This window comes from Desmodus rotundus, chromosome 11 (genome assembly GCF_022682495.2).
Source record: "Desmodus rotundus isolate HL8 chromosome 11, HLdesRot8A.1, whole genome shotgun sequence".
In the NCBI taxonomy this organism is placed as follows: domain Eukaryota; kingdom Metazoa; phylum Chordata; class Mammalia; order Chiroptera; family Phyllostomidae; genus Desmodus; species Desmodus rotundus.
The window spans coordinates 10479427-10550297 of record NC_071397.1 but is presented as its reverse complement, the minus strand read 5'-3'; the positions used below and the strand labels follow the sequence as shown (position 1 = coordinate 10550297).

The 70871-nt window shown below is 52.4% G+C and overlaps 1 long non-coding RNA gene and 1 pseudogene across 1 annotated transcript; both read right to left on the bottom strand.

The window, feature by feature from the left end:
* Window positions 1–34875: 34875 nt before the first annotated feature.
* On the bottom strand, window positions 34876–34944 carry LOC112302498 (U4 spliceosomal RNA; annotated as a pseudogene).
* A 25073-nt stretch (window positions 34945–60017) lies between these two features.
* On the bottom strand, window positions 60018–65529 carry LOC123479481 (uncharacterized). Its single transcript, XR_006655114.3, has 4 exons — window positions 65097–65529; window positions 62288–64626; window positions 61324–61413; window positions 60018–61002 (listed from the first exon to the last, which is right to left on the bottom strand). It is a non-coding gene; the product is annotated as an uncharacterized lncRNA (long non-coding RNA).
* Window positions 65530–70871: the final 5342 nt, after the last annotated feature.

The following is a 70871-nucleotide window of genomic DNA, read 5'->3' as shown; positions in this document are numbered from 1 at the left end:
AAAATAGCACCCTTTATTCAGCTTTTCCTATCTGGCAGACATTCACTCAGCACCTTTGAGGGACACGGCAGCGTTGCCATTTCACAGACCAGAAAACTGAGGTTCTGAGATGTTGAGTAAATCCCCAAGGTCACACCGGAAACTCAACAGGGGGCAGGGCTGTGTCTCTCCCTCAGTGTGGGCTCAGGAAGGATATGGGGGAGGAGCTTGTCCTGAGCCTCGATTTCATAGCTCTCCTGCAGTGGCTGGGGAGGGGCTGCTGAGCTGGCTGCCTTGCTCCTCCTCACCCTGGCTCTCACCCCTAAGCCTAGCACAAGGGTCTCCCCACAGGTGTTCCACAGTTTGGGGTCATGGATCTGGGGGGTGACAAAGGAAGGTGGGAGATCAGAGGGACCTGTCCTTTTGGTGGCTGTGCTGGGATTGGTGCTGGAGGCCCCCACCCCTTTCCTCCCTTCCTGGCCTGGCCCAGTTGGAGTCAGAACTTCCACACTGAGCTATGCCCCTGAGCATTTCCCAGGACCAGGTGCTTCTCACCCTGCCCACGCCTTGCCAGCCGGGGCAGGGTCATATGATGGGGGTGAGATGGCAGGTGTAACAGGAGCTGCATCCTCTTCCCCCAAGGGATCCTGTGCTGCAGATTAAGGAGTCATTCCTCTCCCCAACCCCACTGTCCTAGGAAGACAGGGCAGAAGCCTAATGAGGTCAGAGCCAATGGGTGAGGGAGCTAAGGAAGTAAATTTAGGCCTTGGGTGCTCATGAGCTGCAGAGGGAAGTGCCTGGGAGGGAGGCCACCTGCTCTCGAGGCCTGAGCACCCCCATACTCAGTCTTCCCCGCACCAGCACCCACACACATTCCTCAGGACTCACAAGGACACACACACACAGAACACACTCACTGGCAGTTGAGAAAAGGTTTACACTCTCTGAGGCCAACCACATGCACCCATGCACACGTGCACCCCCAATAACCCACTATCACCCTCGTAACCCTGTTCAGGTGCTCTCGTCGGCACGCCCGCCCATGCATGCAGACACCCATGCATGCAGACACCCACGCAGGCTCGCTGCCCCCCGCACTCACACACACACCATCCACCCTGTTTGCTATTTCTCCTCAGTCTCCAGAGTCTGGCTGAAGCAGAGGGAGCACTGGGGCTGCAGGAATAGGGGGAAGGCAGTCTGGGGGCTACAGGGCATTTGCACCCATGCCTAGGTCTAAGAGCTCAGTCTCTGCTTCCCCACAATGAGGCTCAGCACCCTGGGGGTAAGGGGCCAGGAGCTCCAGGAAGCCCTGCCTTCTCCCCAAGGTAAGGGCATGGGGCAGGACAGGGCTTATTAATAACCTCGCTCCTGACTGGAAAGGCTTGTGCAGAAGCCCCAACCTCAAGCCAATCAGAGCACGACTTTCCAGGAATGCCACCCCAAAGTAAGCCTTCCTCTGACTCCAGGATTATTTCTCACCCCTGACTTCATCCCCTTGGTGCGTGGGGCTCCAGCCAGGTTCCACTGGCTCTGCCCAGCGGGCCCGCTGTCACCTGGCAGCTGACATCTGCCTTGGCTGCTGCCCAGAGAAGGTCACAGGGAGTCGGTGGTGGGGCCAGGATTAGAACCGCTTCCTCTGTCATCCACTCTTGCTACTTCCCTCTCCCCCAAACTGAGGACGGCTGAGCCTGCTGTGTAAGGAGTGCAGAATGGCCTCGCCTCCCACCCATGGCATCCTGACACCGCCGTGGCATCCCACTCCGAGTGGGGACGAACCCTGAAAGCAGAGAGCCTAGGCCAACTAACTGGCCTTGTGACCTTGGGCAAGCAGAATGTGACCTGCCTGTGGCTCATTGCCATCATTTATCAAATGAGGATAAAAATGCCCACTTGGAGGTAGCTGTGAGGATGAGGAATGGCGAAGGCTGGGGAAACTGTAAAGCACTGTGCAGGATGTAAAGTAGACAGTATTCATGTTTTTGCCTCTAGCGCTGGTTCCATTCCCACCTTCATCTCCACCACTTCCTCTAGTCCAGACGTCACTCCATCCTCGTCAGCACCCTCTCACCGCGCTCCTCACCTGCACATCCATCACGGCCGCCACGTTGTCACCTCTCACTCATTTCAAGAACATTTATTCTGCACCCACTATGTTCACGGTCAAGTGAGGGGCCCTTTGGAGATTGCTCCTGCCCAGGGTCCCACACATTGGGAGTGGCCTGTGTCTCTCACCTCCCTGAAGCCCTGACGCATGGCCCGTCTCTGCCCAGAAACCTCCCTGAATCTGCTCTGCACTCACTCAGTGACTTCAGTGCGCTGTGGCTCCGTTTCCCCAGTCCCTCCCACTGGTGCTGTGTGCACGCACACTCACAGCTTTTGAACTAGTCCCTCAAGTCAGTCTCCGCATGCAGTCTGACCTTCTGCACATGGCATGGTGGCTTGGGTCCCAATCCTGGCTCTGCCTCTTTCTAACTGTGTGGCCTGTGACAAGTCACTTTGCCTCTATGTGCCTCAGTCTTCCCAACTGTAAATTGCATTAATAATAGTTAATAATAGTCTCATAGAACTGTAGTGAGGATTCCCTGAAATATTGTATATATAGCACTTAGTACAGAAGCAGACACATAGCAAGTGCTTGAGAAATATCAGCTATTGTTGCTGTCGTTATTATTAGTAGTAGTCCTTCCTACCGCCAATTTTTGGCACACGGATTTGCATTGTCAATTAAAATGAACACATTAGGGGATACACTCCGACTTTCCAATATAAACATCTTGGGAGGGAAGAAAAGCTCAAGCCCTTCTGAGAACTGCATAGACTCTTGCCTGCTCCCAAGGCACCTGAACATTCTGGCTAAGGGATGGGCAATGGTTGGGAAGGACCAGGCAGGGAGGTTGGAGCCAGGCAGAGCTGAGTTTGAATCTGGACTTCACCAGGGGAGCATCCGTGGGTAAGTCAGCACTTAACCACTTCCAGCCTCAGTTTCCTCATCTGTAAAGTGGATCACTGTGCAGGGCCACTGAGAGGCTGTCATCACTGTAGGCGTTGAACCCAGGTGCGGCAGGCAGCTGTGGTCGGGACTCAGGCCGCTGTATCCTTTGGGCCTCAACCTTCCTGCACACTCAGTGGACAATCCCGGGCAGGGGGCTTGCTCCCCAGAGTACATGGAGAAGACGCTGAGTGGTGGCAAGTGCGCAGGAAAGTAAAACCCTGGAGCAGTTCCAGGGGCCGCGTTAATGATGATTGACTCAAGTGAGGCCCAGCCTGGCTCAACCTGAGAAAATACACTGAGGTCCGAGCTGGGTTCCTGGAGCGGGGCGGGGGCCCCGGGCCCCATGGCAGGCTCAGAGAGGCCCCTCTGTGCTCAGACTCCCACGGGCACCAGAGCGTGGTCCACGGACTGGGCGGGCTGCTGGGACATTGCACAGGGGTGGCCTGGGAGGCCTACGGGCTTTCCCAGGGCCCTCAGCACATTGACATCCACACAGCTGCGGCCACCTGAGGATTGCCTGCGCACTCCTCCTCAGCGGCGCCCTGACCCTGAACCCCCAGGGGATAAACAGGGGCAGCGACCGGCTGGCTGGTGTGTACTCCTGGTCCCCACAATATAAACTGCTGGGGCATATTTACGTTGTCTGGGCCTGGGCCCGGTCCCCTGCCCAGCTCGGAGAGGTCACGCCACGCCAAATGTCACATGTGTCGAGCAGCTCGATTCCTCCACGTGGTGGGGATGGAATCTCCTACTTCTCCAGTCAGGAGAAGGCTGGAGTGGGGGTGGAGTGGGGAGAGGATAATGGGGGGCAGAGACCAGAGACAATTACTAAGAGGGAGGAGAGAGCAAGTGCCACAGTGAGCGCTCAGCAGCGCCTGTTCCTAGAGCGGCAGGTCGGAGTCCTAGCACATCCCCGGCTTGGCCAGACCTAGGTCACCGTGCGGCCTTCCAGGGCCAGCGGTGGCCCCAGACTCTGGGGTCATGAAGCCTAGGACTCGGCCCAACTCACGACTGGCCTGAGAATTGGCCCGCTGGGCCTTACTTTGGTTTACTTTTCATTACCCTCTGCCAGGCATTGTGCCAAGTCCCTTGCGCACATTATCTCATTTAAGCCCCGCCGGCCGCCCAGGGCTGGAGCCGCAGCTGTCCTCCTGACCCTGTGCAGAGCCAGGGTGCGGTGGGGGGAGAAGTGAGCAGCCTGAGGCGATGGAGCCTGGAAGTGCCGAGGCTGGGGTTGCAATCTGGACCTGTGACCAGCGCATCTCTGCTCTTAAGGGCCGTGCCAGGCAGGCCACTGCCCTTGAGGGCAAAGTGACACCAGAGTCACTGCTAGAACCTAGGGCTGTTGGAGTCCTGGGTCAACTTTCCTCCCATTGCAGCAAAAACAGGGTAGTGAAGAGACCCAGACCTACCCTCAGCAGATCTGGGGGAGACACAGCCCTGTCCTCAGGGAGCCCCAGTCTGAGGCGAACACAGCACGGATCCCAGGGAGCCTACTGAGGGGGAGCCCCAGACCACAGGAAATTACTGATTGTCCACAGCACTGGGGAGACAGGTGGAGCCAGAGGGCTTCATATGGCTGGACTCAGCGTGGGAAGGCTTCTCGAGGGAGGGGACTGGCAGCCCCTTTAGGAAGGAGGAGTGAGCAAGGGGTGGGCAGCTCTTGGTGGCCAGCTCTCGGTGGCCCCGGAGTCCAGAGCGGCATTCCACACTGCCCTGATTAGGAAACAAGGCTCATCTCTGCTCCTTCACCCCAGCCCCTCAGCCCTCAGCCCTCAGCCCTCAGCAGGACTGCCATCCTGGCCCTGCGCCTGGGAGGGGCAGGAGGAACCCAACCGTGTGACAAGCATTCAGCTGGGAGCTGAGCACGTCTCAGGAATGACACCCAGGAAGGAAGGCTATTTTAATCTGGAAAGTTGCCGGCTTCAACTGCCCACCCCAAAATAACCTGGCTCCTGAAAGGAACCTGCAACACTGTGGGCAGCGGCCAGCCTAACGGAGTGCTTCAACCCCTGCAGCCCCACTCAGGCCACCTCTGTCCTCAGCCTGGGCCTCCCGGCTCATGGAGCCCCCCATGCTGAGGCTGTGTCTCCTCCCTCAAACTGGGGTCTTCCTCAGGGCGGAGGCTAAGTCTCTCATCAGATTAGGAGCTCTGAAGTGCAATGATTGTCTCTTCCCCTCTCAGACTAAGACTCCACAAAATATTCGGGTCCCTGGAACTTGCTTCCCTATGGAATTAGGGGATGGGTGGGCTCCAGGTGGCCTTTTCTTCCTGGGCTGCATCAGAGGGGATGTCCTTGTGATGGAGAAACTGGATCCCCGCCCCTTGTGACCACAAGTGCATGTGGCTGGTGGGCTCCTGGGGGCCCTAGGTCGTGCCTGGCAAGACCAGGCTGCCCTGCTGCTGGGGGGCTCACATGTCCCAGCACCAGCCAGCCACCTGCTGCCTCCTGCCTCCCAAAATAGGAAAGCACTGGCCTTCTCCCGTTACCAGCTGCACGCCCCACTGCCCTTGTCCTCGGGATGGGGCTCTTCCTCGTCCCTGCCCTGCTCCTCCATGGAGGATGTGGAGGGGGTCAACCACCATCCTGACCGTGCTCAGAGCTGGACGAATGAATGCAACCAAAACTGGGGTTGTCCTGCTCCTGGGCTGGGTACCAGATGGGGAGAGGACCTGCTAACTTCAGTGTTCCTTGTGAAAAACAGTATCTGCTGGTCCTATTGAAGGGGCCCTGCTATCCCCTGACCCTCTCCCCACCCCCCGCCCCCCAGCATCCAACGGAACCCCTGGCGTGGAGTAGGGGCTGAGGGTGCGAGTTGACCCCAGGAATATCATTAACTACTGCTTATTGAGGGCAGAGAAACTGAGGTTCCAACTTTGAGAAGACACCCACTTCTACACACATTCAGCCTCCCCTCCATTCATTTTACAACCATTTTAACTGAGCTCTTGCCATGTCCAAGGCACTGTGCCCGTGCCCCCCATCAGTTACCATGTTTAATCCTCACACCACCCTGTTGAGAGGAGTGCAGTTGTGCCATTTAACTATAAAAGAAATGAGGCCCAGAGAGGTTAAGCAACTTGCCTAAGGTCACACAGCAAGGAAGTGGTAGAGTTGTTATTCAAACCCAGGTTAGGACATTTGTTTTCTTTTTTTCTCTCCCTTTTATTTTGATGTTTTATTATTAAAAAAAAACTTTAAGCATTCAGACAGAGAGAATAAAACAATGAACTTGCAAGTATCCATGTTCAAGTTAGAACAATGAATATTTTGCCAGGTTTGTTCATCCTTCTTTGTGATGAAATAATTTCAAGTAAATTATAGACGTTATGACATGATGCCCTCAATCACTTCAGAGTGTATCTTTAAAAAACACTCAATTTTCTATGTAAACCTGCGTGTCACTCGCACACTGACAAATTAATTTCCTCCTCTCGTGTAATACACAGACCATGCTAGACTCCCTCCAACTAAACAATATTGTCCCGGACTCTTGTCGGTCTAGCGCACTGCCGCTGAGGGTGAGGGCACCGGGTTTAGGGGAGGCCTTTACCAGCCGCTGTCTCTTACTTTCCCGTGGGGCGAACACAATCTCTTCCTTCTCTTTCTCCCGTTGCTCTGGGGGCAAGGTTTCTAGACAGGAGAATAACAAGGACCTGGGGGACTGTGGCGGGTGGTAGGAGATGTGGGGGAAACTTAGGGGAGCCCCTTGTGTCCTGGGGTGGCGAAGGAGGGATGTGAGTATCCTGAGGGGCCTGGGAGAGCCATGGCCTGGCAGTGGGGGTCTCAGCAGGGGGGCCGAGGCACTGGCCCTCCTGCCAGGGTCTTGGCTGTCCCAACCCAGTGGGGCCTTGGGCCTGGCAGCCCCTCCCCCACAGGGTCCCCTCTCCACTCTGGGCCCACAGACCAAACAGCCCACTGGCCTGCCTCAGCCACAACAAAAGCTGGAGGAAGGTCAACTTATCGGGCCTCCCCTACTCCCTCACCCCACGGGCCTGCCTTTCCCCACTAGCAGATCCTTTGGTGAGGGAAGTGGTTGACAGGATAGGGCAAGGCCACCTCTGCAGGGAGAACCGAGCATTTTAACAGGATTTGGGGGGAGCCTGAGGCTGCAGAAGTGACAATGAAGGGGCCTACCTAACAGGTGGTTCCAAAGTTCCTTCCTACTCTGTGCCTCCCCATCCTTAGCCTTTGGTGTGGGTGGGAAACTGAACATAATGCATAGATGCTTTTGGTGACATCTTGGTCTTCACTCCTGGGATGGGATGTAGGTGTCCAAGGCCAGCGCGCCGAACACCGAAGAAACAGAGGCCATATTTCTCCTCAGACTGGGGTTCCCTGAGGACAGGGCTATGTGTCCCTCAAACTGGGGTTCCCAGAACGCAGGGCCATATTCCCCCACAGACTGGCTCTTCTGGAGGGCAGGCCCATGTCTTTCCCCAGATTGGGGCTGTTTTCCGTATTTGGGCTGGGACATTGTTTGAGCTTCTTCAACAGACCATGGAAGGCCCCTCAAGATTTACTTTCTAGCTCCTGAGTCTCCCACATCCGATTCCAAAGTCCCTCTTTGTCTGGGAGTACCTCGCTAGAGGGGGAGATCGGGTGTTCTATCGAAGCTATTTTCAACTTTTTTCATCTCTTGGCATACATAAAGTAATCACTAGAATTCTGCAGCACATCAAAAGTATACATTTTTGCCAATCTGATAAAAAATAAGTATAGTTTTGATTTATTACACTACATGGCTATTGTCGTGATGGCTGCCATAATTTTTTATTTGGCAATCTGAGGGGAAAGAGGTCAGGGCCCCTGACTAGTTAGGTATTTCATGTTTTAAACATTCTTGCAGCACACCATTTGAAAACCTCTGTTCTATAGAAGGAAGGAGGAGCCCTGGAGAAGGTCCTCTCTTCACCTCCTGCCGCCACATCGGGGGTCACACCCAAAACCCTTAGAGAAAGCTGACTCTATATCCCACTGGGCAGTGGGCCCCGATGAGACTGTCCCCCTACTGCTTCCCACTCAGCAAAGTGACGGCAAAACACTTCTCTTCTCAGCTCTTCCCTGGGATCCTGAGCAATGAGAAGATGGGGGTCTTCTGAGGGGCCTGTGCTCTGAAAGGAGCCACATTCAGCATATACGGGCAGCCTGGAGCTCCTGGAGGTAATGGTGAGGGAAGGTTGGTGTTGATCAATCTTCAGGAAACCCCAGTCTGAGGGGAGACACAGCCCTGCCCTCAGGGAGCCCCAGTTTGAGGGGTGAGATACAGCCCTGCCCTCAAGGAGTTTACAAACATTAACGGAGACATCCTTTCAGCCAGTACTCACTCTCAAAGCAACTTTGGGAGTGGGGGCAGGGAGTGGGGGACAGGGAAGGCTAATGGCTAGGGTCCTAATGATAGGGGAACTCTGAGTTAAAGATTCTAGCCTTAGTTGGTAGGCTTAAGTGATCAAGGCCTGTGGAACGCTATTGTTCCCGGAACTGGTATGCATGACCACGTGGTTTTAGGAGGTGGACAAGCAATTCAACCTTTGTGGTCTGCAAGCGATGGAGATGGTATCGAAGCCATTGTGTTCCAGGGAGGGAACCCCTGTGATGCAGATAATGCTCCTTGACCAACAGAAAAAGAAGTCCTGGGAAACTCTCCACAGAGCCCTGGCTGTGTGGCTCAGTGGATTGAGCACAGGCCTGCAACTGGAATGTTGCTGGTTCGATTCCTAGTGAGGGTACATGCCTGGGTTGTGGGACGACAGGTCCCCGGTTGGGGGCGTGTGAGAGGCAACCAGTCTATGTTTCTCTCACGCGTCGATGTTTCTCTCTCTCTCTTTCTCCCTTCCTTCCCCTCTCTAAAAATAAAATAAAATCTTTTTCGAAAAATCACCACCAGATTGCAACTTTTATCCAGTTATTTTTTTTCCCCAAACCCCTTACCTACCCTTTCTTTTCCTTATAAAAAGGTCTGCTTGAAATGAGATGTTAAGATAGTTGTTGAGGGGATGTAACCTGCCATCTTCTCAGATCACTGGCCCTCTGAATAAAGAGTCCATGAAGATTCAATTCTTGTCTCTACTTATTGGTTCTGGTAGTGACAGGCCACATGAATGCTGACTGTTCTGGTTTCATTTCCATTGACTCTTTTCAGCTTCCTGACAGATTTCTGTCCTTAGCCAGGATGGGGTGAGATGAACTCTCTGCTCAGACCCTTGTGGGTTTATTTCACTGCATGAAGCTGATAACAGGAATGCCTGGGGCCTCTTCAGCCCTTGGAAAATTTTTTTTGTTGAAGAGCTAAGCCCTGCATCTGAAGCACAGAGGTGCTTGTCATTGGCAGCCATTTGATTAGTCACAGTCCTTTCCCATCCATTATATCAGGTAAATCTTACACAGCTACATGTCATAATGTATCTCCATTTTAAAGATGGAAAAGCTAAGCCCCATACCTAGGAAGTGAGAGAAGCACAGTTGTGTTTGGCTTCAACTTCTATGTTCTTCTTAGGACCCAAGCTGGGGAGGGGATTTCTCCTCTGCTCACAGGCAGACAGAGCTCCATCCACTCCCCCCCACCCCGGCTCACACAGTCCCACTGGGGAGTGTGAGGATCAGCTGCGAGGTTTCTGGGGGTCTGAATCTTGGGGCCTTTGGGAAATGCACTGTGGATGCTTGGGGAGACATCACAGAGGGGCATGGGGCAGGGTAGGGAAGAGAGGAGAGAGGGAATGCTGCTGGTCACCATTGTGCAGTGGTTGGGGCTGCCTGGAGGAACAAAAGAAACAATCTCAGCAAATAGTAATGAGCTCTGTGACCAAGCCGTCTCTACATTCATGGACACACTCTATATGTTGGAGGGTCCCACAGTGGCAATGGTGACAGGGGACCTTGGAGTCCTGTTGGCTGCCTGGACTGCGGGTCCCTGGGGTGGTGATGTAGAGGGACCCTAGAAGCTGCCAACTGCTTTCACTTGTGGACTCTCCTTCTCCAGTTCTTGGCACTGCACATTGCCTTCCCTTCGACTGAAGCACTGCGCTTTCTGGTTCAGGGTCACAGCCCCGTGTTACGACTTAGAATAGTCTTGAGGAATTAAGGTGCTTTCTGTTTTGTGTGATATTACAGAGCTCTGTCTGGTAGAATGGGCGGGGAAGCTTCTGTTCCAAGAAATAACACTTGGGGGCGAATTCTGGCTGATTGGTTGACCTGTGCTTGTGAACCCAAGAAAATGTTTTTTTATTGTAATACTGCTTGGCTTATGTATAATCTGGACTCAGGAGAATGCTGGCTGCTGAATGGGTTTTTAAACTACTATATTATACTGTAATCAGAGTTGTTTTGTCACACACAGGTTTAGGGAAATGGGATGAAATACTTTATGTACAGGCTTTTATGACTTTACATAGTAAAGATGCAGAATTAAAAGGCAGCAGATTAATGGTGCAGAAAAAAGGGGAATTTGCCTATGGCAGACAGCAGAAGCTCAGCAGAGAGGGACCAGGATGATGAAGATGACTCCAGATCTCCTTACTTGGCTGAGGGAGATGAAGGAGGTTAGCCTGAACTGGTTTCTTCTTCCTGAACCCATCAGGGAACCAAATTTGGTGGAGGACAAACCCATACAGGGGCAGGGCAATCATATCACAAGGCAAAGGGGCACTGGAAAAAGAAGTGCCTCCAGTGAGGGGAAAGGAGGTCAGAGTCCGAGAACTTGGGTAAAATTAAGAGAGGGAGAACAAATTGTAGACCTTTTTAATTAACACTGGAGTGACATATTCCATGGTCAATAGACCTCTAACTGATATGTAACTGGAATTTCTGGAAGACCTGAAAGCTAATTTTTCTTGGAGCCATTAGAATGTGCTGCGGGAGATACAGTTTTCCTCTTCTAGGAAGGGATTTGTTGTCAAAATTCCATGCTCAAATCACCTTCTCTCCAGAACAACAACAGTTCTATCCACAGGTCCCTCCAGAGCATGCCTGAGAGTTCCTTATGAAACCATGGGAAGAAGAAGGAAAGTGACCTAGCTGGAAGAAATTGAGAATCAGGTCAACCCCATTGTGTGGGCTGCTGGAAGGCCAGGGAGGGCTAAGCGAGCCGCCCCTGTTAAAGTTGGCTTCAAACGAGAGGATGGGACTCCCAATAAGAGGCAGTACCCCTTGTAAAAGGAGACCCTAGAAGGAATATGCCCAATAATTCAGAAGTTTCAGGAATATGGACTCCTTCAGCCCTGCTGCTCCTCATACAGTACAAGACTTAAGGGCCATAAATGACATTGTACAGAACAGTATACCCGGAGACAGCCTCTGGTATTTGTACTGGACTTAAAAGATGCTTTCTTTTGCATTCCAGTTGACCAAGACTCTTGACCATTGTTTGCTTTCGAATGGCAGAACCCGGAATCTCAAGTCATGACTCAGCACTGCTGGACAGCCTTACTGAAAGGGTTCAAGAACTCCCCCATGATTTGGGGGGCAACCCCGAACCAGGACTTAAAAGATCTATTAGTAAAACTAGGAGAAAGAACACTGTTAACCATTTGGCATCTTGTGGCTATAAAGTATCAGCATGAAAGCCCTGGTTTGCCAACAAGCACTAAGGTTTCTTGGGTTCCTGCTTGAACCTGGCAAAAAGAGTCTTATTGGACTTGTCAGAGAAGCTAGATCACACTGTCCAGGGGTGGCTGGCCTGCTTCCGAGCTGTGGCAGCCACCTGTGAGCTTTCACAGAAAGCTGGAAAATTTTCCTTGGGATACCCTATCCCCATTTATGAAATTGGTGGCTCACACCAGAAGGATGGGCAGGTACCAAGCAATTCAGAACTGTGAGTAAGTTAAATCCTGTCTCCCTTCTCCTGTAGCCCAACTCAGCCGTGCTAATGCATGATTATGCTGAAATAATTGATGAAGTTTATTCTAGGAGAATTCATTTAAAAGACAATGAATATGTATCTGGAAGGAAAGAGGGCTATTAACCTTCAGTAAAAAGGAAATTCAGCACACAGAAAAAAATTTAAATTATTAGAGGCGGTTCAGGTACCTTTATAGGTGGCAGTTACGCACTACCCTGGGCATCAGAAAGAGAACACCAAAGTGACTAAAGGAAATCATCTGGCTGATTGAGCAGTGAAAGAGGCTGCTAAAGGAATGTTTATAGTGCCTTTGGTACCTGTTCTAGACTTGTCACAACTCAACCCTGAATGTTTGACTGCAGCCTTAGAGAAAACTAAGAGCTAAGGTTTTAAACCACCTATATTAAACCATGGCTCACAGGCCCTGGAACTTCTAAAGCCATGCGTGCCAGAAGAAAAATACTCAGACAGATCCTCATCCAAAAAAAGGAGGGAGGCAATACCCAGAGCAGTGCCTGTGTCAGGACTTGCAAATAGACTTTGCCCAGATGCCGAGGGTCCAAGCATGGAAATACTTGTTAGTCTTTGCTAATATCTTTTTATGTGGGAAGAGGTCTTTCCTACTAGAACTGAGAAATTTTCAGAGGGAATGAAGGAAATATTAATAATTCCTTGCTTTGGCCTACCTAGCAGCATCTAGAGTGACAAGGGACCTACTTTTGTTTCAGAAATTACATGGAAAGTTAGTACATTTTTAGGAATCAAATAGGACTCCACCCGGCATGGAGACCCCAGGCTGCTGGGAAGATAGAGACGATGAATCACACCTTGAAGAAAGATGTAGCCAAACTGTGTCAAGATACTCATCTCTATTGGGATCAAGTTTTACCTATTGCCCTGCTCAAGATAAGGGTGGCTCCTTGCAATGGGATTCAATTGAGACCTTATGAAATTGTGTACAGGTGACCATTTCAGGCAATGATTGGGGTGGGAGACATGTATGTAGATCAAGAAGTGAAGAAGGTGAAGAATTATGTACAACACCTAAGTCAGACCTTAGCTGTGATTCATAACGTTTCTTGTATTAGAGACCTCTCCCCCACAGGTTCACTACCTTTCTTTGAGCCTGGAGATAAGGTGCTACTCAAGACTTGGAAGACAGGATCCCCAGAGCACCATCGAAGAAAAGTGGACTGGACCTTGGGATGTCTGATATTTATAATTAGGGTCCTATGGTAACTCTAAAGGACACGGAAATATTTTCTTTAAAAATCGTTAACATAGCCCCAGCTGGAGAGTGTGCAAAATTTGTCACATGCACTTTAAACTGTTTTGTGCTTTCAGCAGATGTGGAGATAAATTGCAACACCACCACTAATATATTATGCCTTTAGTCACGTCAAATTGCCTACAGGATGGTTTCTGATATGTGGAAGGATTACTCATTCAACAGCAAAATGATTACTTCCATGAGAAACTAATCTCAAAGCAATGAGATAATTAAAAACGAACAGTGGGGAACTCAGGAGTTCAAGATTTTTGCTGTAGTTATAGTTGATTGGCTTAAGTGATTAATGCACGTGGAAAGCTGTTATTCCAGGAATCGGAATGCATGACTGGTGACTCCAGGAGGTTGAGGAGCAATTCAAACTTTGTGCCTTGGGGCTTCTGCAAGCCATCAGGATGGACTCTGAGCCGCTGTGTTCCACAGAGGGAACCCCCGGGAATGTAATGACGCAGATAAAGAATTGTCGATCAGCAGGTGAAGAAGTACTAGGAAAATCTCTGACAGACTGTAACTCTTACCTGATAAACCTTTTCCCACCCCCAGCTACCTTTTCCTTCTCCTTATAAAAATGTCAGCTTGAGATGAGATGTTAAGACAGTTTTTAGGGTAAATAACCTACTGTCTTCTCAGATTGTCTGATAAATCACCCATAAAGATCCAATCCTTGTCTCGACTTATTGGTTCTGGTAGTGACAGGCATCAGGAACGCAAGCTTTTCTGATTTCAGTGGGAGTGAGGAGCATTATGGGGGTGGGGGGGACCTCGTGATCCAGAGGCACTAGGGGAAGTTTCCATTCGCCTGAGAAGGGAAGGCAGTGATTGGTTCCCAAGAGTAGCTCTACCTTGGTGAGGGAGTCCTGGAGGAAGACAACCCTTCTCCCTCCTCTCACAGCTCTGTCCGGTGCCCTCTGCCTGGTGCCCTCCCCCTTAGCTGGTGACAGAGGAGCCAGGGCAGGGGGACTATGACTGGGTATTCCATGAGGGACACTGGCAGGAGTAGGCGTGCTGAATGGGGAAGTTCTCTCATGTGGAAGCCTGGCCAGCTGGGGAATGGGATAGTTCTGGTCTCAGGTAGCCAAGGGGCAGGCTGGAAGACCAGTCCTCCCCAGCCCATGGCCCCCTGAGCTCCAGAATGTCTTAGCCTGTCACCCTCAGCCTTGGGAGCAGGGGAGGGAGTGGCAGATGGTGGGACGGGCAAGTATGTCAGGACTAGTGGTATAGGGAAAGTGAGACAGATAGTGAAATGGCCAACTATTTACAGTCACCTAGGAAGTCACGAAATCCTGTCTTTCCTAACCAAGGACCTGTACAAGTAAATGGTCTACACTTCTCCCCAGCCAGAGGGTGAATAGCTTAAATCACCCTACTCAGGGAGACACATACCAGAAATCCAATTTGTGCCGCTTGTGCCAACCACACCCAAGGATGGATGAAATCAGGGGAATAGATCTCATTTTGGCTCATCAGCATAAAGCTGGTGAATATTTTGTTGAGATCCTCCCCTTAAACTCCCAGACTTTAACACCCCCCCCCCCCCCCCGAGAGAACCCAGCACTCACTCTCCCTCTTGCCTTTCCCTTCCAACTCCCCCCGCCCCCCAGGTGAGTTACTTTGCCTTTCTCTCTCCTAAACTCCATGGGCCCTTCTCGTGCTTCTGTAACTTGTTTGCTGAGCCTATCCAGCCCAGCTGGCTCACTTCTACTACGTCTGTAACTTTCTAAATAAACTTTCTCTTATAATTTGAGTTCTTGGCTCTGAATTCTTTCTTCACCAAACTCAAGAACAGAGATCCAATTTTGCCGCCAATACTGCTGGTAACAGGAGCAGCAAACTTTTCCAAATGGAAAATGATGAAATCTGTCTGGAAAGCTGACTTTCCCAGGCTCGGGTGGGTACAGCTGACAAGGGGAAACCTGAGCCCCGTGGGCAGACAGGGGGTCCAGAGGCAGGGAGTCCGAGGCACTTCTCTGTGACGGAGTCCTGGGAAGCCACTCCAGAGCTTCCCAGAATGGTCTGCTGCTGTGGGCCACCCCGGGGCGGGGGTGGTGGTGGTGAGGGAGTGGGAGGATGAGTTACCTCAAACTATGGTCCCTATAGTGTATGCCCAACCCAGCAGCCAGTGTTGCTGGGACAACAAAGTCAATTCTTGTCTTTTCTCTGCTCTCCTCCAGTAGCACTTAGAGTCAAGGCCAAAGTCCTTACTGTGACCCCCACCCTACTACCACTCAGCTACTCACTCACTCTGCTGTAGCTTCCTTAATTCCTCGGATGTGCTGGGCACACTCCTGCCTCAGGGCCTTTGCTCTGCCTCTTCCTTCTGCCTTGATGTTTTTTTCCCAGATGGCTCACTGCCCCCACTTCCTCCAGGTCTTTGATGACCACCTTCTCAGTGAGGCCTTTCCTGGTCACCCTCAGTAATACTGCAAGCTGTCCTCCCTCCCTCCCACAGCCGCTGCATCCCTCCTCCTAGCTCACCACACTTCATTTTCCTCCAAATCTCTCAGTCTTCTAATATATTTGTAGCATGTTGAAGGGCAGTCTTCAAAACATATGTCCACATCCTTACCCCCAGAACTTGTGAATATGGCTGTAGTGCCTCCCCCTCTTCCCCATTCAGGTCTACCTAGAATCTTCCAAAATGTGATCTTATTTGGAAATAGGGTTTTTGCATACGCACTTAAGTTAAGGCTCTTGAGATGAGATCATTCTGGATTTAAGGTGGGTCCTAAATCTAATGACTAATGTCCTTATAAGAAGAGCAGAAGAGCCCTGGCTGGAGGGTCTCAGTGAATTGAGCACGGGCATGCGAACCAAAGGGTCGCCGGTTCGATTCCCAGTCAGAGCACATGCCTGGGTTGTGGGCCAGGTTCCCAGGAGGAGGTGCGTGAGAGGCAACCGCATATTGATGTTTCTCTCCCTCTCTCTCTTCCTTCCCCTGACTAAAAATAAATAAAGAAAATCTTTAAAAAAAGAGAAAGGAGAGAAGACACAGAGATAGAAGGGAGAAGGCCATGTGAAATGGAAGCAGAAATTGGAGGGAGGCAGCCACAAGCTAAAGAACGCCAAGGAGCCACCAGAAGCTGGAACAAGGGAGATTTTTTCCTCTCAGGCTGTGGCCCTGCTAACACCTTGCTTTCAGATTTCCAGCCTCCAGTATAGTAAGAAAATAAGTTTTCTTTTGTTTAAAGCCACCCAGTCTGGCAATTTGTTGTGGCAGCCACAGAAAACAGATGCAACACTCATAATACACTCATTCATTTTTTTAATTGTCTATCAACACACTCCTCTCATCACCCCCCCCCCTCAATCTGAGCACCAAGAAGACAGGGACTTTTCTTTATTTGCTCACTAATAAATCCCATGCCTGGCATAGTGCCTGGCATATAGCAGGTGCTCAATAAATATTTGTCAAATAGTTGAGTGAATAAGTTAGATGAAACATGGAATGCAGGAGTGGATGTGGGGGGATGGCACACGGGTCCTCGGGGCACCAACTTGGCTGCCCAACATCTGGGCCATCTGAGTCCAGCTCAGCGTGATGGGAACTCAGAACCTGTTTAAGGAAGCATCTGGAAGAAGAGGACAAGGGAGATTAGGGGAAGCCAGGCTGACAGAGAGGCGCGTTCCCTGAATCTTCAGGGTGGCTGGAGTGTTTGACTAGAACCTGAGTGGTAAAACAAGGCCCTGCAGGTAGCATTGGACGGCCAGGACCTCAGTTGCAGGGTTTCCCAAGAGACAGTGCCTGGACTATCCCCTAAGCTCTGGGGCCCAAGCAGCCCCTTCTAGGCTGCCTCTGGCCTCTGAAGACAAAGTCCCTGTGGCCCCACCTAGGGGACTCTGGGCCTTGGGGCATGGCTGTGATTGCCACGAGAGCTCCCGCCTCTCACCCAGGTGATCCACCCGCCACCCTTCTCCTCACCTGGAAGCCCCACCAGAGTGGACATGTGTGTTTTGGCTGAGAATCTTCTTTCTCTTCTGCAAGGGGTGTTTGTTTCATAAGGTCCCCCTCTGCCCCTACCACTCCTTTCAGCCCTCTGGGGGGCCCCACCCACCCCAGGGTCCAATACCAAAGCCCTAGCTCAGTGGGGGTCTCCATGTAACCTTGAGAACGACACTGTTGCTTGTCCTAAAAGGAAGGCTAGAAACTTCTTCAGAGCTGGCTCTCCCACTGCTACCATCCTAGGGTTCTGCAGAAGTGGTGCTCACAGGAACCTCTCTCCCTCCCTCTTCACTGTTCCTCCCTCCATCCTCCCTCCCCCCTCTCCTCTCTGAGGGGAGATCAGTGTCCTTATCTACCAGTGGGACTCATCATACCCACCTTGCAAGGTTGGGAGCATTAAATGAGGAGGTGGGGGGAGTGTGTCAGGGCCTGAGCAGAGGGAACCCACAGCTAAGAAAGCTCCAGACCTGCCTCGCCCTCATGTCTGCAAGTGGTGGGCCACCTGCACGCCCCTCTGAGCCTGCTCGGAGCCTGCATGCACATTGCATGCCTTGCACACCTGTTCTCTACATGTGTCGTGAGGGCCTATGTGAAGTGCGTGCTTGACTTGCCTGGGACACGTAGTGTCTGGACGCGGCACGAAGGGGGTGCCAACGACCCTGGGTAAACAAACCCCCGCTCTCCACTGCAGCATGGACACGGATGGTCTTCCCTTGCTCGGCGGACAATGCCTACCTTGTGCGAGGGAGAAGGAAAAGTGGGTACTTGTAATTGCTGATTTGGGCAAGGCCCCAAACAGGCTTGGAAAGGGCCAAGCCACAGGGGGCCTGGGGAGCCAGCGCCAATGTCTGGGGCCTAGGCGTTGGTGGGCAGGAGGGTGCTGGGGGTGCGGCCCTGGGAAAAGAGCTGGGTTGCTGAGCAGGGAGAAAGTGGAGGAGCCCGAGTGAGCTGCTTGAGAAATGAAGTGAGGCTGGCTGGGCAGGAAATAAATGCGTGTGGAGAGGCTGGGGGTGGGGAGGGTTGGGAGCAGCCAGGCTCTGCAGGGAGGGCTCTGGCGGCAGTTTCAGGCAGAATGGGCTCTGCTTCCTTCCTTCCGGGCCGAGGCCCCCTGGAGAGGAAAGCACTTAAGGAGCCAAGCCAGACTGGTCCTAAGCTGGACAAAGCGGAGCAGAGTCTGAAACCTTGCTGCGTACTTGGAATTTGCTCACTTCCATGCTGACGTCCAAGTTCTGAGCTTTCTCTGGCTGTAGGAAAATATTTTTCACTCTCTGAAAAGCTGGCCCTGCAGGAAGCTGCTGATGCTGCAGATGGCTTGATGAAGGCAGCAAAGTGGAGGCCTATACTGGACACTCGGGTCCAGGCTCCTCCGTGCCCCTCCACTTACTGCGGCCCCTGCGGCGGTGTCCCGCTCCACACGGGCTTCCTGGGCTTCACGCAGGTGCGGCCAGATGGCACCTTGCCTTGGCTGGGGCCTCCCACCTCCTGCTTGAGGCTTCTCCGAGGCCCTGTGCGTGGACACCTGTGGGACCACTCAGCACTCCGACGTGCACACCCCAGAAGCGAGGCCTGTGGGAACATCTTTGCCCAGCAGAGAACTCAGTGGATGAGTGTTTCCCCTTTTTGCACCCCGGGGCAGACAGCTTCGAGACACATTCACAAGGTTCTTAAGTAGGTCCCTGCAGGGCCGCTAGATGCCCACAGGGGTGGCTAATGTTGTAAAATATCCTGACGTTGGCTGATCCCCATTCCGTTTCACTCTGTCCCCTGCCCTCATCTGTCACCTCTGTTCCCTGGGGCCACTTCCCCAAAAAACTATCTGCATCCCAGCCGAAAGCCCACTTACGCTCCACTTTTAAGGGAATCCAGGCTAACAGAGAGGCGCATTCTCCGAAATCTAAACCTTGGGGCCAGGGAGGGAACTGAATGGGAGCATGACCTATGGAAGATCTCACAGTATAAGAGTAATATGTATTATAAGGCACAGCCCTAGGCCGGCCCCTCCCTGTACAGAAGCCCACAGTAACGATGAGTTGATGTTGGCCTTGCTGTTCCCATGGACTCCACTGGGCCTGAGCATCTCCCCAAGCCCCTGACACCCTGAGGAAGAACCTCATTGCTGGTGCTCTGAATAATTAGCGTATTTTACACCAGTAGCAGATTCATGACCATGTGCTCTCCAGTGGGACCTACCTTAGGGAGAGTCCTGAAGTGGTGGTGAGTCTGCCTAGCTTGGTCTCTGATGGCTCCTACAGGCAGGGCCTGGCCTCCGTCATCTGACCCTTCCTGCGCATAGCACAGGTCTTCGACTGGCAGGACGCAGGCTCCTGCTCAGGGCTCATGCAGGTGAAGACCCTGCCCGTGGACACCATCCCAGATGGGGGCTCTGAGATGGTCCTGTGTCATCCGCTGATGGCTGTGGGACAGCAGGACTGGTGTCCAGGGCTGGTAGCCTGGAGCCAGGACCTAGGAATGCAGGAGTGCTGGGCAAGGCTGGACTGGCCTGGGGCCTTGCTCCAGACCCCACTCCAGGGGTAACCCCTGTCGGCTCCGACCTGTGGAGTATGAGGAAGCGCTGATTCCCCGCCCGCCCCGCCCCCCAGACTCTGGCTGGCACTGAGCCGCCAGACCTCTCCGTCTCCCCGTGCGGAGCCTCCGACTGGAGCGTGAGGGAAAACCTCACTATCTCCATCCTGAGCTTGTCTTCCTCTTCTGTGTAACTTACCCTACACGCCTCTCCCTGCAACTCCCCGCACCTCACCCACCGTACATCTCAAGGTTCTCTGAGTGAGTGGGAACAGAGGAAAGAGGATGGGGAGTGAGGGAAGCCCTCCTTGGGGGGTATGTGTGGGCAGCAACACTGGCTAGAATCCTCTGTAGAACGAGACTTCTGGAGGGGAACCTCGGTGTTGAGTGAGCTGAACCCTCCCTGCTGCCGTGAGGTTGGAGTGATCCAGATCTGAGGAGGAGCCCGCCCCCAGAGCCCAGGGCCCACCCCAGGGGTTTGGCAACAGTGTCTGTGGTGATCTCAAGGTCTCCGCCCCTTAAACTAAGAAAAGTGCAGAGTCTGGGCCGAAACGTGGGCCAAAAGCTGCTGGGACACAGACCTGAGGCTCGTTTTCCTGTTAGGCTGTGTCGTCTCTGAGCCCCGGTTTCCTTAGCTGCGAAATGGGGGTAGTGATGCAGGCTGAGTAAGGCTGGTGCCTGGAGCAGCCGAGGTAATGAGCACAGAAGGCCTCAGGGAAGGTTACACCTTTCTCTCCCCGGGTGGTGTCCCACCCTTGTCCACTGGGTACACTCCAAGGGACCAATGTCTTTTTTGCAATGTGGCACACTCACTGAATACAGAGGGGCTGTGACCTTGCTCACCCCCTCCTTCCCAGGCCCCACCTGTCCACAGCCTGGTGGCCAGAGGGTGCTCTGTCCTAGAGAAGGGTCCGGGCAGAATGACAGGGCTGCTGCTGGCCACCTCTAAGGCGGCTGGCAGGAGTAAAGCAGGAAGAGGGGTCCCTCAAGGATGCATCAGGATGGACCCTTAGACCCCCACCTGGTCAGGCTCAGGCATCCCTCTGATGTTCATTTCTTGGGTGAAGGCCAGGCCTCTTGCTCCCCTCACTTCCTGTCATTTCCTGTCATGACCTGACAGCAGGGACACGCCATCTGTACGTCACCACTGGCAGAATGATGACTTGGTTCGGCTGCATCTCAGCTGTGGGAGCGGCTCTCCCTGAGTTTGACCTCAATTTGTCTTCTTCAATCTATATATTGACCAAAAGAATTTTCTGAGTGCTTCCTTTTTGGGGGGAGGGAGTGGGATCCCAGGTTTGCAAACTTTGGGGCCTGGCACCTACCTAAGCTTGGGCTGTTCTGGGGTCAGGAATGTCCCCTCTACTTGCCAGGCCAATGCCTCTGATTGTCCAGCAGCTCCAAGGCAGGTGGAACGGACCGATTTAGACAGCCCCAGTGTCCCTCCCACAGACATCTCTTCTCCACTGTCCAGCCCTGTCCACCCCACGACTTCACAGTCCAGGCTTCTCCTCTCTCTCTGCCTGTGCCTTAACTCCTGGGGCCTCATCACCCTGATGGCCTCTGCTGCCCCCACTCCCTCCTGAAGGAGACAGCAAGGCCAGAGGTGGGTGCTCTAGAGCAGGGGTCCCCAACCCCTGGGCTGTGAGCGAAGCTCACTTCAGCTCTGCCTCCTGTTGTCCTGCTTCCCCCCACAGTGGGTGAGAGAGCAAAGCTCACCTGAGCCCTGAGCTCCGCCTCCTGCACGCCCCTCCCCCCATGCCATTTTCCACAAAACCAGTCCCTGGTGCCAAAAAGGTTGGGATCCGCTGCTCTAGAGGGTATAAGTGGCCTATGTTACTTTCCAAAAATGGCCATGACACAATTTTCCATCCTACATGTTCTAAAACCTTGGCACATCCCTATTTAGGGGTGAGGTCTAGTCCCCTATCCCTTGAATTTGGATGGGTTTGTACTCAGTAGAAAGTGGCGGAAGAGATACTGCATGTGCTGGTCCAGAAAAGATGACAAAACTTCCACCTTCCTGGCTGGAGCCCAGAGTCTGCCATGCTGTGAGGAAGCCTAAATTTGTGACAGGGCCTGAGGCTATGTGTGAAGACAGAGATGGCTGGAGAGCCCCCTCCACCCCAGCTGCAGCCACTCTGACTGAAACTGCCCCAGAAAACCCAACCTCCCCTCCCCTCCCGCTGAGCCCTTCTCAGGAGGCACAGGGAAGCTAGTAAATGACTTGTTTTAGCCCCTCAGTTTGGGGATGATCCGTTACTCAATAGTAGACAACCAGGGCGGGGGAGGGGCAGCTTCTTTGTGGTGGGTGTGCAAAGAGTGCTTCCTGGCCTGGCACTCGAGTGTCTCTGCCACTACCTGGCCCTTGCATGACTCCGGGCACATGGCTTCCCCACCGCGGACGCCCATTTCTTCTCTGGCAGCAAAGGGCCCTGACTGTCTGTGCTCCAAGGCCATTGCCCACACTGCCGGGACAGTAATTAGTCCAGATAGTGCATTTCTCACGCTTACTGCATCCTCCACAGCAAAGCCCGCTCCTCCTAAAGGCCCAGGCCCCCAGGCACCACCTCCTTTACCAAGCTCCCTCATTGCTCTCCAGCACGGCGCCCAGCACGCAGAACAGCCAGCCCCCGCTCTGTCCCACTCCACGGAGCCTGGGTCCCCTGCCACAGGTATTAGGAAATTGGCCTTTTTCTCCAAAGGGGTGGTGAATGCTTGAACTGCAAGGGCTGTCTTCCTCCACAGCTTTAGACCCAGTGCCTGGTGCACAGCTGACTGTCCTCTCTTACCCCTCATTAAAACTTGTTAAATGAATGAATGGATGATATTGACCATCACGCTGTCATTATTGAGCACTTACTATGTGTCAGGCACTGTGCTAAACTCTTTACAAACATCAACTTAATCTTCATAAGAACCCAACTGGCAGTGTTTTCAACCCCATGTTACAGTTGAGGAAACTGAAGCACAGAAAGGTTAAGTTACTTGTCAAAGGTCACACAGCTTGCATGGCAGAAAGAAGACTGGAGTCTGAGGAGTGTGCTCTTAGCCACCACAGGATGGCACATTTGATCATTCCCATTTCACAGATGAGGAAGCTAGGACTGAAGACCTTAAGCAAGCCACCAAGTCACAAAGCTGGTAAGAAGGGTGGAGCTGAGCTTTTGATTTGGTTCTGTCTGCAAAGGGGGGTGCCCCGGCCACTGGGCTCCCTTCCCGTAGCAGGGACTGTCATGCCTCACTCTGTGCACGTGGGTGTCATCATGTCCTGCTGAGTGTGCAGGCAGGGGACACAGAGACAGATCACAGCCTGGAGAGGGGCTGCCGTCCCTCCAATTGGGTGGCGACAGTGCCATTAGGGGCCCTAGCGGCCGTGGGCATGAGCAACCCTTCTGTTCAGCCCTGGGCAGAGATTCTGTTCTGCGGGGAGGGCCACAAGCTGCCAGGCGCGGCCCTCCTCTCAGCCCTCTCCACCCACTTTTACTTTCCCTCTAACCAGGTGTGAAATGTCTTACCTCACTGGGTGTGCATCTCCTCCAGGCTGTGTGAGGACACTTTTGTGCAAGAGGGGTCAGTAACCTCAAACAGGGTCTCCTGTGAAGCCTGGCGGGGCAGGGGCCTGCCTGGGGCTGCCCTTCACTTCCCACTTTGCCAAGCTGTCACCACACTTGCTGTCGTTGCACGCTCTGCGGTGGCCTAGGCCCGGGAGCCTTTCCGGGACAGCACATTCCAGGCCCTGGCCACAACTGTGAGTGAGCACACTGCGGTCTGCAAGCTGCCTCAGAGCCAGCTCTTGATGTCGAAACTCGGGTCTGGGAGGGGCTGCTTGTGTGCCCCTGACGCCCCCCTGAGTGGGTGGCAGGAGGGCCATGGCCCTGGATCTGGGTGCCTGGGGCTGATGGCATTCGGATGGATCTGCTGGGAGCAGCGCGTGGGGTGAGTGCAGTGGGGCAATCACTTAAGGTTGGAGCCGTAGCAAGATGTTTCATTAGGCTCCTGTTTTTTCTATGTCAAAGAAACAAAATGTTTCCTCTTCAGTTTATTTAGGCAGAATTAGACTCAATGAAGTGACTTACTGAACCAAGAGACTTGTGCGAGCATGTTCAGAGCAGCACTGTTGATGACAGCGAAACCTGGAGACCGCCCAAGTGCCTGTCAGCTGCGCAGCGGGCGACCGGGCTGCGGCCGTGGGGCCACACGCTGAAATACTACACAGCAGGCAAGAGGGCGCCCCACCCTACGTGCAACGTAAAACTGAGATGAAGAGGTCCCAAGAGATTATGTGCCACATCTTCTTTTTATAGAGTTAAAAATCATTCAAATAAAAAAATCATTCAAATAAAAAAATATTTTCATGAGATCCATGTGCGCGCACTTCAACTCCATAACACATTAAGTACGGGAATGACGAACGTGGAATTCAGACAACAGTTACTGCAGGTGTGGGGGTAGGAAGTGGAATGGGGGGCCATGTTTAGATGTGGTTTTTGTCAGGGACTAGCTATTGTTCTGTGTGGTGCGTTTATGGATACTTATTAAATTATTAAAACCAACTAACCAATGTAAATAAGAGTGAGCGGTGCATGGACCTGAATGAGTGTCACGGACCAAGGATTCTACAAACTTGAGATCTAAACAGTGGAACAGAACAAAACAGGAAAAACAAAAGGCATGGACTGGGTAGGACACCCCCTTTTCTCCTCAAAGGAGGAGGCACCGGGAAATGCTTGAGTGGCGGAGAACAAGAGCCTCGCCATCTGCAGGCCCACGGGTTCCAGCTCTGGGACCCTGGGAAAGGCCCCGTATTTGTTTTCTGTTGCCGCGAAACAAATGACCACGAACGTAGCAGCTAAAAACCACACTTGTTTGTTTTCTCAGTGCCTGTAGGTCAGAAGTCTGGGTGCAGCATAACTGGCTTCTCTGCTCGGGGCCTCACTGGGCTGAAATCGAGGAGCGGCTGGGGCTGTGGTCTCAGCCGGGGCTCCCCTCTACCACGTCCCTTGCCGTTGTGGAACTGAGAGGGCCTCAATTCAGAGGCACTGCCACTGGACCGTCTCCATGACAGGGCAGTTTGCTTTTCCAAGGTCAACGAAAGAGCACCTCTGCTCTTTCTTGGAATCTCTCTGATGTCTCCCATCTCCATCCTCTAGACTCTCATTTAAAAGGCAACCTGATTAGGTTGGGACCATCCAAGAAAATCTCTCTCGTGCTAAATTCAAAGTCAACAAATTAAGGGCCTTAACTGCATCTGCAAAATTCTTCATTGTGCTGAAGAATGTGATCTAAAACCAGGAATTTACATTTATATTTATGCATCGTGCACATACTCAAGGGGGGGTGGGTTATGGGGTGTGTACGCCAAAGGTCGGGGGTCTTGAAGACCATCCTAGGAAAATGCTTACTACAGTTCTTCCCAAGCCTTGGCTTTTTTCCTCCGTGAAGTAAGGAGTATAAGCCCCACCCTGTAGGGGCCGTGGAAATATTAAATGAGATGACGTATGCAGAGGTGCCGTCGTTCATTCAGAATATTTGGTGAGGGCCCGCTGCGTGCTGCCTGGTGTGCAACATGGACGTGGTTTCTGCGCTCACGTGGGTGATAATCTAGTGCAGGAGACGAGTACTGGCTGAACAGAGAGAGACCATAGCCTGATCCGAACAATCTGCATGCTGCAAAATGCAAACTGTTGCCACAAGAAAGCAACGAGGAGCTAAGTAGTGGAGAGACATACTGTATCCGTGGACTGAAGACTCCACATAGTGAAGGTGTCAGTTTTCCCAGAATGAATTGTAGATTTGACACAATACCAATGGAAATACCAGCAGGATGTTTTGAGGGGTAAATATTAACAAGCAAATTTCAGAATTTTATGGAAGGGCAAAGGAACCAGAATAGCTAAAACAATTTTGAAAAAAAAAAAAAAAAAGAAAATAGGAGGAATCTACTCAATTCTAAGACTTAGTACAAAACTACTGTGTGGCATTGGCAAAGAGATGGACACGTAGGTCAATGAGACAGAGTAGAATGTCCAGAAATTGATCCACACAAATGTGATCGATATGTACAAAGGTACAAGGGCATTTTGATGGCAAAAGGGTAGTTTTCTCAACAAATGGTGTTGGAACAACTGGTTAGTCATAAGCAAAAAACCCAAGCCAAACCCAAACAAAACTAAAAACAAACACATAAAAACTTGAGGTAAACACAAAGATGAACTCAAAATGGATCATCTATCTAAATGTAAAACATAAAACTATAACATTTTCGGAAGACAATGCATTTGAAAATCTTCGTGACCTGGGCTGGGGTCGAGTGCTCTATAACCGATATCAAAAGCTCGGGTTGTGAAAGGAAGAGCTGATGAATCGGACTCCCTCAAAATTTAAAACTCTTGCTCTGCCAAAGGCCTCATCACAAGAATAAAGAGACAACCTATAGAACTTGAAAAAAAAATTTGCAAACCAATATCCAAAAAAGGATTTCTATCCAGAATATACAGAGTGGGGCAAAAGTAGGTTTACAGTTGTTCGTATGGAAAATAATACAATAATTAATAAATAGTAATACAAGAATAAACTCTGTGCTTTGCATGCTCACAACTGTAAACCTACTTTTGTCCAACCCTGTATAAAGAACTCTCAAAACTCAGGAGAAAATAAGACACCCAATTAAATAATGGGCAAAGGACAGGTACAGACACTTCACCCAAGAGGGTATAAGGATGACAAATGAACAGAGGAAAAGATAATCACCATCATTCTTCATGAGGGAAATTCAGATTGCAACCACGATGAGATACTCCACACGCCTATTGGAAGAGCTTCATAAAAATATTGACAAAACCAAGTGCTGGCAAGGACGCTGAGGAACCAGGACTCTCACGCACTGCTGATGGGAGGGTGAAATGGTACAGGCACTTTGAAAAGTAATTTGTTACTTTCTTGTAAAGCTAAACATAATTACATATGACCCAGCCATCCCACTCTTACATATTTACCCCAGAGAAATGAAAACTTTTCTTCACATTAAACCTATACATGAATGTTCATAGCATCTTTATTCGAAATAACCAAAAGTTAGAAACAATTCTAAATATCCTTCAGTGGGTGAATGGTTAAATAAAATGTGGCACATCCACACAATGGAATACTACTCAGCAATAAAAAAGGAACAATAGTGATACAGGCAACAACTTGGATGGACCTCAGATGCTTATACTAAATGAGAGAAGCTAGTCAAAAGGTTGTATGCAGGATGACTCCATTGTTTGATAGTCTCAAAAAGACAAAATTATATTGATGGAAAACAGCTTAGTGGTTGCCAAGGTTATGGGTGTGGTGAGGGTGTAACTAGAAAGGCCTAGCACAAGGGAGTTTTTTGGGGATGATGGAATGGTTCTGCGTTGTGGATGGGGTGGTGGTTACACAAATCTATACGTGTGTTAAATTCCTAGAACTGTACATTGGAAGGAAAAGAAAGTAACTTTTACTGTATGATAATGATAACTTTAAAAGGACAGCACGATCACGGCCTCTAAGAGGTACTTGGGAAACAGGTTTGTATTTCTGAAAGTTTGTCCATGTTGCATGGAGTAGTTGGCCCAGTACGTAGAACTTAACAGACACTCAACACATAAACAGTAGCGATAAAGCAACAAATGGATTATAAACTCAGTTGAGTCTAGGAAGTAATGTCGCCAAGAAACTAAGCACAAAATTCTTCTGGGAAGCAGATTCCTGAAGTGAAGGCAAGGTGCCAGAAGGTGCCTGAAGCCAGACCTGCCCTGACACAACTGGGAGATGAGACTGCCCCCAGGGTGGGAGATAGCAGGTGACCTTCAGGCTTGGAAGGGCTGACTCCAGATGCCCCCTCCAGTGTGGGACCTGGCTCAGAGATGCCCAGAAGAGCTGGGTCTTTGTGGGTGAAGGAGGAGATTCAGCTCTGAATAGAGATCCTGCTCCTTGTTGCTCACTTCCCAGGTGGCCCTCAGCCATGACCTACTTTTCCTACCTGTCCATGCAGGTGAGCTTCCCAGCCCATAGCTATTTTTATCCTAGCGGGATCCCCAGCTATTTTTACCAGTCCAGCTGTGTGGGAGACTTGGATTGTAGAGCTGGGGTTCCTGCTCACGTGGGAGACCCTAATGGGCATGTTCATCCCTCCTCTCTGTAAGGACCAGTTTGCCTTCCCACAGCCACCTCTGCCCCAGGTGTCTCCTGCTGCAAAACCTGCATGAGCTCCTCATTGCTGCAGAATAAAGTTCAAACCCTTGATTGGACATCCAAAGCTCTCACTACCTGGGACCCAGCTTCCCTTTGGCCTCGAGTCTCTCCACACCCCATGGCTGGCCCGCCCAAGGAGCTAGCCAACCCAGGCCCCTTGCCAGATGCTGAAAATGCATCTCAATTTTTTGCCTGTACACCTGCTACTGGGAATGTCCTTTCCCTTCCACCTCCATAGGCCCAGTGACAAAGCCACCTCCTCCACAGAGCCCTCCTTGATTCCCTGGCTAACAGGGATTGTGCCCTATCCTAGAAAACGTCTTAAGAACGTTCATCTGGCCCTCTCTGCTCCTCTGCTTCAGAGGATGTCTGGCTGTGGCTCTGTCTCTCTCTCCCTCGTTCTCGGGGCCGGCCCTTGCCCACCTCTACCCGGCACAGAACGCGTGTGAAGGATGGTAGGTGTGCTGCAGTCTTTCCTGCATCCCCCAGGCTGCCCTGTGTGCCTGGGCTCTGTGATGCCTGGCTTCCTTGGGTTAGGGCGGGGGCTCTGCCATCTTCTGGCTCTAGGCTCGCCACCTCAGTGAATCAGCAAACCCTTCCCAGGGCCTGCAGTGGGCTCAGCACTTTTTGGAGAGCTCTGGGAGGGTGTGGGGAAGGAAGTCAGGGAACACGCTCATCAGGGGAGCCTGGGCAGGCAGACCTGAAGCTCCAGACACTACAGACGTGGTGAGTCGTGTCTGGGGTCCCCCACAGTTCTCCCACCTCCCCTCTAGCCACTATCCCATCTTTCTCCTCTTCCTAGAGAATGTGTCCCCCCCTCCCCACCGCATGGCCTCTCTTCAATGTCCCTCTCACACCACAGCCTGGCCCTGGTCTCTGCCCTCCCCAGACCCTGCCAGAACCTCGTGGGCACCAGATCTGCTGGATGTCATTGAGTTCTGATCTTCCTGGCCTGCTCAGAGCCTCTGAATGCTGACTTCCCATGTTCCCAGGATGCCTTTGTCCTCTGGGTCTCCTTCTCCATCTCCTTGAAGGGCTCCCACCTCTGCCTGTCCCAGAGAGGTCAGAAGTCCTCCGTGTAAGACAGTTCCTCTGCTCTCCCTGAACCCACTCAAGGCCTCTACTGTCAACATTGGCCTCTAAATCCTTTCTTCTACCATAGGCCTTTTTTCAGAAGCTCCAGACCCCACAAATTCTCACGGTCCCTCAAACTTACCATGATCTGAACTCAACCTGTCACCTCCTCCCGAACCTATTCCTCCTCTGCTCCTCCTGGCCCTCCACAACCTTGAGGCTTCTCCCTCTCCCTGCTGACTTGGCTTCCTAAGCACTGCCGGGCGGGCCTCCCGCTTCTCAGTTATGTAGCTGCACCTGCCTCCTGCCTTCCCCATTCCCATTCCTTCTCCACTCAGCAGGCTGCACAAACTAAGCCAGACCTTCCTTAAACTCTGTTGTTTGCAGAATGGAGTCCAAATGTCTTAGGAAGGAAGCCAGGTGTTCCTAATGTCAGGGAAGCCAAGCTGCCGAGGTGCACATCCTGATGGCTGAGTGACCCGAACAAACGACTTCCCCCTTTTGGAGCCTCAATTTCTGCATTTGTTGGGCGTATGTACCCCTAGGGGAGTTGTGAGAACTAAATGAGGTAATAGGTGTGATGGGTCTAGAACTGAGCTGGCCGCAGTGGACATGGGCAGCAGCGTGGTTAGTTAGCCGCCCTCTCTCACCAGGCTTTCTGCATCTTCAACCCCTGCTTCTTTCCCACATGGCCATGCAGCCCAACACCCAAGTCTCCATACCTCTGACCTTGCTTTTCCTTCTGCAGGAGATATTTCCCTTCTACCTGCCCATTGGGCAGACAACTTGTCCAACTTCAAGGCCCACTGTGAATTCTATCACTTCTGTGCAGCCCTCCAGAGGCCCATTGATGCCTCCCTAGGGCTCATGAAAAGGGAATGGGACCACCACCCACCATGGGCCCCTGGGGCCTGGGCCTGATTCCTTCTTGTGGTTCTAGCATCCAGCACTATATCAATACCCTGGGGGGCAGAGCAGGAGGTGTGTTGGAACACCCATCAGAGTCTTGGGGACTTCTCAAGCCCCAGGAGGGATCTGTGACATAGGAGGGGTCTTCCAGCTTGAAGGCCTGGTAAAGTAGGGCTGTCCACACAGCAGACTCAGTTTACCAGCACCCATAAAGGAGGGCTGGGTCCCCTCTGTGAGGGAAGCAGTGCTCTCTCCCCGATGTCACATGAGGCTGGCAGCCCTAACAGTGCTAGGCCCCACAGGGAGCTCACTCAGACCCCAAGGACTGGTTTCGGCCCCTGCACATCATCACACCTCTGGGGATGGGTAGGGAATATGGAGGCAGATGTGGGTAGGACAAGGAAGCCCTCGCAGTAGAACGTGGGAGAAAGAAAGCTTTCTTGGAAGTCAGGGCTTGGAGTGGCCCAGAGAAGTGCAGATGAGACGCAAGTAGATGGCCCTCATCCTGCCTAGGGGCTCAGCAGAGTCCGCAGAGCCGTGCTGTCCAAATAGGCCCTGCAGCTATTTAAATTAAGATAAGAGCAAGGGAACAGCTCCCCAGTTTCATGATTCATATCCAAGTGCTCGGAAGCCACGTGGGTCGAGCGGCTACCATAGTGGACAGCGCAGACCGGGAACATCGCCATCACCACAGGAGGCTCCAGCTCAGGAGTCAGCACTTGTCTGGAACCTGGCTGCTGTGCTGTGCTGTGCACAGCTCGGGCGATTTACTGGGCCTCTCTGTGCTTTGGTTTCCTCTCTGAATCGGGATAACAATGGTCATGAATACAATTACATGAGTTAAATGCATGAAAAGGACTTGCAACAGCACCTGGTATGTGGAAAGGGCCTGCCAACCGGCTGGTAGAGCCTTTGCCACAACATTAAAAATAAAACATTGTGTGCTTTGTGGAAGGGCAGACAGAATTCAGATATACCGGGAAAAGCTTCCCACAATGTTGTCTCCCAGCTACCATGTCACCCTGCCTTGTGTGCTAGGGTGCCATTGCCACTTCCCTTCTGCAGAAGACAGAGAGGACCTGCTGGAGGCCAGCGAGGTGTGAGAGGAGAACCCCACTCTCTGGAGCCAGGCCTAGAGCTCCCCACCACCTCTGCCTTGGTGGGGTCTCCAGTTCCTTAAACATGCCCCTCAGCACCGCTCCTTTGATGGTGTATGCTACGGCCTTATCCATCCTGCCATTTGGAAGTCCTTTCCCGTGTCTAGCCTCAGTCCCACCAGCTGCAGTGTGACCCCTGTACCTAAGGCTGCCCATGCAGATAGCCCAGGAGAGGGCTTCAGTATGATCTATTTCCAGAAACCACCCTCACTTGGAAGTCAGTTCATCCTGATATCTAACCCTACTCCCACCTACCATGGGTAAAGCCTGTCTCTTCTTGCCCGTCTTTGGAAGACACAGAGCATTTCCTCCAGGGCTTCCATATCCTGCAGAGACAGGGATCAAGGCCTCGCCGCTCCTGACTTTCTCTTGGTAGGGAGCCCGTGGTTGCACAAGGCGGGCTCAGTGCCAGCCCAAACAAGAAAGCACATCCTAACCCTGGCAATCCAGTAAGGCAAGGTCTCTAGCGAACCCTGTGCTGTCCGTTGTACAGATGGGAAACTGAGTCCCAGAGCAAAAAAGGGGTTCCCCCCCCGGGCACACAGCCTGGACTGAGGTCTGATGTTCATGGCAGTCCTCTCTCCAGTCTGTCTGAGCCTCTAGGAAAGAATGAGGGGTTTGTAGCATCCCAGAGCCAGAGTCGCAGGTGGAGGAAAGCAGCCAGAAAGAACTCGCTGCCAGTAGGAAGTGAGGAGCACTATGGAATTCACTTTTCCAAGGGCATTTAACTAATAGATAGGCAAGGGCAGCTGCCTGGTGCTGTGGCGCTGGTTATCCGCTGCGCGAGGGACAGGAGGGAGGATGAAATTCCAGTGATTCGAACCAACAAGCTCAAAAGGCTGCTGTGGGGGGTGGATGCTGAGGACTAGCCATCCTCGAATCGTGCTTTGCCAAGGTTTGGCCTGGGCTGTCCCGCTCTTGCCCCCTACCTTGTCTGCTCTGTGTCTCGCCCTCCTGGCCACCCTGGCTGCCTCCAGGCTCCTATGATTGAAATCTCCCCACTGCTCTCAGAGCTGACCTTCCCGCCTTTAATTCAATCAGGAATCATAAGCCCTTTTAATTTAGGAAATAAAAGGCTGGCTGCTGAGCCGGCTGCCCCTGATTGACGGGGCTGCCAGCATGGCCAAGCTGGGCTCGGGAGGGAGCACAGACCCATGACCTCAGCCAGCCTGTCTGGGGTAAGGATGCTCCCTGGATGCTTGGGGAACAAAGGAGAACTGCCCCCATTCTGGCCTCCAACAGAGGAGGGGCCAAGGCCACATGGTGGGGGGTGGCTGCCGGCTGGCCCAGAGAAGCTGCGGAATGTCAGGCTCTCACTACAGCCTCGGGGACTTGGGATAGACACGAGGGAGGACTTCCTAACCAGCTCGTGTATTTCCCCCCTTAGTCATTATGTGACTCTGGTCAATGTTCCAAAGTGCCCAGTGACACATCTTTCTTTTCCAAGAAAGTGGAAGAGGTGCCAGAGGAATCGACGCTAGCTTTTCTGGACTTTGGTTTCTCATCTAGATATGGGGTTAATCATGGAACCCAGCCATAGGGCTGTTCTGAGCATTACATGGGTTAATGGAAGCTCACTGGCACATAATAACCTCTCATTTAATTATAGCCAGTAATACTCTTAATAATATTACTCTGCGAGGGGCACACAGAGGACTCCATCTCTACTTGGGGGTGGCAGAGACTTGGGAGTGTTCAGGGCCCTGGACCAGCTGCTCTATTTCTCTCCCGGGAGGAAAGACAAGGGCAGGTCCCCCCAGGGCCTAGTCCCAGTCCCTGGGGAAGCCAGATAGGGTAGTGGGAAGCTGCTACCTTAGGGTTAGAATTGTAGTTGAGCACAGTTTGACTCTGTGACCTTGGGAAAGTTGCCTTACTGCTCTAAGCCTCGGTTTCCTCCTTTGAAAAGTGGGCTTGTAACACCTACTAGTAGGATGTTTTTGATGCTCGGGCCAGGGACTGACCTGTACAAGGTGCTCAAAATATGGCACCTTCCTCCCCTAAACCCCAATCAAGTGCTCAGCAAAGCCGATCTGAGTGGGAACCCTTATTACCCTGTGGTCTGAAGCTGAGCTCTGAGCAGCCACTGCCTTTTTTCTGTTCAACCACTTTGCTTGATTCCAGGACCTCCCCGGTCCTGCCTGTGGCCAGGGCCTGCCCCAGAGGCTTCCACTGTGGCTGGTCTCAGCCCCTTCCTGAGTTGCTCCTGTGGAAGGAACCACCTAGTGCAGACCCAGATGGAGCAGACCCAGATGGCCTGCGGCTCCCTGTCCACATGCAGCACAGTGCCTGGTGCAGAAAAGATGCTTGGGAAGGCCTCTCCCAAAACTCTGACCCATCCTCCTGACCCAAATGTACTAGAAAAGCACGTTCTATAATATCATTCTTTGTTCTCAATAAGCAATTCTCTACAGCTCCTGTGCGGGTTTGGAGCTGAAGGCAGGAGTCGCAGTGGCCACCCACAGAGTTCCAGGCTCACCACTGCTAAACTTGGGGCTGAGACAGACCCCCCCACTGACCCGGGAGGTAGGGATGGCACCGCACAGTTCAGGACACTGAAACTCAGAGACACTGAGTACCTTCTCCGACCTGACTGAGGTGTGAAGCCACAGTGCTGGGATCCGACCCCAAGCCTCCTACACATTTGGATGGGCAGTTCACAGAAGTCTCTAGCGTCTGATGTTTCATTTGATCTCACAACGACCTTGGGGTGATGCCAAGCACATAGTTGTCATTATTATTATCCTACAGAAGAGAAAACGGGGGCTCTCAGGTCACTCAGTAAGTCAAAGATGGGACAGGGACTTGGACTCTGGCGATGTGCTCCAAGCACTGCCTCCCCCCAACCCCTCTGGATTTAAAGCAGTTTCTTACTCCTGACAGCCAGTGTTCCAATTGGATGATTCCTTCATTCAACCATTTGGCAAATATTTATCAGGAACCTACTCTGTTCTAGTCCCTGGGCCTGAGATGAATCATCTGAATAGTTTCTGCAGAGGATGTTCAAGCTTAACGCAAAATCTGATGCAGATTCGTCACTCTACTCGTTCAGTTATTTTGAATGTGATGGCCACACAGTGCACGTGCTCACTTGATGGCGTCGACAGCCCCCACTGACTAGTACAGTGAAGTCGTCATTGTTCACGCATGTGCATTCCAGTCCACTCTCCTTGGCTGCCAGGTGACATCGAGGTCACATAAACTGTTCTCATTTGATTAACATGGTTGGACTTTTTCCAGACAGACCTCATATATTTTGTATACAATACACGTATAGAATTCTAAAAGAGCTTTACCGAGTATGATTTACGTACCATAAATTCACCCATTTTAAAGGTAAAATTCAGTGATTTTTTGTAAGAACAGATAGTTGTGCGACCATCACTGCAGTTTAATTTTAGGGTCTTCATGTCACCCAGCCGAGGAGACTTCCCCTGCCCATTTGCAGTCAGTCCTCAGGCCACTGTTAATCCACTTTCTGTCTTTACAGATTCGCCTTTCCCGGACATTTCATATAAATAGAATCATCCAATATATGGTATTTGGGGTCTGGTTTCTTTAACTCAGCATAATGTTTTTGAGATTCACTTATGTTTTAATATGCATCAGTATTTCATTTGTTTTTACGGCTGAACAGTATTCTGCTGTGTGGATATACCACATTTATCAACCCATTCACCAGCTGAGGGCCATTTGAGTGGTTTTCACTTTTTCCCTGTTATAAATAATGCTGCTATGAACACTTGTGGGTTTTGTGTAAACATCTTTTCATTTCTATTGGGCATATATACCTGGGAGTGGAATTGCTGTGTCATATGGTAAATTTATGTTTAACTTTTTAAGAAACTGCCAAAATATTTTCCAAAGTGGCTGCACCATTTTACATCCCCACCAACAGTGTGTGAGAGTTCCCATGTCTCCACATTCTCATCAATACTTGTTATCACCTGTCCTTTTCAATTAGCAATAATCGCGCTTTGGATACACCTCATTGGCTATGATACTGCCACTGCACAAACTTGTCCTTTTGACGATAGACGTTCCAGTGGGTCTGAGGCGGTATCTCATTGTGGTTTTAACTTGCGTTTCTCAAATGACTAATGATGTTAAGCAGCTAAGTGTCTAATTTGGTGGCATAAAGTTGTTTAAAGCATTTCACTATTAACCTTTTAATTTCTGTGAAGTCGGTAGTCATGTGTTTAATTATTATATTATTCTGATGAATTGGCCCTTTTATCATTAAAAACATCTCTCTTTGTCTCTAGCATCATTTTTTGGTCTTAAGTCTATTTTACCTGATATTGGTATAGATACTTGAACTCTCTTAACCGTTACTGTTTGCATAGTATATATTTTCCATTCTTTTACTTTAAGCCTACTTGTCTCCTTGGATCTAAAATGTCTCTTATAGGCAGCATATAACTGAATCTTGTTTTTTTCAATCCAGTCTAATAATATTTAAGTCATTCACATTTCCTGTAATTATGGATATGGTTGGATTTACCTCTGTAATTTTGTCTATTGTTCTGTTTCATGTCTTTTTGTTTGTTCTTCTATTCTTCCTTTACTGCCTTCTTTTGTGTTAAATAAATATTTTTCTAATGTACCTTTAATTCCCTTGTAATTGTTCCTGTATAATATTTTTGAGTTATTATCTTAGATGTTGTTCTAGGAGTTGTAATATATAATTTATCCAAATCTACTTCCAATTAATACTAATTCAATTCCAGTAAATTATTAAAACTTAGCTCTGGTATAGTTCCATTCCCTTCTCCACACTTGTGTTATTGTCGTCACGTATTTCATCTGTTCGATAATAGTTTATAATTATTGCTTATACCATCTAGTGTATTTCTTCATGTGGATTCAAGCAACTGCCAGGTGCCACTTCCCTTTCACTCTGAACAACTTTAGTGTTTCTTGTAAGGCATGTGTGCTGGCAACAGTTTCTCACTCTTCGTTTGGAGGTGTCTTTATTTCACCTTCATTTTTTGAAGAATAGTTTTACTGGATATGAACTTCTTGGTGGACAGGACTGGGTTTTTCCTCAGCACTTTGAATATGCCATTCCACTTCCTTCTGGCCTCCGGTGTTTCTTATGTGAAATCAGCTGTTAGTTTTATTGTGGTTTTTGTATGATGCATCATTTTTCTCTTACTACTTTCAAGGCTTTCTCTGACTCTGTCTTTCAACAGTTTTACTAGGCCGTCTATGAGTGTTTGTGTGTTTCTCCTACTTGAGTTTAGTTTGAATGTGTAATTTAACGTTTTTTCATCAAATTTGGGAATTTTGGGGTCATTATATCTTCAAATATTTTTCTATCTCTTTCTCTCCTCTTCTTCTGGAACTCCCATTAAGTGTACATTGGTATGTTTGATGATATTCCACAGGTCTCTGAGGCTCTGTTCATCTTTTCTTCCATTCTGTTGCTTTTTTTCCATTACCATTTAGCCCCCTTATGGCCCCCTCCTCCTGCAATCACCAAAATTTCTCAAGATCAAGGTTTCAGGGATCTATAAACGATGTAGCACATTACTTTAACAACAGCACAATGGCAGACCGCAGCATGTTGTTCTCGATCTAAGCACGGGCTGTAGTGATGTCCAGAATAACCCGCCTCATTCCCAGTGACTCGGGCCGTATTACTTTGCACCTGCTTCCTGCTCTGGTAAAGCCTGTGTTAAGTGAGTGTTAGTGAGAATGGTGGGACTTTTTGGTTGAGCGATTTTTTTTGTTTGTTTATTTAAATCATTTCCAGAATCTAGTCCTTTGTTTAAGCCGTGGGATTTCGTGTTCTCCAGGTGTGTTTTCAGAGTGGTCGTCAGCTTTGTGCTTTGGTAGGCTGGATCAGCCTATGGAAAGCCCCTAAGTGTACATAGAAGGGAAATCCCTGGATCCTGTGGTGCAGATGAAGAAGGGAAAAAGACATCGTATTAGAAAGATGTAGCACTAATTTCAGTTTGGAGACCTTGGACATCAGTCCTGGATGATGCGGCCTGATGGTAAGCACAATGTCAATTCTGTTCTTCACATTGGATAATTTCAACTGATCTACATACAGGTTTGCTGGATCTGCCCTGACTGGTGTGGCTTAGTTGGTTGGGCATCTTCCTGCAAAGCACAAGTCCGCCAGTTCGATTCCTGGTCAGGGCACATGCCTGGGTTGTGGGTTGTGCCCCAGACGGGGTGCATATGAGAAGCAACCAATTGATGTTTCTCTCTCACATCGATGTTTCTCTCCCTCTTTTTCTTCCTCCCTTCTCCTCTCTCTAAATATAAATTTTTTTAAATCTTTAAAAAATTTGCTGATTCTTCCAGCTCAAAAATGCTGTTGAACCCCTCTAGTGAATCTTTTATTTCAGTTATTGTTCTTTTCAACTCAATTTTCATTTGGTTCCTTTTAAAAATATGTAATTTCTATCTCTTTATTGATATTATGTATTTGATGAATCATTTGATGAATCTTTCCTTTAATTATTTATACATAGCTTCCTTATTTCCTTGAACAATTTATAATAGCTGCTTCGATTTCTTTGTCTGCTATACACAACATCTGGACCCCCTCAGAGACTGTTTCTATTCACTTTTTTTTTCTGCTTTGAATGGCTCACACTTTACCATTTCTTTTCACCTCTTGTAGTTTTTTTTGTTGAAAACTGGACATTTTAGATAATACATTGTAGCAATTCTGAATTCTGATCCACCACCATCACCAGAATTGTTGTTAGTTTGTTTAGTGACTTGCCTAGACTAATTCTATGGAATCTGTCTTCCTCACAGTGTGAGGCTGTTGATATCTCTGCTCAGTTTCTTTTTTAATTTTTTTTTAAAGATTTTATTTATTTATTTAACCTGACCTGCAACCCAGCTGTGTTCCCTGACTGGGAATCGAACTGGCGACCTTTCAGTTCCCAGGCTGGCACTCATCCCACTGAGCTACACAAGCTGGGGCAAATTTTGGTTTTTATTTTTAAGCCTGGCTTCCTTGGCATTGCCGCAGGTCAGCATAGCTGTGTTCTGCCAATGGTTGGTCAGGAATCGTGCTTAAATACCTCGATCCAGCAAGGCTTTTCTACCCTGCCAATGCATCCGTGTATGGGTTGGGGAACACGTTCAAGATTCAGGCAGTTGGAAAATCTGCCCCAACTTTTACTCTCTATGTGCTTAGCCAGGGATGAGTTAGAGCGCTGAGGCCCTCTCCAGCCTCCTCTCAATGTGCACATAGCCTTCCATACCCCCAGAGACGTGTGGGAGCTCATCAAGGCTCACTAGGGCTTTCTTGTTCCCGGATATCCCTGTTCAATGTCTTGCTGTTCTGCTGATTTGTTTCTTGCCCAAACTAGTACTATACCTCGGGCTGGCTGCAGTGTTGGTCTTACTGTATGCACATAATTTTAAAGAACTCATGCATGCTCAACAATTAGGGTGCACCATGAAACTGATTTGGCAGGCACTGGTCTGCCCCCATTGGGGGTTATATTTGGATGCTGAGCTCTGGACCTGGCACCCCTTAAGTGGGGTCGAGGGGGGCCACTTGAGAAGACCTGTTACAGCAACTAGATTCTCCAGAAGGCACCTCAGGGACAAGTGGTGGTCATTCAAGGTGGTTGAACTTGCCTCTCTAGGACAGCTGGCTCTGCCCATTCTGGCTAGGCCTTTGCTCTCACAGGGATACAGGCCTGGCTGCTCCATCAACAGGCCAGGGGTGGGGAGCCAGGTGCCCTCTACACTGGCTTCCAGTCACTGGAAGCCTGCCAGGCACTCAGGAGGAAGATTTAGTGGAGCCAAGAGAACGATCAATTCCCTCCAGGCGGGGCTGCCAACGAGGAGGGTCACCCAGGAAGTCACTGGCTCCTGCCCCAGAAGCCCAGGCCAGAGAGGGCTGGAGCCTGTGGCCTCCTCTGTCCCCCAGATTCTCACTTAGAGACAAGGAGTCAGAGAGCAGTGCCCTCCCCCTGGGTACTGCCCCTGTCCTTGGGGTGGGCACACAGAGAGGCCTGTGCCAGTGAGCTGAAGGTCAGTGTGCTCGGCAGGCACGGCGGGTGGGAGGGGTGGAGGGCAGAGGGGAAAACTGGGCTGACAGTCACGTACACTGATGTCACTGGTCACCCCGCCTCCCCATGGTATCGCTTTCCTCATGGTCAAGCCTCAGCTGAGTTCAGGGGGGCAGTCACGTCCCATCCATGGCTTGGCTCTCAGGCTGCTCACTGCATTGCCTGTGGGGCTGCTGAGGTCAGCATGGCACTAACCAGCACTGCCTAGTGTCCGCACGCAGCTCTGACAGTAAGAGAGGGGGAGCCCAGAGAGTGGGCAGAGTGGCAGGGACAGGTGTCTGGGGTCTGGGAGTGGCCAGGCTGCTGAGAGGGTGTCCCGGGGTGCCTGGGGGGCCCAAGCTGGGTTTATGTCACAGCTGAGCAGTGGCGCAGCTCAGGGGCTCCCACTCTGAAGGGGCAACAGCCCCGTCCACAGACAACGCCCAGCCTGAGGGAGCCGATAGAGCCCTCGGCCTTGGGAGTCACCAGCCTGATGGGAGAGATGGTTCCTGTTCTCAGGGAGCTTCCTGCCCAGTGGAGGAGACACGGTTCCCGTCTGCAGACACAGGGGCTGCATCTGAGCAGAGCGTGGTGGTGGCAGTGGTTGGAATCCCTCCCCCATTCTCTCCTCTAGTGTAAGGCTTCCAGGTCACCTAGAACAGATCTTTTGGAGGATCCCTTTCCTGGACACTGGGGGGACAGGGCAGGTGACCTGAGTGTGACCACCCACATGCAGGAGGGAGGGGCTGCCAGAGCCTCAGTGCAGACAGACAGCGGCGTCCTGGTGTCTGAGCCTGTCCTCAGGGCTGGTCCAGCAGAGGGAGCTGACAGCCAGCAGGAGCTGAGGCAAACTGTCCCTGACCCCTGAGATGGCCTTCAGGAGCTTCGGCTGCCCAGCTAGGGTGGGGCATTCACCCCATGGCTGGGGCTGGAGTGTCAGCAGCATACATGCGGTCCTGGGCTTCCTCGGCCCACCCCAACAGCTGGTGCTCCCCCACAGAGACCCCTCCAAAGGTTCTACCCTCTTTCGGCTAGGCCTAGAAAGATCTTCCCACTCTCCCCAAGGGTGGGTAACAAGTAAGAGGGTGAGTTCTGCTCCCTTGTTTACTAGTTCTGTGGCTCTAGGCAAGTTACATAATCTCTCTGGGCCTCGGTTTCTTCATCTGTAAAATGGGCTGCTGTGGAAAGTACGTGAGACACTCCTGGCACACAGTAGGTGCCCAGTTAGGGCAGCTTGCCTTCTCCTATTCCATTCCTCTTTGTTTCACACAGGGGGGCATGTCCCAGAGCTGACGCTGGAAGGCTGGGGGTGGGAGAGTGTGCAGGAGTGAAAGCCAGCCAAGGGTCAGATGGCGAACCAAGGCACTTCCTTTGGTGATGAGAGTTGAGTGGGGTTTGGGGAGGTGTTCCCTCTCAAGAAACTGCAGACGCATGAAACTGTAGCCAGAATGAGGTGTCACTAAGGGGGTAAAGGACATGATACCACTGGCTCTTTGCTTATCATCCTGCCTGGCAACCCTTTCGTTCATGTGCTCCTAGGGCTGCAGGTCAGCGCCCGTAGGACTTACTGGCCTCCTGCCACCCCTATCAACGCAGAGGTCTCCTTGGGGTACGCGGGTCTCTGGGTGTTCCCTCCCTTTCCTGACCAGCAAATTTCCCGAGTGCTTAGTATGTGCCAGGCACTGTTCTAGGCACTAGGGAGACAGCAGTGAGCAACACTGACAGAGTCCCAGAACTTACAGAGCTGGCATCCTAGTGGAGGGTTAACGTATCAAACAAAATAGGTGTATGGCAGGGTAGTAAGCATTCTAGAGACAGACAAAGAGGGGATGCTGGATAGGGGTGTGGGTACCAGGGAGTAGTAACGTTATAATAGAGAGGTCAAGGAAGGCCACACTGAGGAGGTGACATGTGAGTAAGGACCTGAAACGGGGGAACGTGCGCCTAACTGGGGGAGACATTTCATGAGAGAGAAGAGCATGCGCAAAGGCCCTGGGGTGGCGGCAGAGCTGGCTTGTTTGAGGGACAGCCAGGGGCCCGCATGGGGTAAGTGAGAGCAAGAGCAGTGTCGTATGAGGACAGAGAGGCAGGAGGGACCGGATCCTGTAGGAGCTGACAGGTCATCGTCAGGACTTTGTCCACAGAGCGAACGTGGATGCAGAGAAGGAACTGGGGGCATTTCCTGTACCCCGACGGGCAATGGGACAGTAAGGACACGCCACCTGGTCTCTGCTCCTTTCCCAAATACACTCGGAGAGAGCCAGGCCTCTGCGGTGATGTGGCTGACAAGGCCTTGCCTGCTCTTTTCCACGTGGGTTCTCCTGCGGGATGTCTCCACTGGCTGCTGGGTGGCATTTCTGTGCCTGGGCCACACTACACGCCCCTCCCCTGCAATGCACACACATCTCAGACCCCCAGCACCTTCAGAGGCTGAGCTGTGTGTCAGGGCTCCCAGCTCCTGAAATTCAGTGTCTTGTCTGAGGTCGTTCTCTTTCCTCCCTGAGGCCCACCAGGAGACTCACCCTTTGTGGGGAGCTACCCTACACCCGACACAGGGTGGTGGGCTTGTGGACCTCAATGGAATGACCCCAACCTCAGGCAGTGGCGGGGACCAGCCTAGAGCTGAGTAATAATACTAAGGACAATGACAAAAATGGCAGCATCTCCCACTTATCATGCACTGACCATGTGCCTGACTCTGTCCGAAACACGCCCCCTGCATTATCTCATTTAGCTCCAGAGGCCTCCCTGTGCCAGTTGAGGGGACTGGGGCTTCAAGGGTTCAAGGCATTTGTCTGGGGGGACACTTCTGGGTGCCTGTCCTGGGTCGGGGTGGAAGGCCTGCAGGGCCCTGGTCTAGAAATACCCCTCCTGCTGCCGCCCTGGAGCAGCCCAGCAGAGGGATTCAGCGCAAGGCACCCCCATCTCCTGGGAGGCCTGAGCTAAGCATGCCAAACTCCAACACCACCCTTCAGAGAAGAGGCCGGGTCCTGGGCTTGGGAGATGTGAGCTGCCGCCGTCCCTGGCTGCCTGCCACTGCAGGGAGAACGGAGGTGGCTGTTAGGGCTCAGCACCCCCAGGGCATGCTGGCTCTTCTCTGGTCTGCCATGGCAGCTGCTTTTCACCCTTTATCTCTGGGCTGGCCCACTGGGAAGAGGCACTGTCAGCAGGGACAACCGCAGCCTCCCCACTCAGGCTGAGAAAAGGTCTCCTGTCTGCAGAAAACAGAGCCAGGGGACTCACATGTGCAGAGAAAGACCCAGGGAGCTTTCTAGAACCTGTGCCTCCCACCCGGGTAGAGGAGGCTGAGAGCAGGGTCCTGCTTGCTCTGAGTTCTGCTCACTCCAGCTTCAGATGCCCTCTTCTGCCCACCCGGCTCAGGCGAGGCGAGACAACAAGAGGCAGAAAAACTGCAAAGCAGCAAAGTGCTCTGCAAACAGGGTTTTCACACAATTTCACCACCTTTCACGGCTGGGTGGTCACTCCTCACGGAACTTGAATGCCTGGGAGCCATCCCTCCCACCCAGCGCAGCTCACCTTCCCCTCGACTGATCAACTGATCGACTGATCGGCTTCACGCACGACCCCCAAGTACAGGGACAAGCCTGGGGGAAGACAGTACTTGGGTGTGAGTCAGCTCAAAACAGGACCTGAATCAGAGCTCGTTCTCCTTCCTGAGAATAGCAGGACAGAAGTGGGTGAGGGGTGGGGAGCAAGGCCAGGTGGGTGGGGTGCTTTTGGAACAATAGAAAGAACCTGGGCTGGGTTTGTGTCCTGGCTCTGCCTCACTGCTCCTTCCTCCTGCTTGCCTTCCTTCGGAATGTTTGCGGGCAGAAGTGATGCCTTTGGGGACACGTGCTCAGGTTGCACTGTCAGACGGGGGCTCTGTGTCTCAGACCCAGAGCTGGCAGGAGGGGAGCACACGCTCCTGACGGAGGTTGTGAAACCGGCCAAGAAAAAACCTGCAGAAGCGGCCAGCCCCACCGCCTCAGCATGTGCAGCATTTACAGCCAACCCATCGTGGCAGCCAGGGGTGGTTATGTCTTCATGTGTCTCCCCCAGGGCGGGAGCTGGGTCACGTTCCACTGTGTTCCCAGAGCCTGGTGCAGGAGATGGCCCACAGCCTACCCATAACACTGGATTGTTGAACCAATCTGGCCAAGGGAAATGAGTCTTTGCTTATGGGAGCACCAGCTGGAAATGACTGTGGCCTTGTCACTGTGAAGGCTCGCTCAGCAGTGAGCCCAAGGAAGGGGGCCCATGGACGATGGGCATCCTGGCCTCCAGGAGAGGAAGGATCCCAGGGCTTTACACGTTGGAAGGCATCGGAAAATGCAAGGCGGGGATTGGAGCCCTTCCCAAACCATGACAGCCAGGCCAGGGTGGAGGGAGGAGGGTGAACCTCAGGTGGAACTGGGGGTGGAGAAGGTACTGAAACAAACTCCATTCTGAAAGTCCGTATTCAAAATCTGGTAAAATGAACTCTTGGCCATGGCTCACCCTGCCCCGAGTGATGACGCTGAGGCGGGAGGAGCTCAGATCTCAGGGATAAAGGCCTCAGATGGCCTCAGATGGCTTCAGATGGTTCTTTCTTTTAGCTTTGTTGGAGCAGGAAATAGGCCCACCACTCTCGGCGATGGGGACAAACCAAAGCAGAGATGAGTGAGCCAGTCCTAGCAAAGATACGTGATGATATCAGGATGGAACTGGCTGCCTTCATGGGGCTTAAGTCCGGGGCCGAGGGAGCTTCATCTCCGGAGCACAGACGCTGCTACAGAGGGAGAGCGGAACGGGCCCGACGGTGTTCTGCAATCGGGAATGACAGACTCCTGAGCTTGAAGCCAATCGCCTGGGAGTTGATTATTTAGCATGTGTATTCATGGACAAGGAAGACAGACTGACCAACAGACAAACAGATGGACAGCAACAGAACCCTACTGCAGACAAGTAATTTCATATATTCGCACGACACAGAGAGGTAGGTTTGGTGAGGAAGCCTGAGGCTTCTGGAGTTTAAGCAATTTGTCCAAAGCCATGTAACTAGAAACTGGCAGGTCAGCATCCCAGCTCTGCTGACCACAGAGACCAGGGGTTTCCCCTGCAGACCCCCCAGCGGGTCTATTTCTAGCAAATGATGCCATGTTAACCTGCCTCGGGTCTCTCTCTCACCTGGATGCCAGACTGCTGCAGGTAGGAGTGCTGGGTTTCTGCCAGGAGGGTGACAGACATTGTTGGGATACTCTAGTGAGGCTGGCTCCCTGACAACAGCAGGGACATCCTGTGGGGACAGCTGATGCATGGACACCTGAAATTCTCCGCAGGGGTTCCACCCTTTTGGTGTCTCTGGGCTACACTGGAAGAAGAATCGTCTTGGGACACACATCAAATACACAAACACTAACGAAAACTGATAAGCAAAAAAAGGGTTTTAAGTAAATTGATGATTTTATGTTGGGCTGCATTCATAGCCATCCCAGGCTGCATGCGGCCCATGGGCTGCGGGCCAGACACCCCTGCTAGGGCTCGCCTCGGGGCCCTCATCCTTGGCCCCCCAGCCCGGACATTTTTATCAATGACTTGAATGGAGGCTTGAGTGGCTGCCTCCCCTGCTTGCTGATGACCCACAGCTGAGAGGAACAGGCTCAGCAGCACAAAGAGGATTCAAATCCGCCTGCCAGTGCCAGCAACAAAGGGCAAACCCAACGAGAGAGATCAGCAGTAAGCAGAAATGACAAAGCCCAGCTCTGGGGTAGGAACAAAACCCAAGTCAAAAAAGCATGGGCGTGGAGTCCGCAGAGACGCTGGCACACATGTGGAACGGCTTACGTGCAAAGGCAGTCCCAGCAGCACGGTCTGGAATGCTGCAGAGGACTGGAAATAGCCTCGATGTCCACCGGCTGGGGACAGGTTAAATTCCTTGGTTAGGTCCACACAAGGGAAGGCCACAAGCTGGCACAAAGCACCAGGCAAGGACGTACACACTGATAAAGAAAGTTCTCCAAGGTAGGTGGTTAAGCGGAAAAGCAAGGTGCCCGACAGTCCACTCTGCGAGTGCAGACCATGCCGTCCTCGTGTGATCAAGAACGTGTGCGTGTACTCGTGTATGCACAGGTCATCTCCGAAGGGTACACAAGAAGCCAGGTAGGTGGTTGGGATCTTGCTTTACACTGTGTATCCTTTGTGCTTTTGCTTTGTGCCAATATACGTGTGTGTGTGTGTGTGTGTGCCTGGAAGTCTGGCTGACCATAAACCCACTGAGAATTGCTTTTTTTAAAAAGTGCAACTGTAATCTGAAGTTATATTAACAGGAGCATAGGGCCCTGGCTGAGGGAGGTGCATTTCCGTCTATACTCTGAGCTGCCCAGGCTGCACCCGGAGTGCTGTGGAGCCTCTCTGAAGGAGCCTCGCTGGGGGAGAAACACTGCTGGCTGGATCAGAGCTGAGGAGCAACTTGGCTGCAGTGGGAGTGGGGTGGAGCGAGGGAACTTGATAGGGGTGGAGGTGCTGAAGACATGGAGGGTCATCGAAGGGCTGGGGTGTGGAAGTAGAAGGGACCTGATTGTTTTATTTAATTTTATTTGGTATTTTATTTACTCCAAAGAATAGAACTCAGATCAATAGTTTGGAAGGTACAGGAGATAAATTTGACCTCAGGAAGCCCCTTCTAATCATTAGAACTGAATAATATAGTATAAAGTAATATAATATAATATAATTTTACAATATAATATAATAAGAAGTACTTTCTAACGATTGGTGCAGGAATGAGTTCCCTGTCACTGGAAGTATTCAAGTAGTCACCGGTGACATCCTTCTAGAATGCTGTGTTAACAGGACCACTGGGGTCTGTATTTTTGGCCTCCCTGCAGGCCTGTTAAAGCTGAATCTCTGTACTCGAAGTCTGGAAATCTGCTTTATTTATTTATTTTTTAACACAGATGCAGACAATGGAACGACTTATACTCCAGTTCACAGTCTAACACTGACTTATTCAAATACCTCTTGAATGTTACCTTTTCTTTCATTTTGCTCCCTTACTCCTTCTCTTCACTCCCATTCCCCACCATCCCCGCCTCCCTACCCCATTCTACATGCTTATACAGGTCTTTAAATAGGTGTCTTCTTTGTGTAGTGGGCTGTGTTTCCTGCATGCTGTATACTTCATGTAAGTGGTTTGACGCTGTAACTCTCCTGTCTCTGACTTTTTTCATTCACCACCGCTGCTGAGGCCTGTGCACCCTCAGGTATGCACCTGGCTTGTTCCAAGCAGAGCCGCGTAAACAGAGCCACCGCATCTTGTTCGTTCTCTTCGGCACGGACACTCAGGCTGCCTCCAGCTCCCCACTACCCTAATTCTGTTGTCATGGACACCCTGTCTTCTTTCTGCCTTGTATAATCGTTTTTCCAGGCTATATGCCCACTTGTGAGATTCTGGGATGCAGGGTGTATGCATACTTCCTTCCACTAAGTACAGCCAGATTACTGCTCGGAGAATGGAAATAGAGGCATACCTTGTTGATTGCACTTTGCTTTCTTGTGCTTCGTAGATGTTGCGCTTTTTTTTTTTTTTTTTACAAACTGTAGGCAAGGCCCTCCACCAGCAAAAAGGTTTGATTCCCTTTATGCAATACTCATTTTATTGTGGTTGTCTGGAATTGTACCCACAGTGTCCTAGGTGCGCTTGTATTGGTTTATCTTTTCACCTGCAGGACGCAAGAGTCTCTTCTCCCCACATCAGACATAAACCACCTTTAAATCTGTGCCCCTCAGGTGGGTGTGGGGCGGTGTACTGCTGTTTGAAGTGTGCGTCTCCCTACAGCTCTCTAAGGACGATCGAATTTGCGCATCTCTTCCTATACTTGGCCACTGTACTTCCTTTTCTTGTGAGGTGTCTGTTCATATGCTTTTTGCTCGTTTTTTTAAATTGGATTTCCTGTCCTTTTCTTGTTTATTAACAGGGATTCATCAATTATTTTAAGTTTTAATCCCTGGCAGGTTTTGAAGTGGTGAATATCTTCTCCCGGTCTGAGAATTTTCTCTCTTAGCAGGTGTTCTAAGGATCAGCCGCGTCCAGGAAGCCCCGGGGTAAATACATACTACCTGAGATCATTTCTAATTCTGCCACTGCATGCTTTTAATATTTTTGGGCTTTCTGAGAAGTTCCCTTGCCACTTTTTTTTAGGGAAAACAGGGGCCTCCAGAGGGTGAAGGCAACAGGGTGGTCATCGTGAATGTGGACGTACACCCCATCATACACCTTGACCATCTTTAGCAGCGTGTTGAGCTGCAAAGATACTCATGCGACATCGCCCAGGCAGGTTTGTGAGATCCTTCTGAGGGTGATACACGGTTTACTTGGATAAAGTCTAGCTTATCTCATCGTTCAGAAGTGATTGTCAATCCACCGGCATTTTCTCAACAACAGACGCTTAACTCTTTTGTCTCTGTGGAAGTTTCAAAATTTGACTGCAAAATTTTTAACATTCCTCCTTTAAGACGTAGTGGAAAGAGGTCTGTGTTTCTCCCCTTAAATCCGGGCTGGCTTTAGTCACTTCTTTGTGCCCAAACAGGATCTAGGAGTGACGCTGTATGCCTTCTGAGACCAGGTCAGAGAAGGCCCTGCATCGTCTGCCTGGCTCCTGTGGGACACTCGCCCTGGAGGAAGCCAACTGCCACGTAGGATGTCCAACTGCCGTGCTGGAGAGGACAGGCATAGGTGCTCTGGTCAACAACCCTAGCAGGGCTCCCAGCCAACGACCAGCAGCACCTGCCAGCCGTGTGCGCGAGCTGTCTGGGATGCCCAGCCCCAGCTGGCATCTGGCAGGACCTGTATGAGAGACACGCAGTGAGAACTGCCCAGCCGAGCCCTTCCTGAATTCCTAACTCACAAAATCACGAGACAACAAAATGGTTATTTGTACCACTAAATGCTGTGGCAATTTGTTATATAGCAATAGTAACCACAACAACCTCCTGGAACACAGCCAGTGTAGTTTCTTTAAATCTTTGCTGATAACTCTAATACATGTAGCTTTTATGGGTCTGTTTCTATTGTCTATTGTTTCTGATATTTTAAAGATTATGTTACCTGACTCCTCATGTATGTGGGTCTTTTCGATTATGTGTTGAACATTGTATTTAAGGACTTGTTTGTAGAAACAATCGGAGGCCCAGAATAATGATACCTTCCTTCATCTGTGTCTGCCAGATGTCTGAGTCACTAATAATACAGAATCACCAACTTCATCTTGAAGGGCTGAGTGATTGGAAGCCGAGCCGTCTGCTTCTGGTTCGCCCTTAACCCCTAGAGGACAGCCCTTCGGGCGTGTTTCCTCCAAAAGAGAGGGTTCACCAAGTCCCCTCTCTTGATAAGCCCGGAACTCCGACCCAAGTCCTTTTAGTTCCTCAGGGCCAAACAAAAAAATGTTCTGCTTCTTGATCACTGAGCTGACCCCCCCGAATGGGCAAATAACCTCAGGGGGAAAAATGGTCCCAAAGGCCACTCTTTCTTCTCTAGATCTTAGTTATGACCCAGAAATGCTTCACTATCTCGTTAGCTCCCTGAGGCCTTCAAACAGATTGTTTAAATATTTTCTCCAGCTGTTCTACTTGTCCTCAGTGGGAGCATTGGCCTAAATCACTTAGTCTGCCATTGTTAACTCTCATCTACTTAATTCTTTAAATGTCAAAAACACAAAGCAGTATGAAATCATGTTCTTGGAAAATCCTTGTAAAAAATACATTGCACTGTCTCGGACCTTCTTAAACAGAGATTGTCCATGATCTGATTCCACTCAGGGCCCCCCACCCCCACCCCATTAAGAATATTCTCTACTGTAACCGAACCACACTGCCGGCCCCAGGAGCTGGGGTATGCCGTCAGCCCCCACCCAAATAACTCAAGATTGATTGAACTTTTTAGTTCTTGGGTTTACTTTTTGTTCGTGCTTCACCACCTGATACCTTTTGCTGTCAGTGATAATATCTTTCCTTAATGACCTTTTTCCCATTCTGATTTGACACCTTCGATACACATGGAAATTACGTAACCAAGCCTACCAGAACAGTAAGGAAGGAGCAGATTCAGGGAGGGAGGGGAAGAATCGAAGAGCGAAGTTCTAATTGTCAGACTACTACTGTCAGGAGCATCTTGTCTCTGCTCAGAAGCCTTTTGACCTCAGATCTCAGGCCAGACGGGAGAGGTTGTCGAATGTATGGGCTCTGCAGGAGTAAGGTACTGGTACACTTGCCCCAACTTCAGTGTCCCCGCTGCAAGCAGGGAGCTTGGGGGCACAAGCAGTGCCCTAAAGCAGATCAGGGGCTTTGTCCAGCCCTAGGCTGCGTTCTCTTTGTTTCTGAGGCCCCACCCTGTCTCCCGGCCAAGGAGACTCAAGAAATCCTGGCAGGGAATGCTGTTCCCTGCTGCCCTGTGGAGATGACCACTTCACGGAGAGTGAGGGAGGAAGGAGGAGAAAAGTAAAAAGAAAGGTCCTCTTTCAGGCTTAAGATGATGTGGAGTGGCTGCCCCACGGCCTGCCAAGAGCTGACTCACCGGGCTGGGACAAGGCACTACAGGTGCGCTCGGGCAGCAGACAATAGGCGCCTGTTGCAACAGCTCCACGCCCGAGACAGACCACCGGGGTCAGATGGAGACAGTCTCTGAGGGAGTGTGGGGGCCGGAAGAGCAGGCGAGAGAAGGCCTGGCCTGGGAAGCTGTCCTTGTCCAGCCTCCCCAGGGCCTGGCTGTGAGCACTGAAAACCATGGGGACCCTACGATTTCATGGCCAAGGGACAGGAGCCCTGGACCAGGCATCCAGGGACCTGGTGTAGGGTGACCTCTAATGTGGACCTCATTCCATACCTCCCAGCTCTAAAGTTCTGGTCCTGATTGCCACTGGTATGCTCTGTGACATCAGAGAAGGTGCACACACTTCCAAGCCTCATTTTTCCCCTCTCTGGGTAAATCCCTCACCTTCAGTATCCCTTTAAATCTTTACTGTCCTTTGAAGGAGGTGTCATTATTCGTCCCACTTTACAGGTGAGGAAACTAGGGCGCAGATGGCCCTACGATGCACAGCTGAGAACTAGGTTTCAAAGCCAGAGCTGTGTGAGTCTGGAGCTCATGCTAAACCCTGCATCAGGCAGCCACCCAAACAGCCACCCACCCAAGTGACCCAATGCCTGTCTTAGCAAATAGAAGGACTCTTCTGGGGGGGTCTGGTGGAGGCAGTGGGGAAGTGGGATGGTCAGAAAGCTTCCTGGAGGCATGAGAGATTGAGCAGCTCATGGTCAGGGGGCCTCAGAAACAAAGAGAAGGTAGTCTAGGGCTAGGCAAATATGGGAAGTGAGGGCTGGTGGGGTTGGGAGCTGAGACTTGGGTCCTTAGCAGAGTCCTGCATTCAGTAGATTAGGGGTGGGGAGGAGGGATGAGGAGGGGTGCTTACTTCCACCTCTCTTCAGCCCTGGGAGAGAGACCTGGGACCCTGGCCAGGACTGGGGGCCAGGGCAGGCTGTTCAGTGCTCTGTCCATTGCCAGCTGTGTGGACTTGGGCCAGTTCTAGAGACTTTCTGGTCTTCAGTTTTTTCACCTGTAAGATGGGAATTGTAATATGGACCTCACGAGGTTGTTAACATAATGAGATTTAATAAATGAAGTGACTCAGGTAGAGGATTCTAATGGTCCTGGTACCCCCTCACCCACACCTTCTCTCCTCCGGGCTACACACTCACTTTTCTGTCTTTCCTCAGAATTCTCCCTGCTGGAGTCTCTGATGTGCCCCGTGGCCCAAACCTTCCCACCCCAACGGAGTTAACTCCCTGAGCAGCCAGCTCCTTCTTACCTTGTCCCCCGTTGCCTCCTCTCCCCGATGGGGCCCAGAGTCCACAGCCTGTATTCTCTGACTGCTCTGCCAGTGGGACCCCCATCCGGGACCCCACGGAGCTCTTTCTCTGCCTTTGTCCACTGCCAGGAGAAGAGGTCTAAGGTACCATAGCTGAGCGTCTAGAGACCCGGGTTCAAGGTGGTCTCCATTTCAATTAAAGGTTGGGTCAGCCTTCACTGAGGTTTCCTCTCTGAAAAGATTGTGGGTCAGCTCCCATGGGGTCACTCAGGGTGAGCTGAGATGGTTCCAGTGTCTGCACTCCCTCCCCTGGGGAAGGAGGGGTGGGTAAGGTGGGATAGAGGGATGGAGGGAGAGCTGCAGCCGTCTCCCTCCCTCTTTCTGTGCAGAGGCCACCCAGGGTCCTTTGCCTGGGAAAGAAACCATCTGCCCTCCCTGTCAGAAGACAGGGTCCCGATGAAGAATTAGGTGAGCAAATCCAGCTTGCATGCTAATCCTTCCCTGCTCTGAGCTGGCCGGAGGGAAGGACCCATTGAGGGCCTGGCCCTGGGTGCAGTGTGTCTAGACCTCAGCTATCAGGCAGCGAACGATTAGCCAATTAGCCTGGAGGAAACCAGGTCTGGCTCCTGGGGGCTCTGGGCTGCATCTCCCAAGAGAGAGGGGCTTATGGGAGTGCTGGTTTAGGTGAACAGGGGCTGCTGTGTGGCCGTGCCCAGCGCCCACAGCCTATGTGGAAGAGGGAGTCTTTCTGTCTGCCATTTACAAGGGAGGGGACAGCAGGGCCCTGCATTCAGTACCCCAACCTGGCCCGCCAGGTATGAGTCCTGTAAAGGCAGAAAGAACTTGGCACACAGCCAGTGCTGGGTTAAAGTCAGCCACTGTCATTATTATAATTGCTGTTACTGTTTCTATGATGTGCTGACCATCTATGATGTGACAGTATCCCTATGAAGTCACGTTACTAATACCACTTTAAGGATGGGGAGAAATTGAGTGGAGATGGCAACTCAGGTCTCTAACACATGATTTCTCAAATATTACTCTTTGCTGTGATTGTGTCACCCAGGGGTCATCCCGGGCACTTGCTTCAGAAGCAGACTGTTCTAACCCCACCAAGGCCTGCTCAGTCAGGAATTCTTGGGGGTGGGGAAAATCCCCAGAATCTGCATTCTCAGTGAGTCCCCTACCACATGACCTCACACTGGACTGTGCCGCAAGAGATCTGTGGTCTGACTCTGAGAAACCCAGACCCAAGAGACCCCTCTGCCTTCCTCCCCTCGCCCAGGGCACCCGCTAAGACGCTGGGCAGGGGAGTCCCACTCATTTGAGGGGAGGAGGGCTCCTCTCAGCTGCTCCACCCTCGCCTTCACTGAGGAACACTCGGTGCCTCTGGATTCCCTCCAGACACAACAAAACGGCGGGTGGGTGGCATTCCCAGCAGAAGGGCTCTCCAGCCTCACCTCGGGCCCAGCCTGATAGCCCTGGCCTCATGAATTGCTTCTCTGCATCCATGACAGGGAGGGTCCTGAGAGGGCCCTTGGCTGGTCTGAGGCCACTCAGATCCCGTGAGAGAGGAAACCCTCAGACCAACAGGTTCCCGCACTTGGGCCACCCGCACCCGTGGGCGCTCAGTCAGGTCTGTTTCTCATCAGCCTCTCTGGGCCTTAAGGAAACCAAGGCTTGAGGCCGGCCAGCAGCCCTGTGGTTTTGGAAGTAAGAGGAGGCCAAGTCTTTGAGTTCCCGGGAACTCTGCATTCCTAGCCTGCGCAGGCAAGCGTGCACACATGTGCGTGCACACCCATGTGTGAATGGGGCAGGAGCATATGCACCAGGCAAATGCCCGCGTGTACATACACTGAAGGCTCAGGCTGCAGGCCTGAGAGGGGCCCTGGACTCAGGGGCGGCCTCTTACACGCACATTTTGGCCGCCAGGGACACCGAAGAGCCTGGTCTGAGAAGGCCTCATGCTGGCTGGGTGTCTCCCAGCTCCTGGCTCCTCCTTAGGCTGCTTCGACTGGGACAGGGGAGGCCATTGGCTCCAGCATCCGCTCTGAAAGGTTCTCCTTTTCCTACCTGCCCTAGAGGGGCTTCCCTTTCAGGCCCATGAGGGGCCTCCGTGGCGAAGTCTTCTCTGTCCCCACAAAGTGAGGAATGAAGCTGACGGTTGAGGAGCACTGTCTCACAGGCACTAGTCTATCGCTGGGTGGGGGTCAGGCAGTAATGTCTGGGTTAGACCTAAACTGATCCCTGCATCGTACCTCCCCGCAGGGTAACCTCAGACAGGAGCTGACTCCCACCACAGGGGCTAGGACTGCGCTCCTGCTGCCCTGCGCCAGAAGGTAAAGGCCCCAGGGGCCTAAGGCTTTGGACGCAAACCTGGTCCTCTTGCCCTGCCTTTCCAGGGGTTGAGCCAAACTGACCACCCCAGTCTCCCCTTTCCCACTTGAATTTGGGGGCCCACAGGCTACCAGAAGCTACAACCAGCTCTGAGATCTCTTTGAAGGCTGGGGCCTCCGTCCCAACATTGTACACCCAGGGCCAGCATGGTGCCAGGCACACGGTAGGTGGTCCATAAACACTGAGTGTGCCCCCCGTTCCTTTCTATGTATGCAATTTCTTTTCTCCTTTCTCTCCCTCCCTACGTCTCAGACCTGGGACACCCCTCAGCACTGATGAGTCTGACTAGGACCCCCCAAGGAGGGGCATAACTGGAGCTTCCAGGGGCTTCCCCACCAGAGGCAAATCCCCAAACAATCCCTGAGATGAAACTGAGGGCTTCTCGTTAGCCTCTCATTAGCCTGTCTGGGCTTTGAAACAGAGGCCTCACTAGGATATTTACTTCCTGAGATGAACTCCCTGGGGGGAGAGGCTGGCAGAAGGATGCTGGGGAGGCCACTTGGGAATCAGAACTTCCCTCAGAGCCACCTCCCTGCCCTGGCCACTTTCAATGCTGGCACTCTTTCAGCCCTCAGCACCCACCCTCTTCCTGGGGTGAGGGCTGGCCTCCTCAGCCAGCTCAAGGAGCCCTGCACTGGGCCCATGCCGGGGCTGATGCAGAGAGATTTCAGGCTCTGCCTGCCAGCGGGTGACAGTCTGGCTTGGGAGACGCCCACTTCCATAGAGAGATGGGCCGCAGGCTAAGGCTCAGGAGGTGGGGCAGGCAGGGTCAAATGCAGATCACTTCTCTCAAAGATGGCCTATTTGGCCCTGGGCGAGAAGCTGGGCATGCAGTGGGACTGTCACAGGGCACTTCCACAGGGTGAGGGGCAAGGGGTAGGCCTGAAGGTGTGCAGAAATGGCCCTAGGCTGTGAGGTAAGCAGCTGTGGGTTTGAGAGCTCAGCTTCTGGCCCAGACGGCCTGGGTGTGTCCCTCAGGAGCTGAGGCCATAGGCAAACAGTACCTCTGTGAACAAGGAGGCTGCTAAGCCTACTTGGTAGAGCTGTTATCAGAATTAAATGAGTTTCTTGATGTAAAGCATTTGGAATAGTGTCTGGCATACAGTAAGCCCTCAGTTAACATCAGGTATTATTGTCATAGACTCGGGTAACCTGCAACTCACCCTAAAAGGCTTTTATTAACTGTTGACATTTGGTTTCCTCCATTGGACTCTGAGCTCTGCAGGCCCTTTATCCCCTATCCCTGGCACATCTCAGGGACTCAAAAATACGTGTTGAAATGATGAACATGCGAACAAGCAAATTAGGAAGAGTAGGCCTCCAAGAGAGACTTCCTGGAAGAGGCAACACCGGGACAGAGGGCCCCACAGAACTGAGGAGAATTGCCCAAGTGAAGGCTGCAAGGCCTCTGGCTGGGTTGGCATCAGGGGAGGCTCTCAAAAACAGAGGCTGAGCCAGGCCTGAGGGGACAGTGAGGAGGGGGCCAGAGGGAGACTGAGTTGCCAGAGAGGCTGGACAGCCAAGTCCTCCGTCTTGGGTCACAGGGGCCCGAGGCTGGATGAAGGCTTCCCCTGAGGTGAGGATGGATGGCAAGGGGGCAGCAGGAGGCACCCAGAGCCTTCAGCTTAGACCCTCTCCCTCCTCCACCCAGGCCCCCGTGGGCCGTTTATGGAGCCCGGAATTTTGTTGTCACTGGGAGAAAAACCAGCCTCACTCACAGACCCCTCAAATGGTGGAGAAACAAGTGTTAGAGATAAGAGGATTTTAAACAAATAAACCTCCCTACAAGAGACTTAAAAGAGGAAAAGTTTGTGAGTTTTCTCTTCTCCCCTCCCCACCCATCCTTTCTCTTCTTCCTTCTCTCCCTCCCTCTCTCCTTCCCTCGTCTTCCTTCTTTCCTTCCTTTCTCCTTCTGTCTTTAGTAACAACCCACCTGACAAATTAAAAAACAAAACAAAAGGTAAGCAACTCCCCCATCATGGAGTCATCCCGTGCTGAACACTGAGAACCTATAAAAGGTTTTATTGACCCAAAGAGTCCATAAAAGGGTCATCACATGCATTCCCCTTCCTCCTGTAGCAATTGCATATAGACCCCCACAGGTGATGCCATTTCCCCCAGAGGCGCCCCGTGGCCTCTGCTCTGGCCGCTCTGGCCAGCATCAGGCAGCTCTGTAGGGTTGTGATCCGCATGCAATGGAAGGCCAGGGCTAGACTTTGAGTGCTGACCACTGACTCACGGAGTAGGTGAGGTTGTGTTGACAGCAAGTTGGGTTGGATGACGGGGGAAGTGTCACTGATGGGAAAGACATAGCCGTGATCTCAGGGAGCCCCAGTCCGAGGGGAGACGCAGCCTCTGCTCTGAGAAACCTCCACTCTTAGGGAGTCGATAAATAACTGCACAAAAATGGGGCGGGTGGGCCACCCAAATCTGTATCACACAGGTGGGTGAGGAGGAATGTGTGGGAAGCTCAAGCCAAGGAGCAATGGAGGGAAGCTGTCTTCTCTTAGCTCCCTCTATTCCTTTTCTGTCCCCAGCCTGACTGACCAGTAGGGAGGGTCAATTGGGATCTTGGGTCCCCTTGGGGCAGTGGAGAGTCAGGGCTGGAGAAGCAACAAGTTGGGAGAGGCCTGCTGAGTGGCTCTCTGGACTCTGAAAGGCGAATGACCGCAGGAGATAAGCCCCTGCGATAAGGGGCAATCAAGCCACCTCATTTAGCAGAGAGCCTGTTGGAGACAAGCAGAGCCTTGCGTGGCCCAGGATGTGTGTGGCGGGGAGGTGGGGGAGTGCACATGATTCAGGAGCTCTCAGCCTGAGGTCAGGGCTGGCGGACAAGAGGCCTTCAGAGGCAGCTCCCCAGCTCTTTCCATGCCCTAACATAGGAGCCTCTCCAGTGGGACCCCGTTAAGACGGAGATGGTGGAGATGGAATGGAGTGGGGGATGGTCTGGATTCCCAGCAGTTTGGGGCTCCTCCCCCAGTCACATCATAATGAGTGTGAGCGGCCTGGAAGCAGCCATCTTCAGTGGGTGCTCACTGAAGCTCACAGGGACCAGAGGGAGGCTTCCGGGGGAGGACAAGTGCCAGCCTCTGGTAGGCGGAGTTGGCTGAGACCTTTCCACAACAGGAGAATCCTCTCTGGGGCCCAGATGATGAGCTGGGGCTGCCTGCATGCATTTGCAAAAGTCAACGCTGGAAAGACTCTTATGGTAGAGAGGGGAAACTGAGGCTCAAGGAGCGAAAGGGCCTTACCGAGGGTCCCACGGGAGTTGAGAGTTTCCAACTGTCTTCCCCGTCCCAGGCTGCAGAAGAACTGCAAAGTCAAAAGCGCTCTGCTCTGTGGGTACATACACTTGCGTGTGTGCGTGGGTGCTGGAGGCCTGCTCTGCAGGCCTATTGGCTACAACAGGCTCTGGAAGGGGTTCTGAGCCCAGCCCTGTCCAGGGCCCTGACCATCTGGTCAGCTGAGGCGACTCACATGGGATAGCCCCCAGACTTCCAGGCGACACTCACTCATCACTCCATTAGCTGCTGTTCAACTGACCGTCCACAGGCGGTTCTCATTCTGGCCTGGCGCTGCCCTAGGCCCAGCAAGAGCATCAAGGACACAGCTCAGCTTACAGTCCCCAGGGACCTGTCGAGCTTACAGCAATTTAAACAGGAGCACAAAATGGCCAGGCAGGCAGATTAGCTCTCAGGGAAATTGTGTTTAGCTTTCAACAGGCAATGCCACAGAGAAACACTGGAATTGTCTGCAGCTGGGTATGTCTTCCCTTCCAGAAAGGGGAGCAAACGACACGGGGACAGCCAGCTGGGGAGACAGGAGTGATGATATAAATCAAAAATTCCTGAAATGAATATGGATAGGAGCACGTTTTATACAAACATATGCAAATAGGCGTGCAAATCTACCCCAGGGTAGGGAGGGTATATGGAAATCGGGGCTCCACAAAGTCCTCACAATGAGGCTCTCTGTTCTAATGAATGGGACCCAGGGATCCCCAAATATGTCCTTGCAAAGAACTTGGATCCCCCTGCTCTACTAGAGTCCCACTCCTTCCCCCTGCTCTGTTTACATCATGTGGTCTAGCCCCCAGGTCACTCAGGGGCTGGGGCCAGAGCCCAGTAGTTCCAGGTGCAGCACCCTGCAGGCCCAGCTTCCCTCTGCCTGTGCCAGGCTGCACTGCTAAATGCCCTCCAGCTCTTAACCACTGCCCCCTCGGAATGGCTAAGAAGGATCTGTGACTGTCCATCCTCCATGGCTACAGTTTCCACTCTAAACCTGGCCTATCCCCCAAAATGGGGCTAAGAGGGTGATCTGACCATCAGAAAGATGACTTTCTCCATGGCCCTCCTGTTTCTTCCAGCAACGGCCAGTACACAAAAGATGTGCAGTAACGGGTGAACGATGGGATGAATGAACACATAAACGCACACTCACAGACACCGTCACTTCTGGAAGGATCATGCTCCCCTTCTGCTTCTTTCTCAGTATTTTTCACGGCTGCCTGTGAATCGGAGCTACAGTGTTCGTGCTCTTTTCTCATGTCCTCAACTGGCCTGAGCTTGCCACAGGCAGGAGTGTGCCCTGGTCCATGGCCTGGTCCTGGCTCCTTCCACGGAGGACTCCCAAATGTTGGCTGATGCAGCGAACACACACACAGGGTTTATAAGTGCCTGTCTGCTTCCTGTCCCCCTTACTAGACTGGTGAGTGCCTGGAGGGTGAGGACAGGCTCCCTTGTCAGTAGAACTCAGGGCCTGGCACACAGTAGGCATTTGCTACGCATTGAATGGGGACCTCTGGGGTCCCTGACCTGCTGACAGGTCTGTCTTTCTTCCTAGACTCTGAGGGGCTGGACTCCGGGGGAAAATAAAGGAGGAAGTGAAGAGATGAACAAGTGAATGAATGATGAGTGAATAAATGTCTTAAGTACCATTAGGGATCTAAGGAGACTGTTGCCGGCTACACAGTGTCACTGTCCCCAGCCCAGGACACATGTGTCCTGTGTTCAGATCTGAGCTCCTCTTCCAATGTCTCCCCCAGAGCCTGCTCCAGCCTGCAGTCCTTTGCTCCCACACCGTCCTGGCTTCAGCCTCACTCCCACAGCCTTGACCCTGCCCCCCACCATGGTTCTTCTTGTGGCCTTGTCTCCCCCTGTCTGGCTGTTTGACTCAGAGCCCCACAGCCTCTGGGTGGCTTTTTTCCGCTTCCCATTGAGTTTGTCAGGTCAAGTGCAGCTCTGGAGCTAGCCAGACTTTGTGGGTTTGATCTTGCTTCCACTATCTGCCAGAGGGCAAGAGACAGAATCTTCTCCAGGCTGTGTTTTCCCATCCGTAAAATGGGGATAACACCAGCTGTTAAGAGGATTAAAAAACGTTCCAAATTCACTCCTGGAATGGAGCCAGTTGCTCGGTCACGTACTTGATGCGTGGAGCTTCCCTTCTTGCTGCCTCTGCAGCTCCCCGTGGGGCCCAGGAGAGCTCCCTGCTCTCTGGGAGCAGGAGTAAAGGACTGACTCCTACAGGGAGGAAGTGGAGTTCCAGGGCCGGTTCGGGGGGAAGCCTCTGCCCTGGAGCAGGGAAGGGATTGAGACCATTAAGCCAGAAAACAAGAGGTGCCCTAAGAGAGAATTGGAACTGGAACCCATATGTGAAGTGTTGCAAAGGAAGAGCTAAAACCCAAGTCAGAGCACTTGCCCTGGCTGGTGTGGCTCAGTGGATTGAGTGCCTCCCTGCGAACCAAAGGGTCACCAGTTCAATTCCCAGTCAAGGCACATGCCTGGGTTGCAGGCCAGGTCCCCAGTAGGGGGTGCACTAGAAGCCACCACACATGGATGTGTCTCTCCCTTTCTCTCTCCCCTCTGCTCTCTCTAAAAATAAATGAATAAAATCTTAAAAAAAAAAAGTCTTGTTAAAAAAAAAAGAGAGAGAGAATTTGAGGTTAGGGACAAGAAAGGACCTCCCAACAATGGAGGTTGAGGGAGAACACATTGGCCAAGCCAAGGCCCTTTTGACTACAATTTAGGGGTCTTTGAAAAAAAGATAATTTGAATTTATCATCTGCTTTCAAGTTTTCAGAGTGTTTGCCTACTCCTCCTCTTATTTCATCTCCACAATAAGCCTTTAATCCATGGCGACAGTGTAATTTATAAAATAGGTGTGATTTCACAGGACTGGCCCAGGGTCGCCTAGAGGAGGGTCAGGGAACTAGGGTGGTAGCTCACTTATGACTGAGCCCAGGTTACTGGCTTTCTCTCACCCTTTCCTGGGTCCAGTAAGTTTGGCTTTTTTTTTTTTTTTTTTTGAAGCTGAGGTTTTAACGCTGATTTCTTTGCTTAAGGAAAAAATGGGTGTGGGAGGTCTCCCCAATACTGTGGAGTGCAGTGAGGCCTGAGTTTGGCCCTTTACTTCTGGAGCTGGGTGGGGACCGATGTGGAGGTCAGTGGGGAGAACGCTGTCTGAGGTGGAAAGGGAACATCAGGGCAGGGAGGAGGGGCTGAGCCTCTGAGCTTCTATCGAAGGCAGAGGCCTCTTTGACCCCATCTGGGAGGCCGTTCCTTTGCCGCCTGTGCGGTCAGATCGCCACCCCCTCCCCACCCCGGGCCGGCCCATCTCCGCCTGGCCCCAAACCTGCAAACAATGCTTGTTGACAATCTGTGGGGGCTAAACACTCGATAACACGGTCCCCACCATGCCAGACTTCCTAACAGCGGGTAGGGCTCTGTGCTGTGACGGGAAGATGCTTTAAATACATCATCTTGTCAACTGAGTTTATTATTCTTTTGCTCAAGATAAACTGCAGCCGCCAACGAGGGGCTGTATAAATTCCAGGCTCAGAAGTCAAGCAGGCCCCACTCCTTGTTAAATACTCACTCTCACACCCGCACACACACGCACATACACACAAATCCTGCTGAGAGAATAACCCCCCCTCAGGCCCCCTAGGTCTCTCAGGGCCTCAGTAGCCACCGTCTCATGGGGAGGTCCTGGGAGCAGCTGCAGACATCAGAGACCCGAGGCTCGGACCTGCCATTGGGCCACTTCCCTGGCCAGGCCTGAGCAGCCTCACGCTGGGGTCCAGGGAAGGTCTCCTCACTGGAGCCAGCTGTCCCTCGGTCATGCCCAGCCTCTTGACTCCTGGACTTCTGTCTGTCCAAGGCTACATCCCTGTGTGGGTGGCCCGAGCACCCACATGGCTGTATCTAGGAGGGGAGAGGCTTTCAGACTCCAGAGTTGATAGCTAGGGCCTTAGAGAAAGTGGACCCCAGTGAGGTCTTTGGAAGCAGCCCACATTCATCCTGGGGGGAAAGAGGATCCCAGGGACCACCTCCCCCCAACACACACATAGAGGAAATACTGAGGATTCCATGTGGTCTCCACGTGCTGGCCAGCGGGGTTCTCTTTGCCCAGTGCACAAACCCAGTCTTTTCCTCTGCCGGCCCCTGGGGGTGTGCAACCGGAAGGGAAGGTCCTATGTGCTTCATTTCAGTCTAGCCCTGTCTCATTTGGGGGCTTAGAATAAAACCAAAACAACAACAACAAAACCCCATGCCAGATGCAGGAACGAGACCAGGGAGGCAGGAGGATGCAGTGGGAAGAAAAAGCGTTTCAGTGGTAAACCTGGGGTCAGGTCTCCAACCTTCAGCTTCCTCCTCCGTAAGATGGGAGAATCATTTCTTTTGTGCCGTATTGTCATGAGCAACGGGGGCAAAGCGTGGCACGTAGTAGGTGTCTGCATCCCGTTTCTCCATTCGCCATGGCTTCCTCTTATTCTCCACTGGGCCTGGGCGATAACAGTATATCCCCATTCTGTGGATGAGGAAGCTAAAATTGCAAACAGGCATCTCGTATAAAAAACTCATTTCACGTCTAACTCCAAAGCAGACAATTAGTTAGCACCTGCTGTATACAGGGGATTGTACTAGATGTTGAGGGTGTGTATAGGACTTCAGGCTCTGGCAAGACAGGGCTCCATCTGTCTGTCTGTGTATCTGTCTGTGTGTCTGTCTGCAGGGCATCTCTCTCCTTGTCCAATTGCAGGATTTGAGTTTCAAGGGTTGGTCTCACCACTTTTTTAGGCACGTGACTCCAGGCAAGTCACTTTATCTCTCCAAGCCTCATTTTTCTCACCTGTGAAGGGGCCACAGGGCAGGGGCGTTGGGGAGGAGGGTCGTGGAAGCACTCGGCCAACTCCAGGGGCCCGGTCAGGCAGAGACGTCCCTGCAATTCCAAGGTTAGGAGGGAGGGTGAAACCAAGATGTGCAGGGTCCTGCTCATGTGGAAGCACATTCCTGCCCCACTGTCCAGATGGCCACCGCCCACTGTACTGGTCCCCGGCAGCTTGTCTGAGGGTACGCCCAAAGAGTCTGGGACGGAGCACGTCCTCCTCGCCAGCAAGGACAGCAAGCAGGTGGAAGAACCTGGACAGCCCAACGGGGTTCACGGTGTGCACAGCTGCAGCCCCCTCCCCTACCCCTCCCCCCAGTCCCCAACACTGTCATCAGCACCAGACCTCCCCAGAACTCAGAGCCAGCGTTTGGAGCAGGCTCCTCAGAATACTCCCAAAACAGCATTTACAGGACCCACACCAGGGACTTTGGGCCACTCCCAGCTACGCTGCTTTCTCAGTACAGACATAGAGAACTCCGCACTCTGGCCAAGTGCGTATGCTCTCCAGAGCCTGGGGCTCAGGGGCTCGGTCTGTTATGTTGCAAAGGCTGCCAAAGGCGTGACGGCCTGAACCCCGCCCCATGCCTTCAAATAAGGCTCCACCTAAGACTGACTGAATGGAGGAGTCTACTGCTAAAAAACAAGTGGGGAGCTCACTGCTGGGGTTCAACCCTCTCATTTCACAGATGAAGACACTGAGGTTCAGAGAGACTGCAGCCACTCAGAGATCAAAGAACAGCTGGGGTTGGGCTCCTGGCCCAGTGCTCACTCACTCCTCCACGCCAGCCCGCCCACAGCCTTGCTCAGTGGTTCAGCCAAGCTGGGGTCACGAAGATCCCGTCAGGATCACCTTGTCAGCTTGTTAAAATTAGAAGCCTGGAAATTTAGATTCTTCATAAACTCCCTGAGTGATTCCAGTTCATACCTGGGGCTGGGATCCAGGGCTCTGGGCCATTGCGGAGGGTCACAAATCATGCGTAGAGTTTCATGCCTGCTCTGTGACGGGCAGATGACTTTCCTCCCCTGTATCTCCGTTTCCTCGTCAGCTAAAGGAAATAACACTAATGCCCCATGGTCAGCACTGCTGTGGTATTAAATGAGTCGACATACGCCCAGCCCAGTATCTCATCCTCTGTGCTCTGTTCTCCTCTCACCCCACTCCAGCAGCGCCACCTCCCAGCTGCTCCCTAAACACCAAGCCTGTTCCTGCCCCAGGGACTTCGCACCTACTGTTCCCTCCTCCTAGCACTTTGGTCCCCCAGAGAATCCCTGCTGTCTCTTTCAGCAACTTCAGGATTCGCTTGCATGTCACCAAATCAAAAAACGTCACTGATCGCCCCTTCTCCTGACTCACTTGTCACCATCTAGACTACTTTCTGTTTACTTACTTTTTGGTGTATTCCGTCTCTCCTGCTAGAACATGAGCTCCCCTGAGGGCAGGGACTTTGTTTGCCTGGCTTACTGTCATAGCCCCAGCACCTAGAACGGTGCCCAGCACTCAATAAATAGTATTATCGACTGATTGGATGAAAATAAAGTACTTAACTACGCCAGGTACACAGCAGGTATCTGATATATGTAATTATTATTGTCACACACATTTCCACCTACGCTGGATGTGGTAAAGACCAAGTAGGGGGCATGACTCAATCCCCAAGGGTGGGAAAGGAGGAAAGGATGCGTTTTACTGGCTGAAGTCAGACCCCATATGCTGTGTGATCTCAGGGAGCTCTGCCCACCTCTCTGAGTCCCAGCTTCCTGTCAGATCAAATGCGAACACCGGACCTGTCGTGTGCTTTGCCGTTGCCAGGAAGGGTATCCAGGCTCTATTACATCTCTGCCGATATTTTGGTTCTCAGCTCAGAAGCAGACAGGACCCAAGGACAGATGCCTGAGTGAGGCCACGACTTAGGGATCTAATGTCACCCTGACATGGGAGCAGCATGGTCACCTGCCTGGGCAATGTGGACACAAGGACAGTTGCCTCACCAATAGCAGGATGTGCTGGGAGCTCTTGACAGGTGGGAAGGTCCCTCCAGAAGCACCCCCGCCCCCAGTTGCCACCTCCTCACACTGGCTTCTGTTGACCGAGGGAGCTGGAAAATTGCAGATCACGACGTGAAGGGCCCCGTGGGCTAAGCAGACAGAGCAAAAGCCCCACTGTCACTGCCCCCCCCCCCCCCCCGGGAGTGGCTTCAGGGACATTTTCCCTTGAGGTCAGGAGCTTCTGGGGAGCCTGTAAGTGCCTTCAGGGAAGTATTCAAAGCTGATGGGTGCGGTCCTTTTCCCCTTCTCCAGCTCATTACGTGTATTCAGATTACACAAATGAGTAAGTGAATGAATGAGCAAATTTTCCAGACTTCACCCCACCCCCTCCCCAGCCCGGAGGCCTCAGGCTACATCTGCCTCTTCCCCGTTGTGGAAAAAGGCAGCAGTTTGCCAAGGAGGGCACTTCTGAGCACTGACTGTGTGGGTGTGGGGCAGCCAGCTCCTCCCCCACCGAGCTCCTGGCCGAGTGGGGGCGTAGCACGGGGGACCGCCTTCCAGTCTGGCTCCACTTGCTAAGATAGAGCCTTGCGCAGGACCGGGGGTGGGGGGGGTTGCACAGGAGGGGCACCGGAAGGAGGGCTTCTGGGAGGAGGTGACACTAGAGTGGAGTCCTAGAGGCTGAATCTAAACGGGCCAGGTGAACAAGGGGAAGGGGGAGCCTGGCAGTGGGCACAGCTTCCACACAGGGGTGGAGGTGTGAAATCGCCTGCCGCTGCACTGGCAACGAGGGTCACACACTGAGGGAAGTGTCTGGAGAGGAAGGTGGGTGCCTTCAGTACTTTAAACGGGGGCAGAGCATGATCAGATCCGCAAGTTTTAGCAAGGTCCAGTGGCTGCAGAGGGACAGAGGCATCCGCGGGCTGAGACGGGAGGCCCGTGTGATGGTCCGGGGTGCAGCTGAGGTCTGAGTAAAGCAGTGTGTGCTGGGATTCCAGCCCAGTCTCCACCTATGTTTTAACAGCACCTCTTCCTCTCCATCAATTTAGAATCAAGGAAACTGAGTCCAGAGAGAAGACGTGGAGGCCCCTGAGTGGCTGAGGGCCGCGTTCAGGGGCAGCTGCGATCTCCTTCCCGTACTCAGACTGAAACCCCGCTGGGGCCGAACCTGGCTCTGAGAAACTTTCCCATGGGGCGGTTAGTTCCTCAACTCCGTGGTCGCCTCTCGAGAGCTGAGTTCATTGAACTGAAGGGCAAATCTACATCCTTGTTCTTCCTCTGCAGAGATAATAAAATTAATGGGATTATTTCCTGTGCGTAAGAATAGAGCTGTTAAGAAAACATTGTGGAATAAATGCTGTTTGCAAAGGCCAGACCAAAAGGACAAATCTTCGCCACCAGGCAGAAGTAAAGGGTGTGTCTCCACAGGCCCGGGGGCACGGTGCCACCAGCACCTTGCTCTGCCTGAGCCTGCCGCGTGCCTGAGCCTGCCGCGTGACTTCCCTCTGCCTCACTCGGCTCAGATTGCAGAGCCACCGGTCCCATCAACCTGGTCTCCAAGGTACAGGTTAGCTGGCTATTTGGTTAGCTTTCGGCAAAGCAGTTCGTCCTGGACCCAGAGAAGGATGAAGGTGGCCTTTAAAGATTGTCCCTTGTGTTAAATGCAGAGACTGAGGCCTCAGGTCACACCACCAGTTGTGGCAAGGCCTGGTAAGGAAACTGAGGCTGGGAGATGGGAAATGACTTACCTGGTCACAGATCCAGCTGTTGGGTTGCCGTGAGGAAACTGAGGCTCGGAGAGGAGGAATGGCTCACCCAGTCCCCTAGGGCCTGCTGGTGGCAAAACCTGGGGTTGATCCAGGCTCCTGGCCCCCAGGACAAAGCTGACTCTGTCATCAGCCTCAGGTCCTGTGTGGGTGTCCCTACCCCACCTTTCTCCACGGAGAGAAGCCTCAGAGAATCACTGTGGTCCATCTTTGTTTGCCGAGCCTCAGTCATCTTTGATGGTGTCTCCGAACTCCCCTGCTCAGCCCCTTTAGATCTTATCTGCCCAGCTCCCAGGAGGGCCGCTCACCTGGACCATCCTCAAACAGCATCCGTGTGCACAGGTGCACCCGGATGGGTGGGGGACTGGGCATTCCAGCCACAGGTAGACAATGGCTGGGTTAAGAGGGTCATCTTCTTTTCACACCTCGTGATTCCTCAAGTTTGTAAATCATTATCCCAGGCCACACAAAGCAGTCAGTGAGCAGGCCTTGTCCCTGCCCCGTGACATGGTAGGCGGGGGCTGCTAGAGGTAGTTCCCAGCCCTCGCCCCCTCCCGGTCACCGGGATTGGGTTACCCATCTAATCCTTGCTTCGCCGTCCACCCTCTTTATACCCATTGTAATTTATAATCGAGAGGCATGATGCAACCTGCTAATTACATTGTTCAATTTTGAACACATATCGTCTCCTCTGACTCAGGCGGCAGAGGGAGGGGGGAGCAGCTGGCTCTGCTTTGTGGCTTATCAGGGCTGGGTTATTCCGCTCACGCCTCCTTCACCCTCGGCCTTTGTTAACCAGGGCTTGCATCACCTCCTTTCCATTTCTCCAAAATTTTTTTTAACGGCTCTTTTTATGAGCAGCTCCATTTGTTAGCTAATGACTGATTGTGGGGCAGTGATGGGGATTGCTTTGTGTCTCTATTAAATGTTACATGATTGCAATGAGGAATTAACAAGGGGCAGCTAATAAAAAAACATAATCTATTTTGCGACCTGGGGCAGACGTGAGACTCACTGCCTGGTTCCCGGGCTGAATAATTCCAGGCCCTGGGTACCACCAGCTGCACAAGAAATCAGCCAAGGGAAGGACGGCCGTCCCCAGGCCGTGGCGTGCGGCTAGTGGGAGGGCAAGGGCTCTCTCTCCAAACCTCTGCAGAAGCTTCCGCACCCGTCCGTAGAGCTCCGGCTCCCACAGGCAGGTGTCCGGGGTGTTGTAGCTCCTTCTCAGCCCTCCCTGTGCCACCATTGCCCCCGCAGCCCCTTCTCCACTTTCCAGCTGAATGAGCTGAAGAGGATGCTGCTGTGCCGATGCCCTGCTCACACTCGCTCCAGGGGCTGCCGAGACTTCCCTCTATCACTGGGCCCTATTTCAATTCTGCTTGTGGTTAGCCATTCCAGTGGCATGCCTGTCCTCACCAAACCTTGTTCAGAGTGGGCTGGGCCCTGGGAAGCGAGTGACCCCATGAGTCGGGCAGGGGGAGGGTCTGAGAATTAGAAGGGGTGATGAGCACACAGGGCCTGCTGCCAGAGGTCTCTCCCCTGTGCATGAGCCTCAGACTTACCTGAAGGTACCCATGACCATGGGGCATGGAAATGGAGTCACTTTCCCTCTTTGTCACCACTCTGAGGAGACAAAGGCCAGGCTATTTATTGGCTTAGGATCGTCCCATGGGGACTGCTGTGGTGTGTCCCAGGGACAGACATTGAGCCTTTGCAGGTGATGGGCACACAGAGGTAGCTCGTAAATACTCAGGGACCTGAAGGGATGGGAAAAGGCATGGATGATGCCCACAACCCACCAAGAAGACCCCAAGTCATGCCTCGAAGATGGAACCTGGGACTCGACTGTGCACATGTCTCATAACTGCTGAGTAGCAAGACTGGCATCCCTTCTGCACGACCAAGGACACAACAGAGCCTGTCATTGGGGGTGTCTGGTGAGTGGAGGAACAGGACTCCTGAGTCCTGGTGTATGCTAGTCATACCTTCTCCATGGGCCTCGGTTTCCCCACCACTTGAGCTTGCACCCCAGTATTCTGTCTGCAGTCTAGTTAAGTGACTTACACTTCTGCCTAATGCCACCTCCACACCTCCAGCCTCCACCCCACTGAGAGTGTGAGCTCCTTTTGTAGGGGCCGACTTTTGCTGGCTCGGCTTGTTGCAGTACTTAGTAAGCGCTGAGCTGAGGAGCAGCAGAAACTAAGCACCCTCCAGGAACCCGCTCTGCGCCGGGCTGTCTCGCAGGGGCTGCCTGTGCATTACCAGGGTCCGCCAGTAACACTGCAGGGAGGACCTCTTAATGGCCATTTGACAGCTGAGGCAACTGAGACTGAGAGAGTTTGCAGCTGGCGCCCATGAGGGCGGGTCTGGGCTGTCTCTTGCGGGCTCTGAACCAGAAGCTGAGTGTGGGCTGAGGGCCCCCCTTCTGGCTTCTCATGGCCTGGGTGGCAGCGGGAGGGCCACCATAGGGCAGGAGCTGGCAAGGGCCACCACAGGCTGGGCGACAGAAGGAACACAGTCTGAGGACATGGGTGAAGTACATCTTCAAATACTGTGGCCGCACTGTGGGCGTCAGGAAACCACAGCCGCCCACATCTCAGCGGCCTGGGCCAGCCCAGAGCAGGAGGCTGAACTGGCAGTGGCAGGCACAGCAGAAAGGCAGGGGGTGGCAGGGTGTGCCAGTCTCACCCACAGAAAGCCTCGGCCAGTGGCAGGGCTGGCTACATAATGTGCAGGGCTCTGGTTCAGAAACTGTGAAGCGTTTTAAGTTGGCAACAGCAAAGCATTAAACCAAGCTTGGGGCCCTTGGAAGCATGGGTCCTTCAGTTTACATGTCTGTGAAGCTGGTCCAGGCCAGTGGGCGGTTTGACTGGCTCCCGGCTCAGGGTTCTTGGCGTGATGCTTGGGTAGTAGCCGCCGTGTAAAAGGTCTGGCCTCTCGCTGCCTGGGTGGGGCCTGTGGAACCCACAGTGCAGGGCATGGCAGGGCGGGCAGAGGGGCAGGCGTCAGGAAGGCTCGTGCTGCGGATGAGGCCAGGACAGCACACTGCTGGGGTGGCGGGCACGCCGCTGCTCAGAGCCGGGTATGCCTGATGACTCACACCTGCCCGGCCGCTCAGAGATGCTGTGCTGGTGCTTCCGCTGGAAGTAAGTTGGAGAGAGCTCCAGGCCCTTCCAAAGAACCAGAGTCCCTGCCTGTGCCACCTACAGCCCTTAAGCCTACGGGAAAGTCCGGGATCCTGTGGGTGCCCAGAACTGGGCAGGCGGCTTGAGATCCACGCTGCCACCGGACAGGAGTTGGGAGCCCGCTTTGAGCCGGCATGCCCCAGGCTGACTCTGGGCAACAGGGATGACTGTGTCCACCGGCTCACGGCCCCACTCTGCCCTGCACAGGGTACTCCCGAGAGGCGGAGCTGAGCCCGGATGTGTGTCTTCCTTCACAGCCTGAGCACAAGGCCCTGCACACGGTGGGCACGAGGGAAATATTGGTGAACGAACACGTGAAATAATGATAGAATGCTCACCGGGCCTCGTTTGTCTTAGGGACAACCCTTAGCTTGGAGGTCAGGTAAAGGGAGTACGCCCTCTTGTTTAGCAGAGTTGGGGGACACACTCCACGCACACGTGCGTTGTGGTATACACATCTGCATGTATGTTCATCCATGTGGGAACACACGTGTGAGGAATGCACGTGTATAGGGTGGACTCGTGTATAGACAGTAAAGATATAGAAAAGTATGCATGTGTGTGGGGGGGTGCTTACATACACACAGGGTGTGTGCACATGTGGGTGGGGACATGTGCCCGAGGTGCGTGCATATGTGCACATTTCTGTGGAGGCACCCGACCCACTCAGTGTGCAGTTGCACGCACGGGGGCACATGTATGTGGACGTGTGCCACAGAGACTCAGCAGTCCTCTGCTTCCTGGACTCCACCTCCTAGCCAGTCACCCTGCCCCATCCCGAGCCAGACTTGCCGGGGCAGCGCTCCCAGCATGGGACAGGTGGAGAAGCGTGGCGGCAGGGAGTGCAGGTTAAGCCTGGACTCTGCCCTTCACGCACTGTGCATTCTTGGGCAAGTTACCTACTCTCTTTTCTCTCAGTGTTGCTGTCTGTAAAAGGGGCTCACAGTAGCACTTCCTTCATGAGCCATAAGGCACGAAAACTCATGCCTAGTACCTCGCAAGGGCTGACCAAAGGTTAGTTGTTCAGTGTCTCGGCTGGGGGCTGCTGCTGCAGCCGGTGCAAGGGCCCGTGCTGAGAGTGGAACTGGAGCCTGTATCCATCCATCTCCGTGAAGGTGACAGGCAAGTTCCAAACACAGGCTGCCCCAGCCAGAGAGACAAGAAGAGGCGAGGGTATGGCAAAGGGCTGCAGGGAGGGGGCTCTGGCCTCGGACAGCGCCTTTCACACTCCTCAGGGGGCCCTGGTTAGGCCGGCGAGGAATCCCCAGATTGGAACACACACGTGGTGGAGCACGGCAAGGTAGGTGCAGCTCTTTAAAAACAGTCCTCCAGGGATATCGCAGCCGGGCCCGGAGGCCACCCACCCACTGCAGGGACTGGCAGCCGCTGGGGCAAGGTAAATCACCCGCGATTGCCCTCAGGAATGCCGTCGCTGTGAAAGGTAACGGGCATGTTACTGCTACATAAACACAGTTAAACTATTTACGATGGCCTCAGCCTGGCGGCCCCAGGAAACCATGTGGGGGTGGGTGGGCCTGCCGCAGCCCTGTGTCCACAGTGATTGGGAGAGGGAGTTATTTTGGCAAGAGCCAGATCCCTGGCACTTTCCCGCTGACACTCAATGCAACGGCCTGCGGGGCCTGGGGGAGGCATCCCCTTGAGGACCAGAAAAATGTGTTTTGAAATTATGCAAAGTAGAAGAACAAGAAAATCCCCTTTTTGTTTTATTTTAGCCCTTGTCCTTTGGCCCAGTTTGTGGAGGATGCTTTTTTTTTTTTTTTTTTTTTTTAAGCAAGCAGGAGCTTTCGTCCCTGAATCCCAAGTATGCACTGGGACAGACCTCCACATAGGATCCTGGGGACGAGCTGAGGGAGGAGACTCCACCCTGCTTCTGAGGAGCCCCCAGCATGTGGGAAAGGACCAGCCCCTGCCTCCAGGAGCCTCCAGTCTGAAGGTGGGGTTGGCCCTTGTCCTCAGCCCCCTCCCCTGCCCTCACCCAGGCTACGAGTATAGGGCAGAGTTCTGTCCCCCAGGATGGGGAGCCACTCCCCATTTGGGGGTGGACTGGACCACCTGGGGCTCAAAGGCTTTTGTGGAACCAGGGAACAAGTTGCCCAGGGGGGCAAATGCCCTAAGGGTGCCAGTGGCCATTCAGGCCACCCCAGGGGAAATATTGCTGAGAACTCGCCTGGATTCATTTCAGAGTAGGGCCCTTCTCTACCCCCGGGCAGGCTCTAGCCTTGGTCCATTTCCTTTCTCCACGATGGTGTGCCATCCACTACCTTATGTTAAAAATGTACCAGAGTCACCGAAGAGATTACCCAGGCTGATAAACACTAGAGGGATTTACCAGCAGGGTGTGGAGGTCTTGCCCAGCTCCAAGCCTTCTCCCAGACCCTCCAGGTCTCCCTCTCCTCCTCTGCCCTGTCCCTGGGCTGCCTTTCCTGTGGTTGCTACGGTAATTCCTGTATCGGCAGCAAACCCCTCGCCCCTTCCTGCTGGTCTACACGCTGAACACCTGCAGGATGGGCCTTCCCGAGCGGCTCAGGAGACAAGGCCTTCTCTTTCCTGT